We start from the raw sequence: 71,845 nt of genomic DNA on the forward strand, positions 1-71,845 counted from the left end.
ATGTGGCAAAGGCTCAAATGTGTTGAACAACACATTTCTAACCGGTTTGTTAATTTACAAAAAAATATGAGCAGTTGGAAGATTAGGATTATTTGTAGGTCATTGAAAAGTAGAATAATTTTGAAAGATGTGAACATTGAAGTTTCTATTTTAGAAAAGCTGACACTGTAGCGCATCGCTAGTTTTAAAAGTGAGTTATAAGAGTGATGTTTAAAGATGTCCAATACTTATAACGTTTATAAAGATCCCCTGAGTGTGCGTTATTAGTTAGATGAGAAAATGTTAGGGAATAAATACCTTGACATATTGACTACAAGAGCTTGAATCAAACAAGCAACCTTGTATTTGAAAGATGAAGTCACAGTCGCACCTGGTATATAATTGGCGTGGCTGACTACTTTAAAGGGTTCATGAATAGAGGGGACTTGAATGTGAAATAAGAACAAGAAAATAAACTTGTAAATGCATGAAAAAGCAGCAGAATATTTGTCAGTTGGAGTTATGACATCATCGTGTTCGGCATATGATGATGACACCCCATAATTTACGTAGAGCTGTTGAGGGCTGTACCGGTGATATACAAGCGAAGTTTGGAGGACGATCGGACCGTGTCCATTGGACTTACAGTGACATCGTGCTTCATGGCGAGTGGTCTGTCGCCATGGCAACGGCATTTGATGACACCCCATAATACGGTTAGATGCGTTGATGGCTGCATCGTTACCAAACCTGTGAAGTTTTGGGCCGTTTGGAGCATTTTCACTGAAGTTATGAGAAAACCCTGTTTCATGGCGAGCATTGTGTTGCCATGGCAACGGCATTTGAAGACACCCCATAACTGACGTCGAGCTGTTGAGGGCTGGACCGGTGATATACAAGTGAAGTTTGGGGGACGATCGGACCGTGTCCATTGGACTTACAGCGACATCGTGCTTCATGGCGAGTGGTCTGTCGCCATGGCAACGGCATTTGATGACACCCCATAATACGGTTAGATGCGTTGATGGCTGCATCGTTACCAAACCTGTGAAGTTTTGGGCCGTTTGAAGCATTTTCACTGAAGTTATGAGAAAACCGTGTTTCATGGCGAGCATTGTGTTGCCATGGCAACGGCATTTGAAGAAATCTCAAAACTGTCTCGTAGATGTCTTCACGGCTGGACTGTTAGCACACATGTGAATTTTGAGCACTTTTTGAACATTTTCATAGGAGTTAAAGGGACATCGTGTTTTATGGCGAGGGAAACACCATGGAAACGGCATATGGTGAGATTTCAGATTTGGCGTAGAGCTGTTGAGGCATGGACCGGTGATATACAAGTGAAGATTGGGGACGATTGGACCGTGTCCATTGGACTTACAGCGACATCGTGTTTCATGGCGAGTGGTCTGTCGCCATGGCAACGGCATTTGATGACACCCCATACTACGCTTAGATGCGTTGATGGCTGCATCGTTACCAAACCTGTGAAGTTTTGGGCCGTTTGGAACATTGTGTGTGAGAGAGAGAGAGAGAGAGTGTGTGTGTGTCTGTGTGTGGTAGAGAGAGAGAGAGAGAGTGTGTGTATGAAATGAACAGTTAGAACTGACTGCTGTCAGTTGGAGTGATGACATCATCGTGTTCCATTACACAGGTGTTTATAGTTGAGCTAACGAGCTCTGTAGAGATCAAAGGTTTGCATTGTTCTGAATGAGAGATGAACCTCTTACATGTGAACGTTTTGTGGAAGAACGATAACAGATATCTGTGAAATTTCAAAACGTGAAGCATGTCAAGGAAGTTGAGTATCTGAAGTGTAATTTTTGTGTACTTTCGGGTTAATAATGTGGCCTTTTTGGCAGTTTAACTAAAGGTGTGCGGCTGCTGCTGTGAGGAAATATCAGCCTGAAATTACAATGGGTTTTAATGGAGACATGTTGAACGTTTTTGTCACTTCATGCCCTCAAGAGGCATTTTGTTTAATTATTTTGCTTAATTATTTGTCATCTTTCAAGCTACGAGATGTTTTCCTACGTTTGTCATGAAAAATTATGTCTCAAGAATGTAGGGTTCGGGAATTATGGCAGTTTTAAAAAAATATATGAAGGCAAATTTCAAGATTTCCTACCCTCTAGCTGTGACATCACGCACTCTGCCTTAACGAGCTGCGCAATGTTAAAGTTAAAATGTTAAAAATGTGATGAATTATGGGATGTATCTCTGGAATTATGAAAGTTATGAATGATAAAAGTAATAGCCTGCGATTCCCGACCAAGCTGAACGTTTTGATGTTTGAACGGAGTTTCTGCGATGTTGAATGTGGGAGGAGAAGAGGTCCAAAATAAGTCGGCGGAATAATAAACTTTTTGTCCGTGGCATAACATATAGTTGGAATGCCGTATCAGCATTCCCACTAAATAAAGCTGCTTCTCTGAAGAGGAGAAATTCACAGCTCCAGGACTCTGTCAGTCAGGAGGAGACTAGAAACAACAAGTCAATACACTGAGCATTCATCCTGTAACATAAAGGAGTTACCTAACAGAAACCAGTATGCTAACGGTAATAAAGAAGAGTTACCGTACTAAAACAATATGCTGAAGGTAAAAAGGGAGCGTTTACTCAAACTAAACGGTATGCCAGTGGCGTCGCCTGGCCTGGGCATCCGGGGCTTTAGCCCCGAATGTTTTTTCTGTAGCCCCGGACAATTCTCCCTCAATAATATAATACATTAACCGTGCTTTACGTGAACCTCATCATGACACAAGAGAGGACGGCAACACTGTAATTTCCCGTGTTCAGTGAATGCAACAGAGGCATGACACCAGACCAATCAGAGAGTTGCATGGAAATAAACGTGTGCTTGTGTCATTCAAGCTCGGCTCTGTGTGTGTGTGGCAATAGCGCATTTAGTGTGATAGAGAGAGAGAGAGAGGGAGAGAGGGGGAGGGAGGGAGGGACCGCTGCCAGCAGGGACCTGTTGTTAGCATCTGGTTAGCTAGCTGCACTAACGGACATAAGGAGCTGTTTGTTCCACAACAAGCTGGAGGAGAGTCCTCTCCTCTCAGACTGAGAGACTCAGGTGAGCTAAAGGACTCTCTGAGTGTTTAGATACTTAACTTTAGTCTAAGTTATCTCAGTGGGTCTCAAACTGTTTGGTCACAAATTATTCAAAAGATTATTTCCGCGGCACACCTTCATATGATCATTATAGTTATAAAAAAAATAAGAGAATAAAGGAAAAACAGTTATGAAATACTATATGGCAGTAAAACAAGAATAGAGTTTAAAAGGGGAGTGATTAGTAAAATATCCATAAAGAAAAAGTACATCTGTTTACAGTTCTGTTTCATATGGGTGTTGAGAGAGGTATCCATAGATCTCTTCATTTTGCTCTCAAAGTGCACCAGATTGATGCTTTTAACTTCAATATTTAAAAAAAAATCTTCCCGGGGGAGCATCCCCCCGGACCCCCCCTAGAGGAGGTGAGGTCTGCCCCCCACTCATAAAAAATACCACTTTACCCCTGCCTATATGCCGTGAGCTGATTATCGAGCCTTTATTGTAACAGTCGCGGGTGTACTGTGTGTGTGCGTGTGGGGAGTGTTGCAGTAAAAAATGCCACTAGTGCCGCCGCCACTGTGGGCTAAGCCCCGAATGTTTTCAGGCCCAGGCGACGCCCCTGCGGTATGCATATAACTTATGAGTATACACACACACACACACACACACACACACACACACACACACACACACACACACACACACACACACACACACACACACACACACACACACACACACACACACACACACACACACACCTTTTAAGCTGGAAACACTGAGAAGTTTTCCCAGAATCTCTCACCACAGAGCTGCTTCAGGTCCTCTCTGGGAACACTGGGTCCTGATGAAGACCACAGAGCTGCTTCAGGTCCTCTCTGGGAACACTGGGTCCTGATGAAGACCACAGAGCTGCTTCAGGTCCTCTCTGGGAACACTGGGTCCTGATGAAGACCACAGAGCTGCTTCAGGTGGAAAACTGTCAGGAGTGAAGAGGAGGAATTCAAAGAGTTTATTCAATGGTATGTTCTATTTCTAGATGCTTATATGTAGTGTTTTATCACATCATGTGCAGTGCCTTGTCTTATCTATGCTGCTGTGACGTAAACATGTTCCAAATTGATCCATTTAGTCAATGTGATGCTAAGCAGAGGAGAAAATGATAGAAAGGTCAGATGGTTATTAATGTTACATGACAACCAATTAACCATTACGATAAAAAGTTGGTTTTCTGTGTAAATTATTATTAATATAATACAAACATTTAGATATAATTCATCATAATCTGTGTAGCAATTTACATTCTAATTTACAGCTCACAGTTTGTTCACTTTTATTTCATTAAAATGACTTTATTCACATAGAAAGTGACATTAATGGCTGTTTGAACCACGGATATAACGCTATCTGTGTCATTAACTATCACCAAGTTAACACAGAAAGCAAACATTAGCTAGTGAGACTGTTTAATGTACTCCATGTATACAGTATTTTCTGTATATTGTGTATTCTTTAGATACTCTAGTGATATGTGTCCTGTGTGTATACTTGTTATATCTTATTGTATCTTTTAAATATGTTTAACTCGTGTAACGCCTGAAAACACTTCTGCTGTGACACAATCATTTCCCAGTTTAAGATAAATAATTATTTAAATAAAGTATATCTATTTATCTAATGAGCTAAACCGTCGCTTAGCTTAGCGTTAGCTGCTAACTGAAGAACCCCATTCATTTCAATGGGAAAAATGCTACGTCAAAATGTAGCTAATTAACACACTCTCACTCTCATATACTCTTTGACTCTATTTTGGCCTAGTAGAACAATAAGTAGCAGACTTTTACTTTTGTATAATTTCTACTGGATCTTAGATCTGCGCATGCGCAATACGGGTCGGGGATTGACCAACCGGCTCCCACTGCTCTGCTGTCTGTTAACGTTGTTAAGAGTGGTGGGGGCGGATCGACAGCTTTGGCAGCTGTCAACTCAACATTGTAAATAACCAACCAAAAACGATCGCCGGTTCATCTTGTTTTTGGCGTGAGAATTGTTTGGGCAGCGTGAGAGTTGGCAACCCTGGGTGTCCGTAGCTAACAATGCTATTTACACCCGGGCTACACATTAGATTCTGTTTTGGATGTATAGATATTTATGAAAATATTTCTTTGATAACTTCATTCCCTTGTGCTGCTGTGTCAAATTGTAATTCCCCTAGGGTGGATGTATAAAGGCACTTCTTATCTTAAGCACTGTAGCTATTTACACCCAGGTGTTGTATGCATCTGTTCTTGCTCTTTCTACGATTGCTTGGTAAGGTTACCTGAACATTAGGGACAAAAAACACCTGTGTTATATTGTGAACATGGCTGTAAGGTAATAAATGTCCCACAGACCCCCCTGATGAAAGGGGGTTAATTCATCTGCCACAACAGTCGGAAATAAGTTATGAGACGTGATGAACTTTAGTATGTTTATTTACAAAATACCACAACAGTAAACAGTTTCTTAGAGAGACACATTATGCTCATTTTCAGGATCATATCAGTATTTAGTGTCTCTACTGGGACATGTCTCCATGCTTTAATGTTCAAAAAGCTCTTTATTTTTCTCATACTGCCTGTGCTGCAGCACCTCTTTTCACCCTCTGTCTGAAACCAGAGCCCAGTCTGCTCTGATTGGTTAGCAGGTCGGCTCTGATGTGATTGGTCAAAGCTGGCCCTAGGCTCTGGAACAGTCTGCCCCTACATGTGAGGTCGGCCCAGGCCCTAGGGGTTTTTAAATCTTTACTGAAGACACACTTTTTCTCTCTGGCCTTCTAGTCAGAGCTGAGTATGACACCTGACATTTCCCTGTGTTTTGTTTTTATATTTCTGTTGTAAATTCTTGTCTTTTCTTTCTGTTATTGTAGTGTGCTTTTATTACATATACAGCACTTTGGCTAGACCAAAAATCTTTTTTAAATGTGCTCTCTAAATAAAACTAGATTTTATTTGATTGGTCAACTGCTTAGAGAAGTCCTGCCCCTTAGCCTATCACGCAGAATGTGTTTGAGCGCTAGCCAATAGAAGCACGGGTGTTACATAGTGATGTCACTATCGCTCTCTACAAAAAATGTATAGAGGGCAGAGCATAACAAGTTACTTATAGAAGTTGTAAACAGAAAAATAACAGTTTAGATCGAATTAAGAAAGCTCAAAAGTACAAAAAGTACAAATCTAGCAGGAGCAACAGTCATGCATGCACAGTTAACATATGAGCCCTAGAAGGAAATGAACATATAAATGGACATCAGGTGTACAGCTCGGGGCCCATATTTGAAGATAAAGATGTGGTTCTATATACATAGGGGCTCCACTGTGTGCTGAACACTTAGAACATCCAGAATTAATTATCTAACACACACAGAGCATGACAGCTGCAGGACAGTCTCCACACACAGTCAGCTGTTAGGAATACTAAAGACTAGTTGAAATGCATGTTTTGTTGAAGCAATCCCTCTCTCACTAGACACAAACATTGTTCATTTTCCACAAATGTTTTGACTTGAAACTGGTGATCACATTGTTTTTCCTCAGGAGGACGCAATGTCAAACTATGAAACGCTCACCAGGACTCTTGACTGTGTGCTGCAGAAAAATCTGGTTTGTTATTCTGGCTGTGCTCAGCATTTATCTGAGGATCTTGTTTGTGTCTTTTCTGCAGCATGGGGACATATTTCTTAAAATTGTACAGTGTCGTATCAAAATGCATAAGGATCAATTGGTACCACATGACGTTATAAATAATAACTGAAATCCTTCAAACAGTCAAGAGATAGGAGAAACACACCATCCTAGCTCAAATCATTTGACTACAATAAGCATATTTTCACATGATGTTATCTTGTATAAAAGCCATCTTTCATAGCACAGTAAAATGGGATTGTGAATCTTAAGGTTGCCCGTCCAAATTGCAACAATTAGGGAAACAGGTTGCCCTTTCCTCGGCTGCTACCCTTCTGCATGACATTTACATTACAGACTGCCATGTAGGTGTCAGCAGCCATATGCAGCCTCATTATATGGCATGCACATTTTTTGAAAAGGTGAACATGTTGAGATGAAGATTTCATATCGACCAGCAGCAGATCTCCAGCAGCTCATTAAAATTATGCATCAGTAAAAATCAGCATGGGTGGTGATCTTGTTACTGAAGTACAAAATATTCAATTTTTGCTAAAAAGGTGTTTTTTTGCGGATTATTATTTTTGATTCATGTATTTTAAAATGCTTAACATGTACAGCTGTGCTTTCTGTCTATTTCCCAAGCTGTCTTGTCTGTTGAATGCCTCAATATAAAGTTGTTATTGTCTGTTGTGGACACCAATTGAGCTTTGAATGTGGACAGAAAATACCAGAACGTTTTTACATCGACAGCAAATCCATCTACTTTTGGTTGAACCAGACAAATCAATGGGGGGTTTACTCCACTCGCTTTCAAGGCTTTAATGTACCTGGTTTATTGTTATAGTGAAGACGAGAAAAAGGGCCAATGGGAATGTGTTTAAAATTAGGAATTGTGATTGTGGCTGGTGTGCAACAGCGAAGCCTTTACTTGTTAATGATATCATTATTATGTCTGAGCTTGAACTTCTGGGATCTGGGAGTGAAGGTTAGCATTTATTATTAGTTTATTTTCAGCATACTGCAGACTAGACTAAACTTTACTGTATATGGTGTTGCTGCTGAGGGATAAAATAATCAGGTTCTGCCATCTGCAGGACAAACAGGAAGTCACAACCAGACATTAAAGGGACATTTTAAACCAAAAGGTTTAGCATTCGTTCAAGACATCACATTGACTAAACAATTTGACACAAAAAGGCATGTCAGAAAAAAGAGAGAAATGTAAAAATAGGAAAAGGAAAGGAAGCAGTTACACAGTGGGTGCCAGCCCAATAAATACAATTCACTCTCTCCGTATAAGTACATACAGTACATACATAATACACTTAGATAATTTGATGCAAAGCACTTTTCTAGCAATATACTGTATGCTAAAATGTAGAAAGTATCTAAAAATGGCTTCAGAATGTAGGACTTTTACTTGATAATGGGGTATTTTTTTGTATTGTATTTCTACTTTTTTAAGTTAAGGATCGAAGTAATTCTTTGTTTGAACTATATTTATTATTTTATTGTATTTATTTCGTGAAGGGTGTTCGGTGCACTGTCACTTTAAGACTTTCTCTCTCGCGCTTTCGGACCTTATCGCTTTCCGTAGTTTCCGGAAGTGTGCTGCTGCAGTGTGTTGTTGTTTCCCTGCGCCGCTGCTTCTCCTCAACATATTCACTGTTTACCGTGGACTAAAATAACCTCTCAAAATGTCTGGAGGAACCACTCTGGAGAACGCTAACCCGGTGATCTTCCAGCGGTCCGGAGAGAGGCTTCTGGCGGACACAGACGCGGATGAAGACGTCCATGATCCCATCGACGATAGAGAGATCTTCGATATCCTGTTTAAATTCTGCTCTGGTTCAGACTGGTTTCACACCTGACAGATTGCACATGTGCTATTTAAATTGCATTATCAAATCAGACTTTAGAGATAAGTCACATGTCTTTGTATATAATGTTGTATTAGCTGTTGCATCATTTCTAGGATGATCGCTACAGGGAAAAGTGCAATATTGTAAGTAACGTAAAGTGTGTCAAAGTGGTGGAATTACTATATTTCATTTAAGTATTATTAAGATGCAAACACATTTATTTAAATATAAATAATAGATCAATTAAGTACATAAAGTAGTCATCATGCAGTATGACCCATTTCGGAATTGTTCCTATTATATTATTTGGTTATTATTATAACAAGTGTGTACATAACTTTAATTCTGCAGCTAGCTTATGTTAAATTATATATTTAAATTGCATATATATTTGGTTATATATACAGCTAGGAAGCTTGTGAGTTTCCCCCGGGGAATCATTCAACTCTGACTAATATACAGTATTATATCATTATTTATTTGTTGATTATATTATTATCATTGATTTGAATCTTTAAAGTAAAAAATTGCAAATGACTAGCAGAGTAAAAATGTAAGAGAATAGAAGTATAATGGAGCAGAAAAAGGAACCGAAATAGAGGTTAAAGTACCTAAAAATGTCTTATGTAATGTACTTCCTCACTGCATATCATGTCTAGTATAATGTACTACATCGTAAGCCATGTTTGTATACCTTTTTTGAAAATAAGTTTTGTTTAACAATATTAACCTGATCATTTGACCACCAGAAGTAATCAACAATTTGAAAATTCCATCATTACCCTAATCTAGTTTTTTCAGACATTTCATTCATGCTTTAATAATACATAGACACAGTGATATTATTACAGTCTTCCATAATACAGTGAAATAATAACATAATGACTCTATTACGGTCCAACACCCGAACGCAGAGTGTGTGTTTTTATCGTGTTGTTTTGAATTCTTTAACTAAAGCTACATCTGATCCGATCCATCAACGACCCGGAGCATCCTCTGTCTCTGGAGGAACTCAATGTGTTGGAGCAAGTCCGAGTAAAGGTAGGCGTCTTTAGATGGGTTTTTTGGTGGGTTTTTTATGGTTAACTCGAGGGTGAACGGCCGAAAAGCAAGATAATCTAATTTAGTGAAGACAAAAGACACATTTCAGATACGTCATTCTTCACTGCAAAAAGGGTTAACTACTGCTACTACTACTACCTACTTCCTTAACAATTAAAAGGACATGTCATATGTTTAGTATGTTGTTTCTGAAGTCATTTTCTACCTGCTTGTTTTTGTCTCAGGTTAATGATGCAGAGAGCAGTGTGGACGTCCAGTTCACTCCCACAATCCCCCACTGCAGCATGGCAACGCTCATCGGTCTGTCAATCAAAGTGAAGCTGCTACGCTCCTTGCCCGAACGGTTCAAAGTACGTGTGTGTTTGTGTGTGTGTGTGTGTGTGTGTAGGTACTAGGATGCACATTTACCTCCCCCTCCTTTGATTCAGTCGTAGCTTACATAAACAACATGTCATACAATATGGGTTTTTATTGTTTTGTTTTAATTTTCCAGTCCAAACCTTGTGTGTTTTTATGTTTCTTCTCAGATTGATGTCAGCATTACACCCGGGACGCACGCCTCAGAGGAAGCAGGTACATTTTACCCAGAGACAGCAGGCATGATGGGATATGACGTGGCTTTTTAGCCTTTTCTTACTAAATAAAGCCACTTTCTTCAGTTAAGGAATGTAGTTTCAATCAATCAATCAATGTTTATTTATATAGCCCAATATCACAAATGTTACATTTGTTTCAGTAGACTTCACAGTTTGTACAGAATATCAGTATGACAATACGACACCCTCTGTCCTTAGACCCTCACATCGTACAAGGAAACACTTTCAAAAAAGGAAAAACTCCACAGTTTAAAGGGGAAAATGGGAGAAACCTCAGGGAGAGCAACAGAGGAGGGATCCCTCTCCCAGGACGGACAGACGTGCAATAGATGCCGTGTGTAAATTGAAAAGATAATACATTTACAGCATAGGTAGACCAAATGTTTGGAAATGCATGTGTCTATAATAAGAAGATGAATCCACGAGGATGTCAACAATCCTGTGGGAGCCATCAGGGAAGCAGTATGATGAGAGTCAGGCAGGACCACAGAGACAGGTTCAGCCACGACTCGAAATCCAGGACTCAGATCAGGACTCAGGACTCAGGATCAGCCATGACTCAGGATCCAGGACTCAGGATCCAGGACTCAGATCACGACTCAGGATCCTGGTGTAGATAGACACCAAAAAGAAATTTGGGGGAAGCTGGGTTATTCGGAACATGAGAGTACACAGGTACAGACAGAGAGAAGGAAGAAGTACATTTCTCACTCAATTTGTTACCAAACAAAAGCAGAGATGGTTGTAACACGGCATCACATCATATCAGCAAACATTATGGATAAACGTTATCTATAAACGCAATAACAGAAAAAGCTTTGGGGTGAAAACACTTACTTTTTATTTATTGACTTGGTTTGTTCATACTGTACGTGTACTTTGCTCAAAATGAGAATGAATTACTTTAAGGTAGTATAAGTAAAACAAAACCCAGTGCATATTAAAGGACAGCAAGGCCATACTTTAGCTACCTGGCTCAATAAATCCAGTTTAATAGGTAAATCAAATAATAAGGTGAATATAATCCCAGACAATAAATAAAAAATGAGTTATTAGACAATATCTCCAGTGTTATGACTTTATTGTCTGATGTGTCTTTTTCCTGATGTCCTGCAGTGAACAAGCAGCTGGCGGACAAAGAGAGAGTGGCAGCAGCGTTGGAGAACTCCTCTCTGCTGGAGGTGGTCAACCAGTGCCTCACCAACAAGAGCACCTGAGCAGCCAATCAGCTCTGTCCTCTCGCGCTTTCACCGACTCATCAGCCAATCGGGTTTGACGACACGGAGGCAGCAAATCAAAGTCCAGATCCTACAGAGTTCATTCATTAATCGCCCAACAGGAAACTCTTTTTTTGAGTGTGTACACCTGAAGGGAGAGCACACTGTTTATCATCATGCAGGATATTTTGGACACGGTTTATACTTTTATTTGTGGATTTTGTGGTGTTTTATATTATTAAATATGTATTCTAAAATGTGCAATGAATCTGTCTTATAACAGTATTTGGACCCAAGATCTGCCGCCACAATCCTCGCCTGTATATAATATCCATGCTTTTGGAATTTTATGATAATTGTACAGATCAGAAATTAAAATGAAATAATGAAGATACTTCTGTGTTTTTTCCCCCAACATGTGTTTATTTATCTTCTGATTGAATAAAATATGTATGAAAATGCACTTGAAAATCTGACAATATCAACAATATTGATTCATACCAATTATATTAATAACTTTATTTGTATAGTACCTTTCATGCGATAATGCAGCCTAACGTGTAACAATGATATTAATATAACAAAAAAAGTAAAACAAGGTTTGCTCACAATACAAAAACCATGAAAAATTACACCAGTCAAGTGTGCCACAATTAAAAGCCATAACAATTAAATTAAGTAAAAACATACAAAGGGCTGTTGCTAGGGGAATCTAATTTAAATTATATTATATCAAGTGTAATTAAAAGCATTTAAATTCAGCCGGGGACCCATAAGAGTGCTTGATTAAACTACTTTATGATGGTGCTTTAAGTGTTCTGTTCAATTAAAAAAACATCCCCACCCAAGATCCTTATAATCATTAGTCGTTATTTTTAACTGGTTAATTGTACGTGTGTGTGTGTGTGTGTGTGTGTGTGTGTGTGTGTGTGAATAATGCAAAAGCCAGATAGGCTGTCCTGAGATTTCCACACAGGAAAACAGATTATTTGAATATCAGCGTTCATCCAGCAGGAGGCGCCTTCATCCTGTCTGCAAACTCAGAGGAGGAGGAGATCGATAATCAGTAAATGTCGGTTTTAATCATCATTGGTTGCCTCATAGAAGCCTAGTACATTAAACAAAAGGAACAGAAATAAATATTACTACACTTTGGACCCAAGTGTCTGCTGATTAAAAAAATGTTTTTATAATTAAATATTTAATAGGAAGCTCATTATGTAATCTGTAGTGTAGGAAATACACATAGTTGGCAAAAAGGCTTATATAATCCAAATTCTGACCCCAAGTGTGCTATTTGGTTTCACTTAATGCACACTCTCAGAGATCCTAGCATGCACATACAAATATATATTTACCCAATATTAAGTCCTGTTGTAAAATCATATAAGTTTACAGATGTGAAAAACAATAAAAGTGATATTTTAGGACTATTGATGACACCAGAAAACCATACAGTAGAAAAGCATTTAAAAACGATTGGCCTTTAAGCTTCTACATAACTATTATGAGGTTATTATTTAGCCTACTTATTGTAATTTTATATATGTCTTGCGGATAACGGATGTTGTTCCTTAGCCCAGACTAATAAAGTAGTCTTTCTTGTTCCACATCTGGAAACATTGCATCACTGCTAAAGCTTGGATAAGAGAGGCAGCCGCACAGCTGCACTAAACCCAACCCAGAGCCATGTGGAGTCAGGGTTCAGTCCAACAAAACAAGGAGGAGGAGAGAGGGAACAGGAAGCAGCTACTGCAGTTTAACCTCCTGACAAACACACTTAAAATACACTATATTTGTCATACACATGCTGAGTCATTTAAAATAAGCTGTTCTTTTTGTAGTAAATGTATCTGCTGTGTAATGTAAAACAAGAAAGTAGACAACATTAAAAATGCAAAAGAAAGAGTTTCTTGATACAAGACATGACTTAATCTCAGGTATGTTTATAATATAAATTAAAACCAAACTAATGTAATACATGAACCATCAGGTTGCGTATTAAAATAACGTATATAAACCAAAGCAAGCAGACTAGCTACTTCTTAACTAATTGTTAGCCACTGTTATCTATCAAGCAAAACCTTAACCACCTCCTCTTATCTTTTGTACATTTTAGAGTAGAAAAATCATACATAGTGTTGTAAATATATTTAAAAAAAAGAATATTCAACTATAACAACTATAATTATAGTCAATATATGTATAATAATTATAATACATTCATTTATTTTCTATTTAATTGTTCATACAACAGGAAAAAAGTTGTTAATATTATGTAAATGCACATATAGTCATGTAAAAAGAAGATAAATGTTAGTGATAGTTGACTATGGCAAATGTATTGTCTAATTTGGTTTAAATAGCAATCCGTTTTGTAAGAGGACACTGTTTAGAAACCTAAGTAACATTTCAACACACTGTACTGTAGTAACCCGACTTCCTCGCCTGGTGCTCAGCAGAGGCTGGACTGAACCCTGATTATGCATGGCTCTGGGTCGGTTTAGCTGCCTGCTGCCTGCCTGCCAGTCCTCTGCAGACTTCAGGCTGCACACAGCTCCTCCACAGCCAACATCAGCATATTGAAGAGGAAAACCCGTGCACAGCGTTTCATACTGACACAGGTACGTTAAGAACTCTCTATCTTTACTTCCGTGTGACTTTTCTGCTTGTGTGCGAGTGTGGAAAATATCTCCAAGTGAAGCGGAAACCGTGAGACCCGAGATTGGTTCATAGGCAGAAAAATAAGTTGTCATCATCCTCCAGAAAGCAGCAGCTGGGACTGATTCCAGTAGGGATGGCGAATCAATTGAGAGGAGATGTTTACCTCGCCGTCTAAAGAAGCATTTAGTCGGGTTGTTAAACCTCTGTCACACAGTACAGGGATCTGCCAGGGTTTGGGCAACAGGCCAAGGGCTGTGCTTTCTTCCTCTTACAAATGATGCTCTTGTATTAGCAGTTTTTCCTCTGTGTTTTCACAAACTAGTATGCTATGAGGATGTAGGCAAGATGAACATAAGGCATGTGTTTTGAGTTGTGTTGTTGCCAAGTTGAGAGCTGCAGAGAGAAGGAGCTGAGGGAACAGACTGCAGAGCTTTCACATGTTGAGTATGCTTCACACACACACACACACACACACACACACACACACACACACACACACACACACACACACACACACACACACACACACACACACACACACACACACACACACAGAGACATGCTTCAGAAGGAGATATCATTCACATCATTAAGTGGCATATCCAGCCATCTAAGGAAAAGGAATTTGTTTATATATGTGTGTGTGTGTGTGTTTTCGCAACCTGTTTGATAGAATGCCATTTGGCTGCAGGCAGTCCTCTACAAGGACAACATAGACACAGACTCAGACTCTTAAGGCTGAGCTACTTCTGTAAACATTTAGTTGATACAAACTGCTTTGCATGGAGGAATTCAGCGTTAACACACACACTGATGTGACACTATTCCTATTGAGTGACACAGATATACAAATATGTTCTTCTTCAGAGGCCTGTCTGCTCATCTTCTTACATATCTGATACTATAGTTGGCTCGTTTTAGCCACCAATGGACTGTTAAAGTAAGAACATGCAAGTGTGACTTTTCTTGATATTATGCAACTGTTCTTTTTTTGAAGAGTTCTCCTTTTGCAGACGTATAGTTCTGTAGGTGACTGATGTTAAAGGGCTCAAATAGTAATCATAAGGTAAATAAGAATATCCTTTCTTATAGCGGTATTCTGTACTTTAAAATTAGGAAACACATTTCATATACAGTCTTTTTGTTTATATAAGGAATCCTCATTAGCAGATGTCTTCCTGGGATCAACACCTGACATACACTGCAATACACATTACATGATAAACATGAATTGCATTAATACATTTGAAATGTAATTAAATGATATCGTTTAATGATGTGTTGTCTACAAGTGACACTATTGTCCAAACATGCATGCCTATGATGAGACAAAGCTTAACACACAATGTATTTCATGATATTTCCTAGTAGACCTCTTTGTTTAGATCGGTTGGCATTTATGTTTGGATTTAGGAATATACAGGTAGAGTCTTCTAGTGCCTGTCTACATGAAGAACATTCAGTCAGCAGGACAATTTACAACTATTTGCACCTCTTAACAACAGAGTATGTCAACTAAATATCTCAATAGGTAGACTTTTGAAGCCACATTGCAATCACAAGGACTTATGGGAATGTTGACTTACAAAGGTGTGACCCTGTTGACATTTGTGTGAATTCAAGTAAAGTGAGTCTCCGTTGTTGGCCAATTTCTGGATTAGTTTCACATCTAGACATTTGGTTCTTCGATTTAAAAAAAGATTGATCCATTTAAAATGAACAGAGAAGTTGGGAGCCACTGTCAAAAAGTCCTCAGAAGGTTTCACCGATTCTTATTCAGCCAATAACCATTTAAAATGAGTTTTTCTTGCTATGAAAGGATCTGGACGGCTTATCAGAAGCAGTTTGGGGTGGAGTGTTTTTCTTAAGATCACTAAAGATACTAAAATATAATAGAAAATCATTTAGAAATCCTTGATTTGTCCCGTTGTGTATATATAGCTAACGTATTAGAGTTAGAAGAAAGCACATGCTAATACAATTAAGTAAGTACACATACATAGTAGGATGTATACATTGCACATGAGCAGTGGCATTGCACAACAGTAACACAGGAACCAGAGGAAGATACTGCCATTGCCTACTTTTTCAATTCAGTGTGACTTCACTTTTTAGTAGTAGTAGTTAGCAAGTAATTTCACTTCATCTTGAGCTCGACTTGGTGACGATTTTGAAACCTATTTTAAGAGGATCTTCACGCAATACATGGGATGGTTTTGTGGTGTTTTGTGAAAAGCAATGGTGGTTGCATTGACCCCAACATCCTAATCTCAGTCCACAAAAAGGTCCCTGTTTAAGCTATATGAGGACGTTCATTAACATAAGGTTGTTTGAGATCCACTGTGAGCGGACCTTATCGACCTCTTTTAAAAGGAATTAGATGCAATAACAAGGAGCCTATGTTTAGACTTGTGGTCGGCCTCTGTTTCTTCATATTTGGGGCTAAGCTAGTTCCTGTGCTGGCTGTCACCCAGCAGAACTCTGTGCAGATGTTGTTCAGTGATTATTGGAACTCATCTGCTGTTTTGTTAGGGTTTCCTTTTAGAAAAAGAAAAAAAAGGTTGAGGTTTTGGTCGTTGCACAGCAGAGGAGGCTTGTTTACGACATCACGTTGCCTCTGGTTGTGTGTGTCTCATTCATGAGCTTTGTCACAGAACTAGTTTTAGTTCATTGTAGCTCCGAGTTCTTGGCATTCCTGAAAAACTCAGTGGGACGAACCCAGCGTTGGTTAGGAAGTGAGGGGCTGGGTGACTCTCAGCCACGTCTCCCACACGTGAACTCAAATATATCTTGTGACTCCCCTTGAATTGAATCATATCATATGCATTAAGAACAGATGCCATGTGAGAAGAATTGCACCACTTTAGTGTGTTTTATGCGCAGTCAGAGGGTAGCATGTGCATTTGTTTAGCGTGTGTGTGTGTGTGTGTGTGAGAGGAAAGCAACACTGTGCTGTGTGCACTCTGTTTCCTGTGTAGAGCATGTGATCCTCTCATCTCTCTGTCCATACAGCACAGAGACTCATGACCCTCTGCTTCATGTGTTGTTAGTGCATCAACACAGCCATCATTTAAACACAAATTATGTTTATGGTCCGTTTGTTAGAGAGTAGGTTTGAAGTGCTCAGTATCAGATTTACTCTTAAAAAGATCATAATGCACTTTAGCACTACAGCTAATACATGAGGAAATGAAGTTATATTTCATTAATGTTAATGTAAAGTATTATTCGTATTGAACACTAGTTGTATCACTGTCATTTCCTTTCATTTAGCTGATGCTTTTATCCGAACGACTTATACGAAGTGCCTTAAACCGTAAAGATACAAACAGAACAACAAGAAAAGTGCTGACATATTTACTACAATATCAGCAAAACCATTGTAAGTGCTGAGGCAATACTTTCAAATGGGCTAAAACCTTTAAGTGCAATTTATTTTATTTTATCTTGTGTCCAAGGTACAAGCGAAACAGGTGGGATTTCAGTTGTGGACATTACTTTCTGCCGTCCTGATATCAGTGGTGTCTCGGCATTTAAATGTTTGTGAATGTCTCAGAGTGTTAGAGTATTTGAAGGACATTTTGTGTCCTCTGAGCTCGGCCTTCTCTATATGAGTCATGCATGGTGTGATGCGTGATGTGTAATCACAAAGCAGCTGAAGTGAGTGAGTAGCCTGCAGGCGAGTGGCTCTAACGTTCATGTGACTGTGACACTGATGGACAGGATGGAGGGCGTAATGATCTCCTCCCTTATGACTTTTCTTTATAGAGTATGTTGAGACAGTCACTGATGTCATTTGGTAGCAAAGAGGAAATGTTGAAACCCAGCCCGGCCTCTCTTGCACCACCAGGCTGTAGTTCTGATACGGCTGGAGAATGAATAAGTCTCAGATTCAATGATATCTGATATTTCTGCCCTTGCAGATACACAATACACAATGAGTCAGTGTTTGAAACGGATGCTTCAACATGCTGAGGAGCTATATACCTCCTTCTGTTGGCCTGGCAATGCAAACTGTCACATCATACTTACAGTACAAACTACAACAAAATTGTTTAACATTTTAATCAAATAAATACATTTAAAGAAATTCACCTGTCAGTTAAAGAGGCACTATAATTATGTTTGGGTTTTCCCTTTCCTGTAGTGTTTTGTATAGGTTTTAGTGCATGTAAATAGTCTGCAAAGGCTACAATCCCTCCTGGACATTTCTGCTTCTAATAATCAATCATAACAAAATTGATTGATTCCAGTCAACAGAAACTGCACATTACGAGTCTCATTTAACTCACCCATCGCATTGCATTGAAACAGAAGGAGTTTCTGTTAATTTGCCCAACTTTAGGTATTTACCAGAGAAGTTATTAAAAGATTTGACATGAAAAATATCCACTGTTATGCCATTTGGGCTGTCTAGTTCTCTATTTCACAAATATGGTAGTGTATTTGGGAAATAATCCAGATTTCTGAGAAATAAACTATTTTCAGGGGGATGCTGAGGTTTGTTTGGGTTTGAATGTGTGTTTCCTTCTCAGTCATTTAACCAGTATCAGTTCCAGTAGCTGCAATGATGTGCAGTCACTTTAACTTCCTGTTGCATATTTGTTTTGTGTCAAAGCAACGTTTTTATAGAACACATATTTATTCTATTTTTGTAATTATCAACTGCACTGATAACATGTGCAATAACTTACTTACTGACTTGTTTACATTTTGTGCTGCCTTGACCGTATTGTTCTTGTATTTGTATGGTAATGTTGTATTGTTTTGTAAGCGTACTGTTCAATGTATCATAGGTCCAATTTATAGTCACTTTATATATTAAAATTATACTTATACGGTCTGTTATGTGTGATTGCACCATCGGGAACGCTTGGAATTTCGCTGTACTCTGTGTAGTGACAATGTAGGAATCTAATCTAAAAAAAGCTAGGTGCTGAATCCACATTGTAAGCATTTATTCAGGTTCATCCTGTTGGGAAGGAACGCTGGCTTTTTTTTTCTTGAAGGTTAAATGAAGTAACAGCTCAGACACGTTTTCCCCCTCTCTGAAAACTGGAGCGTGGTGAAGAAAACCAGCTAAGTACAGCGGGGGGAAAGCTGAAGTGTCTCTTTAAGACGCAGCTCTGGTGCTGCTGCAGTTGGCTGGAAAGAGGAAACAAGAGAGAGTATTGAAGTGCAGCCGATGGAGGGTTGGCAGGCCGCCGCTGACTCTGAAACGAGGCAGGAAGTGTGACTCTGAGAGCACAGGAAGTGGCTGCTGCGGAGCTATGCTAACCCTCTCTTTCGCCCAGCAGCAGCAGCAGCAGCTCCAGGGCCTGGGATCAATTTGCTTTCAGTTAAATAGAAGCTGTTCCTCATTTTCGTACTGTTTATTTTGCCTTTATGTGGTGTGTAGAGGCCTTCTTGTGTCTGATACATTTCAGGGTGTATGCAAGAAAATCCACTTTCTGAGGTGAAGGAATGCCAAGTAAAGGAGAAATGTCACTGCGAATCAATGGAATTTATTGAGTACATAATAAAAAAGACTGGAGAGCAGCATACACCCTTTTGCTTCTCTGATTTCCCTCTTATATGTTCCCTCCTTCCCCCTCATCATTCCTTATTCCTCTCTCCTTTAACCGTTAATATGACCATCAGTTGTTTCCTACCAGTGTCTAGTCATGTATTGCTTTTCCTTTGGGGGTGTCATGTGCGTGCATTAATTCACAAACGGTCAAAATGATAATCAAACTGAGCACTGTTTGTCATACTACAAAACAATGAAGTGAACTGACGTCAGTTTCAACCTTTTGACAGACTCTCCTTTCTTTGCTCTTCCCAGAGTACACAGAGGAAGTTCAGTGTGTAATCAATCATCATCTCAGACGTCACTGACATTTTGACATTTCTTGTTCTCTTGATACATACATCTAGTTATTCGTCGAATTTAAAAGAAATCGTGAAGACTTTGGATTTCAAAGCAATTGACATATTTTTTAATACAATCTTTGGCTGTGTAGGTTTGCATGGTTATACTGGAGCATTACTGTGTTTACGTTTTAAAAAGCCTGCTATTGCATACTCATAGCATTTGCAACCAGTTGTCATGTTTCATGTTATGCATTTGTCACTAATTAGACCAATTTGTGACATTAAAACATGCCGTATACAAATAAAACTGATATAAAAGATTGTATTTTATAAGCTATAATATTAGGATTGTGCAGCCACATTGGATCCTCTAAATTAGATTTTTAAATGCAATTATTGTTGACTGATATTGCAATTGCGATATGATTTACAATTTAGGAGGAATTGATCATTTTTTTAAACATTATTCATAATATAGTCAATACCAAACAAATTGGTCTTAAGTCTCTAGAATACGGTTTGTAAGACATGATATCTCTGCAGCTCCACAATAATTCATGCAAAATTATATTTTAAAGCATATTAAACTTTAAACAAATATTTAGAATTTTGAATATTACCCTATTCGGAAAAAAAAACAAGTGTGCAGCCCTGCTCAGCACGCATTTTAGTTCAACTTTGTAATAATATAAATTACTGAAACTAACTCTAAAGACATTAGAGAGTGGTGGATTATTATATTTCACCAGTTTATTGGATCTTATTGACTTATTATTGATCCCTATCTGCAGTGGGAACCCCATCCCCCCCCCCCCCTCTCTCTCTCAGGTGGGGAAGTTAGAAGGAGGAAGTGGCGTGTGTATCGTATATATAGAGTGTGTGTTAAAGTTGGACTTCCCTGTATGTGAGATGTGCGTTTAGAGGAAGAGGAATCGAGAAGTTGAAGTCTGTGCACGATGTTATCTGTTTTTTTTAAAGGTTTTTAGACGCTGCTAATCTTCCGCATTTTTCTGTTTTCAGCTGCATGTGGCTGCTCTTCACATTTTGCATTTTTATGAGGAATGATTTCCGCTGCTTCTTCTACTGCCTTCTGAACGTGCTGCTGATTCTTCTATGGACACAGATTGAGTAAGTAGTGGAGTTATTTTCTACACTGACTGACTTCATGTTGTAGAAGTAGAAATTAAAACGCTTTCCATCGTGAGGATCACCTGGAAAATCACACAAAATAAGGCTTAGCAAATAATCACCTTTCTGCAGTGTGACAAAATGCAAAGGAATTAAACGAAGACAGTTTATATCATTATGGATAACCAAAAAAACAACAAGAAGGTGGTTAAACAATTGTTGCACAGTGATATGATCTACCAGGGATAGAGGAGTTTGATAACTTTCAGTAGCATCTGTTTAAAAAACGTGTGCAGGATGAACCCTTCTCTACTCGCTCTAATGTCCATATTTAAACATACTTCAGTCACATCTGGCTACACTGAGGAAACACACCGACAGATTCCTTGTTAAAAAGAAATATCTCCAACACAAATACACGGCCTTTCGGACAGACGACGCTCGTCTGTGAACGTTTTGTGTCACAAAATGTATTTCTTTATTTGGAGACAGTTCAAGCGGTAAAATTAACCTCTGAAACATCAGCATTTGAACCACATAATATGCTGCCAGATACAGCTGCTGTGCATGTGTGTGTGAGCAAGTGCATGTGGACGCACCACAGGATGTTAGCTTAGCCACTCAGCACTGTTTCTGCACGGCCGACACATTTATTACCACCCTGCCTTCACAACGTCTAACATTACCTTTTTCTCTAAGCTCATGTTCACAATTAACCCAGGTGGTTTTACTTTTAAATGACAAGCAGCCCATGCATTTCTTTTGATGATATATAGAGGAGACAGACATACTAGTAGGTGTATTCCATTTAAATGTTGTTAAATATTGACTTACGTAAAGGTGTTTGCTTGTTGTTTTTTGTAACCTTACTGTTTACTATTGAGTTTTCTTATTTATATCTTGTTCAGGTGTATATCAGTATGTAGTGTCTCTACTTTAAAGAGTCCTCTCCTGCTGATGTTCAGGTGTATATCAGTATGTAGTGTCTCTACTTTAAAGAGTCCTCTCCTGCTGATGTTCAGGTGTATATCAGTATGTAGTGTCTCTACTTTAAAGAGTCCTCTCCTGCTGATGTTCAGGTGTATATCAGTATGTAGTGTCTCTACTTTAAAGAGTCCTCTCCTGCTGATGTTCAGGTGTATATCAGTATGTAGTGTCTCTACTTTAAAGAGTCCTCTCCTGCTGATGTTCAGGTGTATATCAGTATGTAGTGTCTCTACTTTAAAGAGTCCTCTCCTGCTGATGTTCAGGTGTATATCAGTATGTAGTGTCTCTACTTTAAAGAGTCCTCTCCTGCTGATGTTCAGGTGTATATCAGTATGTAGTGTCTCTACTTTAAAGAGTCCTCTCCTGCTGATGTGCAGGTGTATATCAGTATGTATTGTCTCTACTTTAAAGAGTTATCTCCTGCTGATGTTCAGGTGTATATCAGTATGTAGTGTCTCTACTTTAAAGAGTCCTCTCCTGCTGATGTTCAGGTGTATATCAGTATGTAGTGTCTCTACTTTAAAGAGTCCTCTCCTGCTGATGTTCAGGTGTATATCAGTATGTAGTGTCTCTACTTTAAAGAGTCCTCTCCTGCTGATGTTCAGGTGTATATCAGTATGTAGTGTCTCTACATGTCTCCAGGCTTTAATGTTCAAAAAGCTCTTTATTTCTCTCATACTGCCTGTGCTGCAGCACCTCTTTTCACCCTCTGTCTGAAACCAGAGCCCAGTCTGCTCTGATTGGTTAGCTGTCCGGCTCTGTTGTGATTGGTCAACCGCTTAGAGATGTCCCGCCCCTTAGCCTATTACGAAGCATACCTGCAACCTCTCAGATCAGAGTGATGTGTTTGTGTGTCTTCTTGATTGATTGGTCAACCGCTTAGAGATGTCCCGCCCATTAGCCTTTAACGTACAATGTGTTGGAGCCACACCAATAGAAGTGTGTGTGTTACATAGTGATGTCACAATGTTACGCAAGTTAACAAAGGAGTCCAATGGAGGCGTTTCAGCCAGGGGAGAAACTCCCTCTGGAAGGAACACAGGGATTTAAGCCTTTGCAGACCGTTGACTAAAACCTACAGTATTTAACACACGACAGGAAAAGGACACCCCTCTTTACTGTTTGGGCGGATTTTAGTTAAAAGTAATGGGAGGTTTCAGCTCACACACCCACTCCCACCTATCACCCTCTCTGTGAAAACCACAACATGGTACTGCATTTAACCTCCGTTTTTTTCTTAGTATTTCTAAAGAGAATCTGTAAGTGAGCTATTTGAAAGAATTGAATAGTTACACCACAGCTTAATTAATAAATTACCTGTGATGTTTTTCCTACTTTTGAAGGTCACAGTCTCAAGTATCTCATTCAATCAATCAATCGATTTTATTGATACAGCCCAATATCACATATTACACGCTTGTCTTAGTGGGCTTTATAGTTTGTATACAGCGTACGACACCCTCTGTCCTTAGACCCTCGCAACAAACGAGGAAAAACTCCCAATGGGGGATGGAGGGATTCCTCTCCCAGGACGCACAGACGTACAATAGGTGTTCTGTGTTTACATAAAAAACATAATACCATTACATACAACAAATTATGTTCAGACATTTGGCTTTTGACATAATGTGAGCTTTTTTGCCTGTGTCAATGCCAAAAAGTGTAATATTTGGAGATTTCTGCGTATGTGTGTGTATGTGCGTGTGTCTGCAGTAACTCTAATGAGTTCTAAGAGCACAGGAGGTTCAGTGGCAGGATGAAGAAGCCTTTTTATGGCCATTTGTAAACTGAAACACGTGTGTGTGTGTGTGTGTGTGTGTGTGTGTGTGTGTGTGTGTGTGTGTGTGTGTGTGTGTGTGTGTGTGTGTGTGTGTGTGTGTGTGTGTGTGTGTGTGTGTGTGTGTGTGTGTGTGTGTGTGTGTGTGTGTGTGTGTGTGTGTGTGTGTGTGTGTGTGTGTGTGTGTGTGTGTGTGTGTGTGTGTGTGGTGTGTGTGTGTGTGTGTGTGTGTGTGTGTGTGTGTGTGTGTGTGTGTGTGTGTGTGTGTGTGTGTGTGTGTGTGTGTGTGTGTGTGTGTGTGTGTGTGTGTGTGTGTGTGTGTGTGTGTGTGTGTGTGTGTGTGTGTGTGTAAAGGATCCACACCCTCATCTTTCTCTCTCCCTCTCTGCCTGTCAATGGTGCCATTGTGAATGCTCAGCTAATATTAGGCTGTGTGTGTGAGATAGAGAGAGAGGGAAGTTGTGTTGTGAATTTTAAATGTCGACACACAGGCCCGTGTCTTTTGGCGGAAGTTGTTGCCTTTCTGCATTCACTCCGAGCTGCTTCAGTAATCAACAAATCTAGCACAAACAAGCAGTCAGTCAGCGTACAAATTGTAATTCAGGTTGCAGGTTCTCTTTTTTTAATACATATATACTTAGTTCATTAACAGATGCACTTCGCTCAGAATTGAACTCGTGTTTTTACATAGAGTATAGGTGACAAACAAACAAAATGACAAATATAATATATCATACATACACCCTAACAACCAATGTGCAGTCAAGCAAAGGTGAACATGCTCAGTGTGTTGGCACTAATACAAAAGTTGTATTCTAGTTTGCAGTTTCTAATCATAACATGTGGTGTATTTGGAAGAATAGTGCACAAATTGTGTTTACCATACGGTGAAAATGTCAATTTTTTAACCACACAAACCAACGAGGGGTTTTCCATTACCGCTCTGCTGGTGTTACTTCTGCAGTTTGTTCAGTGTCATTTCACCACTGCTGCAGGAAATGAGTCGAGTTGCTTCTCATTATAACCTGCAAAACTGTGAAAACTGCTTTCACACATATTTGAACAAATTTGGACAATAAATCCTTTCAGATTCTTACTCTAACCAGCACAAAGCAATAAAGTACCTTCAGGACAGAGTAATAGAGATGTCCCTGCCACAGTGGGTTCAGTTGAAAAGAGGTCGAACAGGAACGTCTGTATTTGTCAGCACATGGAAAACATGCGCCTTTGAATCTTTAAATCTGCAGCGTGGTGAACAGTCAGCGTTTGTCGAGAGCCTCTCCGCTGTGAGTGACTTTTCCTGTTAAAGGTTGTATTTTTTTTGTTGCCAAAACCTCACCCTGACCGAGGTTGTTTCACGAGCCTTAACTGAACTGTGACTGAACAAGTATTTATGCCTTTTCCAAAAAAACTCAGAGCATGTTTCCTGTGAAATTCAAGCATCAAACATTTAATAGTCTGCAGAAATATAACATCATATCCCATGGAGTATGCTTTTGTTTATTCGAATTATAATATCATGCAGACATCATACAATTTCACAGCCTCCATTATAAGTAGAGCATGTACTGTATAAGCTTTAATACTGACGCATGTTGTCCTGTTTACTGGCTCTCACTCAGTGTTTAGATTACTTTCCGTGGCTTTCTTCCATCAAGGTCTATATTAGGAAATAACTGATGGTCATATTGATGCTGAATGTAAACAGCTTATGTTTACTAAGACCTTCACTGGCCCATGAATCATTATAATGTGGGCCATTCTGTATCAGGGATGAATTAGTATTTATGTTGATATTCATCAGAAATCACATAGTACTCTTTTTAGGCCAAAGCTGATTTAATAAGCTGATATAATGGTGTTTTCGTCGTGAAATCTACTTCATATTCATATATTCTTTTGACTTACACTTAAAAAATATAATATTGACACCTTCTATAATCCAATTTAAGGCTTTGCTGGTTGCCCTGTGAGCTTAATGCTACTTATAACTTGACAACATGATGTAATAAGATGCTAACATGCTAAGTTCAGCAGGTATATTGTTTACCATCTTTTATTGCAACCTTGCTGTGCAGCTGGGGGTGAACTCAGGACGTGATCACTGGGATTCATTATATTTCACCCTCATGGGGCCATCTCCACACATTATAATCTACAGGGACCGACCTCTGTTGGAAGACAATTATAACTAACTAGAGCTGATATAATTACTTTAAATCCAAACACTTTACTTTGGATATCACTGGTAAATGTTCCTAATGTTAATGTGGCACAAAATACAAGACATGGGCCCCTTTAAAGGTGGGGTATGTAATTCACTTCAGAAACACTTGTTATATTCCATGGAATGCTCTTAACATCCCGATAGCAATGAATACATTAAATGCTTTGACAATAAATACATTAAAAAAAATGTCATCTGTGGAAGCCGTGGCGCTGTAAAAAGCACGACCAATCATCTGAGCCGGCCCGGCTAAAATAACTGGATGGCCTACCTGCCCGTCAGCCTTCCATCTGTGCACAAACTTATCTCGTGCCCTCATTGGTCATGTGCGCGTTCGTGTGTGTTGGAGGAGGGGCTCTGTAAGGAAGTGGCAGATTTTTTCCGGTTGCGTATTTTCAAATTCTAGCGCACTCGAGCCGGTTTCTCAAACTTACCTACCCCACCTTTAAGTTACATTAGTTTCGGCGTTAAATAAAAAGTGTAAAGGACTGGGTTTGATTTGGATGTTCAGGCTTGATTTGACCTCTAAAGTGTTGGTGTCATGCAAGAGGAGGGGCCAGTGGAAGAGGTGCTCTTAGTCTACCGGTACCGGGAGTCATTAATAAATAATGCAACTTATAGCAATGCAATATATGAGGAAGTGCAGTGTGTGAGCTCTTTACATTCAAGGATTATTGTGTTCAGTTGTTCTGTTTGTTTGCTACAGGAAATACTTCGTGGTTCACAGCGGAACAGAGAGGTGAGAGGCAGAATCTCAAAATCAGTTTTCAGTTTGAGACGTTAAAGGTGACAAACCATCGAGATCAGATGATAAGCAAAGGTCACTGGGTGAGACTTCCAGAGGGGATGCAAGGATGAACATAAAGACTACATGAGTACATATATGAATGCAGAAGGCATGCAGAAGAGAAATCATGGGGATAAAGAAGTCCAGTATGAAGGAGAAAGAGACAGCATGGTTGAAAGAGGCGGAAAATGTTAAAATGATGCACAGTGAAGACGTAGAGGTATCATCAGCCGGATGACTGCGGTGCTGGAGCCGCGTGGTGACTTCCTGTTTGTCAGCAGCATACAGGAAGTAGCAGGCCTCTGGAGGACGGTCTGACTGTGTGTGTGTGTGTGTGCGTGTGTGTGTGTGTGTGACTTAAAATGAAGTGAGAGGCCTAGCAACAGGCTTCTTTCAGTGTGTAGGAGCGACACTGCCATGTGCTTCTTATATTATCTTGTGATCTATGTACAGTTAGTTCTTGTCCTCAGATAGAAACACGTTAGAGTCATGTTCGATGCTGATCCTGTGAAACTGCAGGTGTTTGAAAGAATTGTGAATGACAGGTTCACGTTTCATGATTATCAATGAACAGTGTGCATCGTTTATCGCAAGTATGCTGACATGTTTGTGTATTTCTCTGTTGCATTCATTGCTTTCGGTCCTTAACCCTTCTATTTAATGAATGAGGGTGGTGAAAAATACCTAAAAAGCTGCAGTTAAAGGTGGGGTAGGTAAGTTTGAGAAACCGGCTCGAGTGCGCTAGAATTTGAAAATACACAGCCGGAAAAAATCTGCCACTTCCTTACAGAGCCCCTCCTCCAACACACACGAACGCGCACATGACCAATGAGGGCACGAGATAAGTTTGTGCACAGATGGAAGGCTGACAGGCAGGTAGGCCATCCAGTTACTTTAGCCGGGCCGGCTCAGATGATTGGTCGTGCTTTTTACAGCGCCACGGCTTCCACAGATGATATTTTTTTATGGATTTTTTGTCAAAGCACTTCAGATATTCATTGCTATCGGGATGTTAAGAGCATTCCATGGAATATAACAAAAAGTGTATCTCGAGCCGGTTTCTCAAACTTACCTACCCCACCTTTAAGTTGAGGAAGAGCTGTATCTGACTCTTCTTCGCTCAGTAGCGAGGATAAGTAGACTGCTTTTGGGTCGTTAAATGCAGGTCGTTGTTTTTATTACTAATGTTTAATCTGTTATTTGCATGCATATCGTTTTTTTTACTGACGGTGTTCAAGAAAGACCCTGAAGGCCTCTCCTTATCTTACTTTTTATTATTGCCACTTTATTTGATCTCCAGTTTATCATCATCTATTGTAAAAAAAAAATAAACTGCATTAAATGAAAGGTAAATAAGGAACAGTAATGGTTGAGATTATACACAGAAACAGTCATATCAGAAACCTGCTGCTGCATTTGTTTCTTTGCATGCACGTTGCACTCCTGGACGTTAGGGATGTCTCTGTTGCTTTGCATCGACTCAGTCACTCTTTTTAGCTTGTTAAAAATGTAAGCCTAACTTGTATAAACAATGAGAAAGTTGACTGTGATTGAAGATGCACTATTTTTGAAAAGTGAATTCTGTGCCTACACCCTTATTACTTTCATGACAGTGGCACTAAAACTAAAAATGGCTTTAAATCAAACTGCGTCTTCTCTGTTGTATGATCGTTTTTTTTTTTCAAGTTGTTGATTGCACTTATTCCCAGGGGTATGGACAAAGAAAAGGCATCCCAGCATCTGTCTTGTTTTGCATATAACACACAATTATTGTTCTCATAGCTTCTGTCTTTCAAATCTAAACTCCAGGTACACAGCTTGTTTTCAGTTTTAAGGAACTCAAACCTCCAGTTCCTGTTAGCTTTTATTGTAAGTCTTGTCATTTCCTGTGAGCTCACTATTAGCAGAGCTTGTTGGAGTTATTAATGTTGTTGTCCATCCCATGTTTGAAGCTTTTAAATATAGTCTGTGCGCTCCTAGTCCCTCTGTTGTTGTACTGTATTGCGAACACACCCTGCAATATCTTCAACAAGGAGCAACTATTTTCAACAACTGGTGTTTTATTCACATTTATACCAATAATGAATTTCAGCACCACAAAATCAAACTACATTTTCAACAGAGGGATGGTCTCCTCTTTCTCTTCTCTTATCTGAACCTTGTGTTTCCTCAGGTGTACTGTCTCTTCTTCCTCTATACATGAGCTAAAAAGCAACAACATTGATATTGATTGTGCAAATGCATTGTCATAAGTTTCACCGAGACACATTTAGGGAAGTGAGAATAACTCTTTTGACGGCTGACTGCTGCGGACAACATGTAATGAATTGTTGCACGTAGTTGCCGTTAGAGGAAATGCACCTGAAGCACTAAAGCACTCAAATGGAGTGCTTTTAACTAAATATGAGCTCCACAATAAACAGCATGAGATTATTTTTTGTTTTGTGTTTGACTCAATGAAGGAAGAAGTACTCCTCTATACCTGTGTCTAAAAAGCCACAACATCGAATTGTGTTGTGCAAATTTAAATTTAAATTTTTATTTAGCCTTTATTTATACAGGTGTAAAATCTCATTGAGACACAAGGTCTCATTTCCAAGAGAGACCTGTCAGTGGTAACACTACCACACAAAGTTACAGACAGGACACTAAACACAGAGGCAACAATAAAATACAACATCGTAAAAAAAGTAGTCATTGAAATCCATATACAGTAGTCAGGTAAAGCAGTGCAAACACCCACAGATGATTTCTCCAGCTTTTTTTAAATTAGTTTAAAATCCGTGATGGGTATCAAACTGGTCAGCTTAAGTTCCTGCTGAAGTGTGTTCCAGGTCGAGGGGGCAGAGTATGATATGGCTTTTTTTCCAAGCACCGTGCGTACTGAGGGGACGGACAGAGTGATGTAATGTTGAGATCGTAGGCTATAGCTGTACTGTTTGTGTGATATGTAAGTGGATATGTAGAGGGGCAGCAGTCCAAGCATAGCGGCAAATAAAGTGTCACTGAGGTTCATTTAGAGAAGTTACATTGTAACTAATAACTCAAAGTGATCTGCACACTGACAGCAGGAGATTATTTTGTGTTTATGTACTCAATGGTGGAAGAAGTACTCATATTTTTCTTTTAAGTAATCTGTAGCATACTTAATTGTAAAAAGACTCTGTTTTAAATAAAAGTCCAGCATTCAAAAGTATAATGTAAAACGAAAATACAAGTATAAGTGCCTCAGAATTGTATTCGAGAAGTACAGTACCTGATTAACTGTACTTTATTACATCACAACACGTTATATACTGTACGTGTGTATAGGTAACGGTACACTTGGAAAGCACTGCATCTGCATAACATCGTCCAATAATAATCCATATTGCTCTATTTGATTAAAGTGTGTGTGATGTGTGTGTGATGTGTCTTCCAGGGTGCAGCGCCCCGTGCAGACAGCCTAAAGTGGAGCCAGGAAGATGCCACCCCCTCCCCCCCCCACCCCCGGGGCCTCCCCCCCCGCCCACCTTTGCAGTAGTAAGTCATGTTATCTGTTTGTCTCTCAGCTCAGTAAACTCTGCTGTCCCTCCTGAGCCGAACAGCAGAGACATCTTGTGGATAAATCTCGTCATAACACGTCGTCTCCAGTTTGCTCTGTGTGATACAGAACGCTAACTCCATCATAGATAGATAGAATTGGAGGATGAAACCCTCTTTACTTGTCACAGATACATGCACACAGCACACACAGTGACATTTGACCTCTGCATTTAACTAGTACTAGGAGCATCTCTTTATTAGATATATTCAGGGTATGAAACATTATTTATAGGATCATTGAAAAATATATTCAATTGATCTGTACAAAACATTTGATTAATTTTACTCTGCAGAATACAGTTTGTAAGCAGGGACTTCTCTGCTTCTCTGCTTAGTTGCTTTATGTTTGGTATTTTGACTTATGTATGTAGAAGATCCGACGAATCCATTGACACCAAGCATGTCTCAATAGCTTGTCGGGAACATCCCTAAAAGACGTTCCAAAATAGTAAAAATTGTGAAAAAGGTTCCAGAAATTACGTTAAACTAGGAAATCTGAGCGAAAGACGGCTACAAAATTGGGCATTCTTGGTCATTGCTCAATTGCACACAGCTTGACATGACTCTTTTCAAAATGCTGTAGCTGACCCATTTCTTAAGGTGGGGTGAACATTCTGAACTCGTATAAAACGAAATAATCTATCGAATCTAATGATGCCACTTGTGTCAAGTATTGAAGAGAGTTTTTCCAGGTTTCCTTAATGCAATTTCGATAACATTGATACGTTGTTTGCCCTCCTTATGTGTGTGTGTGTCTCCTCTCTCAGTGACTGCATGTGTGTGTTTGTGTTTCAGGCCAACACAGACAAGCCAACTCTCAACCGCTCAGCGCAGAGTGGAAGGAACGCTCTGTTGGGTGACATCTCTAAAGGCTCCAGATTAAAGAAAACCGTCACCAATGACCGCAGCGGACCCACACTGGATCGTAAGTCAGGACATCTTTCTAAGCATCATTACCCTTACTGTCCTAAGGGAGGAAAGGTGGTTTGAAGACAGCTTGGTCACATTAACGGCCCGTCCACACGGCGGCGTGCGTTGAAGCTTGCCGGCGGGGGGGGGCTGAAACTCGACCAACAACCAATCACATGAATCTCCCGCCCCGGACACACAAGCACGCGGTTTGATTGGCTAGAGCTTGTAGTAGTAGTAGTAGTAGAACCTTTATTTAGCCAGGAAAATCAATTAAGAACAAATTCTTATTTTCAATGATGACCTGACAGGAGGCAAAAGGCGTCCTGAGGGGAAGGGGTTTGGGAGAAAGAAAATAAAAAGACAGACTCCGGGCACTACAGAACCCAGGAGACAACACAATGACGCAGAGCAGAGATGACAGGCATAGCAGTTAAACATATAACATATTTAAAATAATACTGCTGTGGTTCAATCAGTCATTTAAAATAATATAGAACATTCATCCATTTAATCATTCATTCATTCATTCATTCATCCATTCATTCCTTCATGGCAATGCATACTATAGGAGAGGTCAAGACATTGGTACTGGCATATGATTCGATTGGCTGACGCTTCCGCCGAAGCTTCAAAAGTTGAACATTGCTCAACTTTTGCAGCGAGCAACGCTTCTGAAGCTACGCTTCGCTCCCACAATGCAGTTCGGCGAAACGTGACGTCACCCCATTCAAAGTGAATGGGCAGAAGCGTTGAAGCTTCAACGCATGCCGCCGTGTGGACGGGCCGTAACAGACAACACTAACCTGCTTAAACTAAATAATACGATTTGTTTTTATTAGTCAATTGATTGAATATGTTAGAAGCAAAACAAACAATAATAATTATAACAAATTACAAGCTAAATAAAAAGACGTTCAAGGTATACAAAAATAAATTATCAAATAGTTTCCGTCATGTTCAAAAGGGGCAAGAAGAAGCTTAAAAACTGTTCTGGTCCCCCTCTAGCGTACATTGTTCATGAAAATGAAAGATTAGGACATCGTCATCATCATCCGTGATATTTGAGTCATTGTTTTAAACAAATCATTTCTTTGTACAAAACAACCAAAGACAAATAACTTTTACAACGACAAGAAATAGCAAGCATCACTTCACAGGTCCTGCTCAGAACCATTCAGGATGTGGTTTCTAAATAATTGTTTTAGTTTAGATAAAGTTGCACTGTAAGATACATAGAGAGAGATGAGACTCAGTGATTATTGTGCCTAAAAACCCACATAGAAAATAGTAATAATATCCCTTAAATGAAAAGGTCTTCTGGGACGGGTCTGCTCTCTGTTCCAAGAGTCAGAACTAAACATGGAGAAGCAGCGTTTAGCTACGCCCCGACCATCAGGAACAAACTCCCTGAATCCTGCAGGTCCGCTGCAACTCTCACTACTTTTAAATCCAGACTGAAAACGTATCTTTTTGTCGCTGCTTTTGATTGAGCTGTTCATATTTACACTGCAGTACTGTATGTCTTTTATTCATGTATTCTATACCTGTTGTGTTTATTTTATTATCTTTGCTTTTTAAATGCCATTTTATAATGTGTTTCTGCTGTATTTCTTCTTAAATATATTTTATTTTATTTTGTAAAGCACTTTGAATTGCCGTGTGCTGAAAGGTGCTATATAAATAAACTTGCCTTGCCTTGCCTTAAATGACCAATTCATTATTTTCTTTCCCCTAGAACCCAAAGGAGGAGGAGGTGGAGGAGGTGGAGGAGGAGGTGGAGGAGGAGGTGGAGGAGGTGGTGGAGGAGGAGGAGGGTCTCCTGCCTTAGGAGGCATGTTTGCAGGAGGGATGCCCAAACTGAGGTCTGCAGGAGGCGGTAGTAGAAATGGTAAAATATATATTATTTCATTCATTCAAGTTTGCATGTTCTTCCAGTGCATATGTGTTTCTACCAGGGACTCAAAGGTTCCTCCCATGGTCGTAAATTATCTAGAAATTGCCCGTAAGTGAGAGATAATTTATATAGCTGGGATTAAGGCCTTTACCTCACTCTGAACCTCGAGGATGAGCAGGTTTAGCCGATGGATTCATAATGGTCAAAAACACAGAAAACTTCTAATAACACCTCTCATTCAGTCTGATAGCCCAACTCTGTTTTATTAAATATTTTTTAGATTGTGTCCAGATTCATTTGAGAAAATCAGGACAGTTGTGGCTACTCAAATCTGATTTTCTAAGTGTCAAACGTCAAATACGAGTGAAAGAAATGCTATGGATGCCATGTTGTTTTTTTTATAATGTGATGCTAATCAAATTGGCCACTTAAATATGTCCAAAGTGTCTGTTGTGTTACCCACAACACCCATGCACCATGTTGACGTTAAATACTGACTGACAAAAGAACACATGCTGCTACCAGTCGAGCATTGTGTGAAACCAGACTGTCTGTGGACAAAAGACCCACGATCAATAAGTGCAAGGCAGCGCAATTTTTTTCTGTAGAAGGTGAAATATTGGATCTTCATTTCTCATGCTTCTGAATCAGAAATCGAAGTCACCAGAGAAGCTACTGCAGTCTTCAGTCTTGTATTTTTTAAAGACAACAACAAACATCAACACATTACACATTTACACGTCTTCCCCCTTCCCAAACAGACCTGAACAGTATGTGCAAGGATATGACATCCCTGGAGTACAAAACAAAAAACAGAAGAGACAGTAGCTGGAAGTCTAGGACCATAGACAGAGTAATGGAAAAGGAAACAAAAATAAAATACATAAACACAAATAACAGTAGTAGTGTTAATAATAATACTAGAAATTATAATAATGATAATAATAATACTACAAATAATAATAATAATAGACAGTACAGTCAGAAATAGTACACCATCATCATGACTTAAGCTTCTTAAAGTGTTTTAGGAATGGTCCCCATACCTTATTGAACTTAGTACTTGAGCAAAAGAGTACATTTTTTTTGTTTGATTTGATGTTCTCTTTGTCCAGACTCAGCCCCCAGCAGAGGACCCATGCTCCCACCTGGAGGCCGCTCTGGTGGTCCCAGTCCCTTCGGTGGTGGGGGGGGGTGGGGGCTCCATCGTCCCGCCCAAACTCCCAGCAGCCCCTTCTAGCGCCCGTAACAGCGTCCCTGATCTTCCAAAGGGCCGACCGAGTTTCTCCTCCAGACAGGACACTCCGGGCGGCCCCCCCCTCCCGTACCCACACAATACCTCGACCCAGCCCAGAACTTCCACTCTCGCGGGGCCCGTCTCCCCCCCTCCCTCCCTGCAGGACCCCGACCCACCTCCGGACCCCCGCTTCCGAGCGTCCCACCAGGGAGGCACGGCCCTCTCCCCCCCCCCCCACCAGGCGGCCCCTCGTCTGGGTCGAGACAAGGGTTCTCCGCCCCTCTCCTCCGCCCCCGAAACAGCAGCAGCAGCAGCAGACCCACGTTACCCTCCGACCCCTGGAGGGAGGCCTCCTCTCCCCTGACGATAGACCCCCTCCCCCCCCAGCTCCCGCGGGGGGTCACAGGCCGTCGATGCCCCGTGATTTCCCGCCTCCTCCTCCCTCCCTCAACTCCAAACCTCCCTCCTCCTCCGTTCTCCTCCTCCTCTCGGCCCTCAGTCGGTGGGGGTGCCCCTCTCTTCCTCCGGGACGACCGGGACCCCCCCCTCTCCCCCCCTCGCCGGCTGGAGGGGACGACCACAACACGCCTCGCCTGCCCCAAAGAAACATGTCACTCAACAGGTAAAGGATTATAGGTTTCTGCTTGTTGTTAAATGTTAGTGGACAGCATTTCCCATCATTTCATTTTTATTTGTTCCGTACATGGTATGCACAACTTAAAGTGGTCCTATCATGCTATATTTGAATAATATAGTGTAGGACCATACCTATATAAGGCATATTTATACTTTTTTTTTTCAAAATACCAAACAGATCATGCATTTTAGCCATGCTCATTTCGCTCAATTTGTACTTTTTTAGCTCTGTTTTAGCAAGGGCAGATTCTGTGAGAACAGCACCACCTACAGGCCTGGCATATGTACTACAGCGTCTCCAGCGCTTTCGAACGGCAATGGCCGTGGCTGTCTCCTCCTGATTGGTGGAGTTGGCCCAATAGCCGTAGCGCCACTGTCCTGACGTCAGGACAGTGTTCAAATCTGGATCAGTTTTTATCAGATCCGTTGCAGCCCCTTTTTTAGAGATTTGGGTATGGAGGAAAATAGAGAGGGTTGTGTTTTCTGACTCTTGGTGAGTTCCCTGGAACACCGGGGACACATATTCATGTATAAAAGACGTACAAAAGTGCATTTTGCATGATAGGTCCCCTTTAATGTTTAACAATTATTTACAAAACATGTCTCTATAAACACACCGTACCCGAAAAGGAGCAGGGAGAAGAAAATAATCTTATATATACTGTACCCTTTCTAAAAAAATAAATAGATGGTCTGTCCTTCATATTTTCTTATTCACAGCCAATCATAACAGTATTATTATCGTACAGTATCATGCATCAGATGCTGAATGTTCATGAAAGCCAAATCTACTTTGGTATCAGTTGCAGTTTGCATAGATTACAATCAAACAGCTGTTCTGTTCAAACATCATGCAAATATCTTCTTGTAGCTTCTAAACAAAACAGTTTTAAATCTTAAATTGTTTGGAAATTAGTTTTTGTCTTGATAATTACACATAATTATGTATTAAAGGGCCCTATTAGGGTTTGGGGGGTTTCCCTCCTGTAGTGCGTTATAGGTTTCTGTGCAAAGGCTAAAATCGTGATAGGCTTAGGGGAGGGACATCTCTAAGCAGTTGGCCAATCAAATCAGAAATTCACAAATAATAATGTTGTTTCTCGTTGGCAGCCAAGCTCCAGTTCCAGCCCATGCCCGGGCAGGTCCTCTGCCTCCTCCACCCAACGAGAGACCCCCAGCTCTTGGGAGGAACCCATCCTCATCACGCACAGGTGAACAGCCTTAAATGTAATGTTGAAGAATATGAAGAAAGTTTTAAATACAGTCCCGATAATGGTGTAATCAAATTATATTCAGAATCACAAAGGAATGCCACTCTTCACGTTCAAGCCTGTGCTTCACAAGTACACTGTCACAAATACTCAGTTTCCCACATCAAGAGTCTAAACTGGGCTCATTTGAATTATTTGAATGTAATGAAATCTGAACAATAGTTTTTGGTGTGTAACCAGACCCAATACGGGCTGTTGCTAACTGAGTTTTGTCATAAGAAATGTTGTGACCACAAGACTATAATTTTTTAACGTGGTCTTTTTATTTTCTACCTCCACAGGTCCTCTTCCTCCCCCTCCTCCCTCAGGTCGTGGTGTGGGGGGGGGCAGTGTGAGGTCATCACCAGCTCCTTCTCCTATTGGTCGGCCCAGCCCAGGACCTGGAGGTAGACCCCCCCTCCCACCGGACAGGCCCGGTGCAGGGGGGGCTCCTCCTCCTCCCCCCCCCATGGGCAACGGATATCACAACCAGATACAGGGTGAGTTAACCCTTCAGGTACTACTATGATGTGATTCTAAGGGAAAGCAGTAGTTTAGCAGCTCAGTTCATCACTGGTCGCTGGTTTGAGTCCCAGTTTGGACCAACAAATGTATTGTTAGTGGCTTGAAAGATGCCAGTTCACTTCCTGGTGGTCCTCAAGCAAGACACTGAACCCCCAGCTGTATTTTTGGGCATGTGTGTATGTTGGGTTTGTGCATGTGTGTATGTTGGGTTTGTGCACGTGTGTATGTTGGGTTTGTGCACGTGTGTATGTTGGGTTTGTGCACGTGTGTATGTTGGGTTTGTGCACGTGTGTATGTTGGGTTTGTGCATGTGCGTATGTTGGGTTTGTGCACGTGTGTATGTTGGGTCTGTGCACGTGTGTATGTTGGGTCTGTGCACGTGTGTATGTTGGGTCTTTGCACGTGTGTATGTTTGGTTTGTGCACGTGTGTATCTTGGGTTTGTGCACGTGTGTATGTCGGGTTTGTGCACATTTGTATGTCGGGTTTGTGCACGTGTGTATGTCGGTTTTGTGCACGTGTGTATGTCGGGTTTGTGCACGTGTGTATGTCGGGTTTGTGCACGTGTGTATGTCGGGCCTAATGTGTATGGGACCTGTTTACATGTGTGTATTTGTACTGTATGTTAACAGAATTAAAACTGAATTTCCCCTTGAGGGATAAATAAATGTCTTCTTCTTCTTTCTGTATTTCCCCAGTACAATGTAAGATAGACAAGTGAAACTGTATATATAGAGTTATAAATCAATGTGTGCCAGTAGTACATTTGCAGGTAGATAATAAACTCTTTGCCTTGTAGTGGATTTCTCCAGCTCTGAACTCTCCCAGTCTCTCTATGAGAGATCCGTCTCCCTCATGTTGTTTTTACCACATGATTTCCACTGTGTTCAGTCATGGCAGAGGAACCCACTCACCCCTGTTAGTGTTGTTTTTATCCCATTGAACCTCAAAGTAAGTTAGTTTGGACGGCAGGAGGGAAAAGAGCTGTCAGAGGGTCCAAAAGGACCTGCTCCACAAAATAATGTGTAATCATATTTCCTGAAGACACAATATTCTCTGACTCAGAAGAAGTATTTGGACGCAAATACTCTTACACTAGATATCAAACTAAATCCAAAGGTGCTGAGTGTGAAATCTGCTTTGCAAGTTGCTTACCTTTCAGTTTTATGTGATATTTCCTGATTTTAAAACAACAGTTTGATTATTTCTTATTTAACATAATCTGTGCTTTTTAAAATTGGGATGAATAAGGTGTCATAAGTAAGGTTATCATTTATCTATCTATCTTTCTCTATTTGCATTGTGTGAAATCAGAAGAATAATGTCTAATCCTGAAAACCTGATGTGCCTAGTATTGTATCGGGGTAGTGTTGCGAGTGTTATACATACAAACCCACTGATCCTCCATTTTCTCTCTAAAACAGATGAGTGGGAGAGTCGGTTCAATTTCCATCCGGTGTCGGACCTACCTCCGCCGCAGCCATACGTGCACTTCCAGAAGACTTACCCCAGCAAGATCGGCAAGTCCGACAACAGAGGTCAGTCTGACACACACACACACACACACACACACACACACACACACACACACACACACACACACACACACACACACACACACACACACACACACACACACACACACACACACACACACACACACACACACACACACACACACCACACACACTCTCACTAAAACAACCCTACACAATTGTTGGGGTTCAACAGGAAAACCATTTCAACTACAGCTTCATAATTCACTCACTCCTGAGAGATCACTACACAATCTTAATATGCAGGTTAAATTATATGAAATAGAATAGAGTGGTGCCGTGATGACGTATTTTTGTTAGAAACCAGGAGGAGTAAATCCTGAATGAGGGTTTTTGGACTCATTCCTGCCCCAGTCTCCTAGAGTAAAGTTAGCTACAGCCCAGTTGGACTGTGACACAGTGCCACCTAGTGGAAGAAAGTTACATCTCCTATGGGAAGTTATCATACTAACTCCTCTGTGTCTTTGCTCTCTCCAGGTTCTGGTAAAAAGGAGAGAGGAGCCCCCCCTCTTCCTCCTATACCCAGGTGAAGAAGACGTAGCATCCAAACAGCCCTGGAACAACTTTCTCTGCTTCTCTCACTGTCCTCCTCTCCCTCTGTGTTGCGCTCATTGTGCTTTTTACCTGCGGCATGTGGTTTCATTTGTGGACTGCAACATGTGAAATGGACCTGAAGTACGGGGGACCAAGTAACAGGACACACTCACAATGTGGAGTTTGCATCATGTGCCTCTGTAGCAAAATAAAAACAGTCAAAGACCAAAGCCTGGTAATACTCCGGTACTCTGTGTTCAGGTAGAAATAAAAAGTCGTTAAGCATTCAGTAAATATGTTTTACAACCATGCTAGACCTTTGTTTTCCGTTTGATAGATCACGTATGATCAGCAGTAGGTTCACTAACCCTCACTTTTATTCCATTAACTCACTTTTCATCCTCTCAGTGTTACAGTCAGTAAATTGCTCGTTAGATATTATATTTTACAAACCAGCTACAGATTTCTTACTTGACAAACAAACCAACATTTTGCATGTAGCATGAGTGACTTCCCCAGCCTGTTTTCACAGACAGCACTAGATTAAGCTAAACAACATGTTATGGTAATATTATTGCCAACAATGGAGTGCAATGGTTACAGTGCAGGGTTTATAGTGCGACCAATCGGCTTGTTACATTGTGTTGGCTTCTTCTGTTCCAGTGTTTCCCTTGTGCCTTATTCTGTTCAGGATTGTATCTCCAGGCTGCTTACTTAAGGGATTAAACCTTTTTTGTGCCTTAAATTATGTATGAATGTTTGTTCAGCTGGATTGGATCACCTGCTGATGTAAACAGAAGCAATAAAGCAGCTCCATTGCTTCAACATACTTAGAAAAGTAGTGTCTTAGTCTCATCGATACAAAGACAGACATGAAACCAAACTAAAATGGACCTCTTGCCACAGCTGCGTAATATCATCCGGGGAAATGCAGGTGTTTGATTTTTTGCCAAAGCCACATGTGCCTTCACAGTATGTACATCTGCATCTGTGTGTTTCTGTTTGAACCACTGAACGGTACTTTTCATTTGTGACGTGAGGATGCATTTAATGTCTGAGATGTTTTAAGGGACATTGTGTGGTGTTGTGGCAGCGTTGGTTTACAATAGAAGTGATCCTTATTTGGCCTGTGTTGTTAAAAAGCTGCGTATGAAGGACCTGTGTTTATATCTTAATGATTTAATCACGTGGTATTGAAGGACTGTATTATTTTAAGTTATGTTTCAGAACTGTGCAGTATTATGTTTGTTTTATTTTTGCTTCATCCAGCACTGCTTTGAATGGTCGTTTGTATGCGTGATGTATTTTATCATGTGTTGGTCAAAGTAAGATTTTCTTAAAGACAATCATATGGAAGTAAACTTATTTACATCAATAAATAAAATGCTTTAAGATGCTTTGTGTGCTCTACCATCAGTGAAATGTGCTTTCATTGGAATATACAGATACTTAAGCACAAGGAACGATGGAATAAAATATTATGTATTACCGAACAATATGCATCATTTACATGTATGTGCAATAAAGCTGGACAATGATTCAACAGTGTGTCATGATATATAGGACAAGTACGTGATATACAAATACAAAGACTCCATTGCTTATCATAACTTCCTGTCAAACATGTCTACACAACCTTTTCCTACAAGATGCAATAATGCAAGAAAGAATGATCACAGCTTAGAGTGGAGTAATAAAATGAATCAATAGTTGGTGGTTTGTTTGAATTAAACTTTGTTAAAAACGTGTGTCTTTCCGAGGGTTTCTCTGTGTCAATATATCAAGTATATAACCAGTACTTGTTATGCATAATGGCCCATTTCAAAATCATATATTGAAATGGAATTAATTATAACTATTAATGCGTTATTGTGTCTATCACAGCCAGTAAAGTTGGAGATAATTGTTAATATCAATCAATCAATCAATGTTTATTTATATAGCCCAATATCACAAATGTTACATTTGTCTCAGTGGACTTCACAGTTTGTACAGAATATCAGTATGACAATACGACACCCTCTGTCCTTAGACCCTCACATCGTACAAGGAAACACTTCCAGAGACACCCCCACAGTTTAAAGGGAAACATGGGAGAAACCTCAGGGAGAGCAACAGAGGAGGGATCCCTCTCCCAGGACGGACAGACGTGCAATAGATGCCGTGTGTAAATTGAAGAGATAATACATTTACAACATACTGTAGGTAGACCAAATGTTTGGAAATGCATGTGTCTATAATAAGAAGATGAATCCACGAGGATGTCAACAATCCTGTGGGAGCCATCAGGGAAGTAGTAGAGAGTCAGGCAGGACCACAGAGACCGGTTCAGCCACGACTCGAAATCCAGGACTCAGATCAGGACTCAGGATCAGCCAGGACTCAGGATCCAGGACTCAGGATCCAGGACTCAGGATCCAGGACTCAGATCACGACTCAGGATCCCGGCGTAGATAGACACCAAAAAGAAATTTGGGGGAAGCTGGGTTATTCGGAACATGAGAGTACACAGGTACAGCCAGAGAGAAGGAAGAAGTAAGGTGTCCCCCGACAGTCTAAGCCTATAGCAGCAAAACTAGGGGCTGAATTATTACTTTGTATAATGATTCTGGATATCTTAACCTATATTAAACTTATTTTCTGTGCTTTCTTATTAATATATTTATATGAAATGAGCTGTGATGGCCGAGTGGTTAAGGCGTTGGATTTGAAATCCAATGGGGTTTCCCCGCGCAGGTTCAAATCTTGCTCACAGTGATAATATGAGCAGAATATCAACTTATCTCATCTCAATGTTATACTGAAATAGAGGAAATAACACCCTTCCTTCCTGCACAAAAATAAAGTTTGTAAAGAGATATTTATGTAGGATCCAATAGTACAAGTATAGAAGCAGGATGAAATTAATAGTTATGTTGGTGTTGCACTGAAGCTGTTTTTCCTAACTGGAAAATAAACATCCTTGCTTTTTGTCCCCCTGGGCTCTGTATTAATAATCCTTAACCTTACCTTATCATTCACCTAACCCTAACCCTTACTTCAGAGATGGTAGGGATGAACATTACAATCTGAATTTAAGAGATAATCTCTTTAACATCCAGGCACTGATGGTATTTGAGCAAAGCATTCACAAAGACCAACACATTGATAATCTTTGAGGGAAGAGTTGATCAAAATGGATGAATCAATAACATCATGAGTAATATAAAGTCTAGAGTTTTTTTATTTTACATTGTGTCTGTACGAACATTAATTTGACGTATCTCAACGTCAGCGAATAATCTATAGAAGCATCTTCACTGCTGGGATTTGAAGCCAGCATCTAAGGTTTATTAGACAGGCGCTTTGACCGACTAAGCCACAGCACCTCCTGTTCTTGCAGCAGAGGATTTCAAAACCTTCCCAGAGCGAGACATCCACTAAGACCGGCATACTGGTATTCTCTGTAGTAAGAATCGACAAAAAAGATACTCTCAAGTCTAAAAAGGCTTCTTAAGGTTATCCTCGTTTGAAAGGTGTTAACTTCCATTGTGACTGAGGTGCTGCTGGGATTTGAACTCAGGATCTCCTGACAGGCGCTTTGACCAACTAAGTCACAGCACCTCTTGTTCTTACAGCAGGTGCTTTTAAAAGGTTAATGAATCAGAGGTGTATGAACCCTGAGCTAAACATTTCAGCCTGTTACTGAAAGTTCAGCATCTGTTGTGAAGAGTTCTGCTTCTAGGACATAACTTGAATACATGAATTAAGACATCAGAGACAAATCTGAGAGGGTTTTTTATTCATTACCCACTCCAGTTATACCAACTCTTAGTGCAGATAGTTTGTTGGCATCCCATCATTTCCAGCACAGCTCCATCCAACGTCCACCTGACTAGGTCGAGCAGAGTGATTAAAAAACAGCTGTGTGGCTGTGCAGAGACTTTCATTTGTAAAGTAAATAGTACCTGTACCTCTTAGATGAGCGAAAGTATCAAACAGCACAACATGAAATAATGTATTAAACAGTTTGACACATTGGAGACAGAAATAAGTGTTGGTGTTATCAGTGATAAGGAGCTTTATGTTCTCAGTTGTGTGAGTGTCAGCAGGGAGCGGCTGTGGGTTAATCTTTAACATCTCCATTATAAAGTCATATGAAGTTTGTACTGTACGTGCTGCAGGACTTATTAAAGCAAGTCACACGAGGACTGATGAAGAACCAGAGGATTTAATCCCATTCAGATCAGTCGAAAACTGTTTTTCTTTACAGACCGGGTGGAGACGTTTAAAATGACGCTGATGACATTTATGAGAGTAAGTGGAACTTTTATTCAAGTCTCTAATGTTTCCTGACAAACAAGCTGCTCTTTGTTGGTTCATGTTTTCATCTCCTGTCTTTGATAATGAATCTGCAGCACAAAGTTCATCTGACAACAAATATTTGAAACGACATAGTCTTCATGTAGAAACAGATTCCTGTTGAGGCGTAAAGAGTAATAATGAACCCGTCTGTCTTCTTCAGGTGACTGCATCAGCAACATGAAAAGGTAACATACTCAACACTTCACATTATCTTTCATACCATTTTATAATAATATATTCTTTCTGACTGGGCGGTTACTGTCTTTGCTGTTTCATTTGAACATCGACTCATATTTAATCCAGAAATGAGCTCATAGATACAGTCGTTAGATTGGATTCTGACACAGGTTCGCAGTTTGGACATTGATACTTCAGTTATGTAATGAAGGCTCATATTTCGTGTTTATTGAGACCTCTATTGGTCATAGTTCAAACCTAAATTGATCATTTCATCCTAACGTAAATCTTAATTACAGCTTGTTAAATCATAATCTTCAACTGACCGGCACTTTCTTCACACGATGTAGTTCTTGTTAAAATGCGTTGTTTGGATATTTGTTTGTTGATTGCTGCACGTTTCTTCAACAGCTACCGTGGCTGGAGACTAAAAACTGAATTCCCTACCTGTTGTTTCTCTTCCCTGTGTGCTAGGAACCATCAGGGACCAGACTCCCCTGGACCTGGACCTGAATCTGAACCTGAACCTGGACCTGTACTTCGACCTGTACCTTTACCTCGTCATAGACCTGGACTTGGAACTGGATCTAGACCAGTACCTGGATCTGTAATATCCTCTCGACATGGACCTAGACCTGTACCTGGACCTAAACCTGTACCTGGACCTAAACCTGTACCTGGACCTAAACCTGTACCTGGACCTAAACCTGTACCTGGACCTAAACCTGTTCCTGGACCTAAACCTGTACCTGGACCTAAACCTAGGCCGAGCCATGTGTCCTTAAAGGCTGACCATTCACATGAGCTTGACAACGATTTCAAAAGAAAAATTGTATCAGCTGCAAAGTAAGTACAAATACATTTAATATAACTGGTCTTTAACATATATTGATGTATTACATATATAAAGCAAAGTGTGCACAACCATTGTAAGAAGCATGTGTCTCAAAGACATGCAAAGACTGCACAATAAAAGCAGAGATAAACATTTTGTATCTGCGTTAAATATCTCTACTGTATGTCTCTCAGTTCCAAGCAGCAGAGGGAAAAGTTGCCTGTACCCAGTTGTTTGTCCATTACGAGTGATCATTCATTCGGTCGATATATTAACTTCAAAGATGAGAGCCATTCTTATGACCCAGTGTAAGTATACCTTAACCTGTTAAGCCCTGAGCCTGTTTTTCAGGCCTCGTGCTCGAAAATGACATGCCCAGAACAAATGACAAGGGCCCAATCCCAAACCGCCCCCTACACCCTACCCCTACACCCTACCCCTACACACTACCCCTACACCCTACCCCTACACACTACCCCTACGTGACGTAGTGAACTCAGTGGAGTAACACTCGCAGCTCAACGAGGCTCCCTCCTGTCAGATGGAGGGAGTAAATACAGCGGCAAGCTTTGGGACAAACTCCCCTCTTTGGTTTGGGATTGGGCCTAAATCTTCACTTCTAAAAGGAGTAAATTAATAATCTTTTCTCTCAAAGCAATGATAAACCTGTGAGTTGGATGTAGAAAAGTCAGAATCAATATAGATGTTTTTAATTTAAAGTAAATTCAGATTGAACATAGTAAAAAAATGTAAATTATAGTTTCCGTCCAAAAAAAACCATTACTTATAGTGAAAACCACCCTTGAATGATGGGATAGTAGACTAAAAGCGTTAGGAATCCAAACTATAACATATAATAAGTACCCTGTATCAAGATTGATGCAAAACAAGTGAAATTTGACCTTTTTAGATAGGTTTAGAAAAAAAAACACTTCTGGGGTCATTTGGGTGGATTTGCCATATCTCTGGAACCCATCAGTTGATTTTGATGATTGACACCTCTTTTTAACCGTTAGAGCCAATAGAATCGAGGGGGGGGGGGGGGGGGTTCCTAAATCCATCTAAACATTACCATTGGTGAATGAGAGTGATGCGCAGCCAGCATGCCCAAAACCGGAAGCTCTCACACATTCTATATGAAAACTCAAGTTTATTGACATAAATGTTATGATGGATTATCAGTAATCATTTCAAAGTGACACAGAGACATTGGATTAACCTTCAGCAGCGTTTATATGCGTTTTAATGCCCTTGAACACAACTTTTGATCAGAAAACAGCAAAGGTAGGACGTATTTGCCGTTTTGGCCCCGTAAAGTGAAGTTGTGTGTTGTCTTTGCTTGCCTTCGCTGCCGTGAGTTTTGGTCGCTCAGTGATGATACTTATACCATTCGAATCATGGAATCTCAGCTTTCATATGATGTCTAGCTTGTGCAGATCCGATGAAGTATAAAATATTGCTACCGTGAGTTATGTGCTAAATGCGTTAGCACTCTTTCGTTTAGTGCTAATTCAGACGCTCGGCGTTAGACTTGTGTTTTATTTAGGTCAAAATGGTTCATATCGTCAGTTAGCTGAGTGTCTTCCCGTTAAGTGGGTATGACATATTAATTGGTTGTTAAATGTTAAGAAGCCCTAAGACACAGTTTCGTGAACATTTCTTGAAAAGCCCCCGCCGGCAGGGCCTATGGGGTTTAACAGGTTAAATGCAAATTGTTTATCCTTCTTTTAAAGTGTTGTTTGCATCTTGTTTTCAGTAGGACCAATCGTGATAATCCACATCATCTTTAACTGTTGTAGATCTGTCTTTCCAAACAGGCGTATCGTAGTTAACCTGTTAAGCCTCATAGCTACAGGCTTTTTTTTCACGAAACTGTGTCTTCTTAACATTTAACAACCTATTAACGTGTCATACCCACTTAACGGGAAGAAACTCAGCTAACTGACGATATGAACAATTTTTACCGAAACAAAACACAACTCTAACGCCAAGCGTCTGAATTAGCACTAAGCGAAAGAATGTGCTCATAACTCACGGTAGAAATATTGTATACTTCATCGGATCTGCACAAACAAGATATCATATGAAAGCTGAGATTCCACAGATTACAATGGTATAAGTATCATCACTGAGCGACCAAAACCCAAGGCAGCGAAGGCAAAACCAGACAACACACAACTTAGCTTTACGTGGCCATAACGGCAAATACGTCTTACCTTTGCTGTTTTCTGATCAAAAGTTGTGTTCAATGGCATTAAAACGCAGATAAACGCTGCTGAAGGTTAAACCAATGTCTCTGTGTCACTTTGAAATGATTACTGATAATCTATCATAACATTTATGTCAATAAGAGTAGTTTTCATATATAGCTGCTATGAGAGCTACGAGAGTGTATGAGAGCTTCCGGTTTTGGGCATGCTGGCTGAGCATCACTCTCATCCCCAATGGTAATGTTTAGATGGATTTAGGAACTCCCTCTCGATTATATTGGCTCTAACGGTTAAAAAGAGGTGTCAATCATCAAAATCTACCCACCGATGGGTTCCAGAGATATGGCAAATACACCCAAATGACCCCAGAGGTGGGGTTTTTTTTTCTAAACCTCTCTAAAAAGGTCAAATTCCACTTGTTTTGCATCAATAGGCGCTTTCACACCAAGTACTTTTCCCAGGAATAGTTCCCAGTACTGAGTCCCGCGGAACTCTTTAGTCCCGGAACTGTTTTAGAAATCGCGTTCACACCGGAATAAGTCCCTGAGGGAGGATTACGCAAATGAAGCCGCTGACGTCACTTCTTCTTCTTCTGCTTTGGGTTTACTGGCAGGCCGCAAGCTGGGAGTCTTCCCAGCAGCTTCTACTGAAGCCTTCCGAGTAAATCGCCAGAAGCGCCGACACCTCCTCATCACTCCACCACTCCCATGTTTTATTTTGTGTTGCCATAAGTTAGTCTCTCTCCGTTGGTGCTAATGCTAATGCTAATGCTAATGCGAGCAAATAAAATGGCGGCTTCACAAAACTTTTCAGAGTTTAATGGGGCGTGGTTTGCAATTCGCCCAGCCAATCAGAAATTGGAACCTTTTTCTCCCCAGGAAAGTACCACCTCTCTAGCAGGGACTGAAAAGGGATGAAAAGGTTCGCAAAAACTAAGTTCTAGTTCCAGATCTTTTTGGTGTGAACGCAAAATCCCAAGAACTATCGGAACTATTTCTGGGAAAAGTACTCCGGTGTGAAAGCGTCTAATCTTGATACAGGGTACTTATTATATGTTATAGTTTGGATTCCTAAAGCTGTTTGTCTACAATCCCATCATTCAAGGGTTTTCACTATAAGAAATGGAGTTTTTTTGGACGGAAACTATAATTTACATTTTTTACTATGTTCAATCTGAATTTACTTTAAAATAAAAACATCTATATTGATTCTGACTTTTCTACATCCAACTCACAGGTTTATCATTACTTTGTGAGAAAAGATTATTAATTTACCCCTTTTAGAAGTGAAGTGTTCTGGGAATGTCATTTTCGAGCCTGAGACCTGAAACACAGGCTTGGGGCTTAACAAAGTGTGCACAAACATTGTAAGAAGCATGTGTCTCAAAGACATGCAAAGACTGCACAATAAAAGCAGAAATAAACATTTTGTATTTGCGTTAAATGTCTCTACTGTATGTCTCTCAGTTCCAAGCAGCAGAGGGAAAAGTTGCCTGTACCCAGTTGTTTGTCCATTAAGAGTGATCAATCATTTGGTCGATATCTTAACTTCAAAGATGAGAGCCATTCTTATGACCCAGTGTAAGTATACCTTAAATGCAAATTGTTCATCCTTCTTTTGCAGTGTTGTTTGTATCTTCGTTTCAAGTTAAGGTGTGAGGACTCGCTCCCATGTATTTGATCAATTTTTATTGAAATGTGTAGTAGTTTCAGAATACTATGGATCAGATGCAGAGCCTGGGAACTTACTGCAGGAGTTTGGGGATTACTTTCCGAGATAGGTTTCCAAGCTTCAGTTTTCTGTGAGCAAGTTGTATGGGGACCTGTGGCAGATCATTTGGTCCTAATTACAGAAATGTGGTGGTAGAATGCAGTTTGGCGAATAGTCAGTAGTTTAAAAGAGTATATTGTTGAAGGTTGCAATCATTGAACACAGTGCAGGTCCAATTCATAAATGACCATTAAAAAAACGTTCACTGCCGATTAATACCAGTGAAAGCGCAGATAGAACTCTTGTATTTTCAGTAAATGTACATTTCTATAAATTCTCAGCAGCAGAGGGAAAAGTTGCCTGTACCCAGCTGGTTGTATCTGTTCATTAAACAGATGGCTTGTTGTTCTGATCCAGGGATTGGTCGTCCATCATTGTTGTTTTCAACTGGTTTCCGTTATGAAACTGAATTTTCAACTAACTATGTGTCTTTGTGTGTAAAATCTTTGGTGCAAACATATTGTGAGTTTATTCTTCATGATTTTCCACAGAGTGGACCATAAAAGCTCAGAGGTTACCACTGGTCAGTCTTCCAAACAGCATCAAACACAGCTGGACTCTATATTTATGGTCTGTAAATGTACAATGGCTCCTTTTACATATATTCTGTTCACAATCATCTGCTTCTGCAATCATCTTCTGATGCACTTTTAGACAAGTTGTCAATCTGTACAACATTAATCAGATGTCAGTTATTTTAGTTTAAAGGGGACCTATCATGCAAAATGCACTTTTGTACGTCTTTTATACATGAATATGTGTCCCCGGTGTTCCAGGGAACTCACCAAGTGTCAGAAAACACAACCCTCTCTATTTTCCTCCATACCCAAATCTCTAAAAAAGGGGCTGCAACGGATCTGATACAGACTGATCCAGATTTGAACACTTCTATGTCGTCACAGAAGTGGCGCTACGGCTATTGGGCCAACTCTCCACCTATCAGGGGAATGTGGGGTTGGGCCACGGCCGGCCATTGCCGCTCGAAAGCGCTGGAGACGCTGTAGTACATATGCCAGGCCTGTAAGTGGCGCTGTAGTCTGCCACAAAAGCAGCGAAGAAGAATTCCCGCCCATAGTTACCATGGTTACCCTTCTGTTTATTCTCCGCTGTGGCTTTTTTTCTCCCTCCCCGAGGCAAGCGTTTGCTCCCGCTGCTTTAATTCAATGCAATCCCTCCCCGTCGAGGCAAGCACTGTAATTCTCTCCGGTTAGTCCACCAGCAGATGACAAACACCCACCTCTCCGCCTCTTCCAAGGAACGAGGGGACCGTGCGGCAGAGTTTCAGTTTCAGTTTCTTTCGCCGGTCAAGATGTCCGTTAAAGTTTAAATCTTCCGGACAAAATTAGAAAAGTGCCGGTCAAAGGTCTTCTTTGTTATTTATTGAGCTTTAAAACAAATGAATAACGAGTCTATATAATAAAACACGGAGGACGGAGATCTCTTTTTCTCCCCCTTCTGACAGCCCAGCAGCTGATCAGAGCACGGCTCACCTCTCCTGCAGGGGGGCGTGGTCAGCAGAATCAGACCGTAGACAGCAAACAGCACATAGAGCGAAATGAGGCATGGCTAAAATGCATGATCTGTTTGGTATTTTGAAAACAGAAATATACTTTATATAGGTATGGCCCTACAATATATCATTTAAATATAGCATGATAGGTCCACTTTAATTGTGTTTTTTATTTAATATTCTGTACCAGCTGCTGGAGGAGAACATTGTCACTTTTATGAAGAAAGAGCTTAAGAAGATCCAGAAGGCTCTGAGTTCAGATCACCCCGAAAGCTTAGAGAGTCAGAGTGAGGATGAGGAGGTGTTGGATGGTGAGGACGAAGAGCAGAGGAGGAGCAGCAGAGAGGCATTTCTGAAGATCACACTGCACTTCCTGAGGAGAATGAAGCAGGAGGAGCTGGCTGAGTGTCTGCAGAGAAGTGAGAGTATTTCTGTTAAGATTTGATATGCTGGATATATATGATGTTCATAAAACGACTCAAAAGATGTACCAAAATATATCCAGATACTCATCCTTTGAGGACATTTAATATTTTCTTTTGCTTTGTTTTGTGTTCACTAAGGAATTATCGTTCAAGTCTGTCAGCACAAACTTAAATCTAAACTGCAGAAGAAGTTCCAGTGTGTGTTTGAGGGCATTGCTAAAGCAGGAAACCCAACCCTTCTGAATCAGATCTACACAGAGCTCTACATCACAGAGGGGGGGACTGCAGAGGTCAATGATGAACATGAGGTCAGACAGATTGAAAAAGCATCCAGGAAACCAGACAGACCTGAAAAAACAATCAGACAAGAAGACATCTTTAAACCCTCACCTGGAAGAGATGCACCGATCAGAACAGTGATGACAAAGGGAGTGGCTGGCATTGGGAAAACAGTCTTAACACAGAAGTTCACTCTGGACTGGGCTGAAGGCAAAGCTAACCAGGACATACAGTTCACATTTCCATTCACTTTCAAAGAGCTGAATGTGCTGAAAGAGAAAAAGTACAGCTGGGTGGAACTCGTTAATCACTTCTTTACTGAAACCGAAGACGCAGGAATGCACAGGTTTGATCTGTTCCCGGTTGTGTTCATCTTTGACGGTCTGGATGAGTGTCGACTTCCTCTGGACTTCCACAACACTGAGGTCCTGACTGATGTAACAGAGTCCACTTCAGTGGATGTGCTGCTGACAAACCTCATTAGGGGGAATCTGCTTCCCTCTGCTCGTCTCTGGATAACCACACGACCTGCAGCAGCCAATCAGATCCCTCCTGAGTGTGTGGACATGGTGACAGAGGTCCGAGGGTTCACTGACCCACAGAAGGAGGAGTATTTCAGGAAGAGATTCACAGATAAGGAGCAGGCAGCAACAATCATCTCCCACATTAAGACATCACGAAGCCTCCACATCATGTGCCACATCCCAGTCTTCTGCTGGATCTCTGCTACAGTTCTCGAGGACATGTTGAAAACCAAAGAGGGAGGAGAGCTGCCCAAGACCCTGACTGAGATGTACATCCACTTCCTGGTGGTTCAGGCCAAAGTAAAGAACATCAAGTATGATGGAGGAGCTGAGACAGATCCACATTGGAGTCGAAAGAGCAGGAAGATGATCGAGTCTCTGGGAAAACTGGCTTTTGAGAAGCTGCAGGAAGGCAACCTGATCTTCTATGAATCTGACCTGACAGACTGTGGCATCGATATTACAGCAGCCTCAGTGTACTCAGGAGTGTTCACACAGGTCTTTAAAGAGGAGAGAGGACTGTACCAGGACAGGGTGTTCTGCTTCGTCCATCTTACCATTCAAGAGTTTCTGGCTGCTCTTCATGTCCATCTGACATTCATCAACTCTGGTGTCAACCTAATGGCAGAAGATCAAACAACCTCCCAAAAGTCTGACGTAAAACCTAAGCTAACAGACCTTTACCAGAGCGCTGTGGACAAGGCCGTACAGAGTCCAAATGGACGCCTGGACTTGTTCCTCCGGTTCGTCCTGGGTCTTTCATTGCAGGCCAATCAGACCCTCCTACGAGGTCTGATGAAACAGACAGAAAGTAGCTTAGAGACCAATCAGGAAACAGTCCAGTACATCAAGAAGAAGATGGATGAGGATCTGTCTCCAGAGAGAAGCATTAATCTCTTCCACTGTCTTAATGAACTGAATGATCGTACGCTAGTGGAGCAGATCCAACAGTCTGTGAGTTCAGGAAGTCTCTCCAGAGATAAACTCTCCCCAGCTCTGTGGTCAGCTCTGGTCTTCATCTTACTGTCATCAGACAAAGATCTGGACGTGTTTGACCTGCAGAAATACTCTGCTTCAGAGGAAGCTCTTCTGAGGCTGCTGCCAGTGGTCAAAGCCTCCAACAAAGCTCTGTAGGTATCGAAGGTGTTGAATTCATATATCTAGAATGAAATACTTTTTGCATTTCTTTTTCAACATATTGCTTGTTTCTCTTAATCAGACTGAGTGGCTGTGACCTCTCCGAGAGAAGCTGTGAAGCTCTGTCCTCAGTTCTCAGCTCACAGTCCTCCAGTCTGAGAGAGCTGGACCTAAGTAACAACGACCTGCCGGACTCAGGAGTTAAGTTGCTGTCTGCTGGACTGGAGAGTCCAAACTGTACACTGGAAACTCTCAGGTTAGGGTTTTTAAACTGATTGTCTTTTGAATAATAATCTATTTAGATGAATTCATGAATTCCTAGATTTTTTTCTACTCAAATTACTTTTGAACCAGATGTGTTTTATCAGGTTTTAGATCCTGGGAATTACATAGTTTACAGTAGTTGTTGTTCTCTTCTTGTGCTTGGCTTGATTCGACTTTATTTATAAACGTTGTTCACCTTACATTTTTGCCATATTTCTTATCATTGGATTTAAATCCTACAATTATGCAAAATGATTGTGGTTAGTTCAAATAATCAGATCATGCAATAATTGCAACAGATTTAGGGTCATCTTGTTTTCTCTCATATTTATATGTGTGTTGCTTGGTATAATACATTATTAAAAGGATAAATGCAGAGTTGTTCTTGTTGATTGTTGTCCCTTTAGACTCAATTCGTGTGACCTCTCCGTGAGAAGCTGTGAAGCTCTGTCCTCAGTTCTCAGCTCACAGTCCTCTAGTCTGAGAGAGCTGGACCTGAGTAACAACGATTTGCAGGATTCAGGAGTGAAGTTCCTGTCTAGTGGACTGGAGAGTCCAAACTGTGCTCTTGAAACTCTCAGGTCAGATTTCAACATGTTTGATCTTACCACTTGAAGAAAGTGTCCAGTAATATTGTCAGATTGTAAATGGACATTCCTGAGTATTGGTTGTTATTAAAAAAAAAAGAAAAGTACTAATATCAATGTAACCCCAAAGTAGCTGACAGTAATGCAGTGTATTTTGTTTGTTTGAAGGTTGTCAGGTTGTATGGCGACAGAGGAAGGCTGTGCTTTTCTGGCCTCAGCTCTGAGCTCCAACCCTTCCCATCTGAGAGAGCTGGACCTGAGTTACAATCATCTCGGAGACTCAGGGGTGAAGCTGCTGACTGCTGGATTGGATGATCCACACTGGAGACTGGACACTCTCAGGTATATACAGTATATATATATATATATATATATATATATATATATTAAGGCTGTCAAGTTAACGCGTTAATAACGCGTTAACGCAAAAAAAAATTAACGCCACTAATTATTTTAACGCGATTAACGCATGTGTATTTTTTGTCCTCGCTGCCCCGTAGTTTCAGAGCGCATCGAGTTTAAAATACCATCTACAAGCTGATGCTTACAGCCCCGCACCTGCCGCCCGCTTGTGGCAGACCACACTTCCACGCTCACCGGCAGGCCCGGACTGGCCATCGGGAGGACCGGGAGGGTGTGTATGTGTGGGGCGACTCGCGCGAGCGAGGCACACCTTACGTGTTGTTGTTGTTAGCATCTGGTGCTAGCTAGCTGCGCTAACGGATATAAGGAGCTGTTTCAATGACATTTCGCCGACAACTGCGCCGAGCACTTGACTTTATGCAGGTAGCCAGACAGTGGGACATTGTACGAAAAGTCAGCACACTCAGCACGGATAGTACGCGCAACATGATTGCAGCGTCCAGGCAGCTCCCATTCGAGCATATATGCCTTGAGCTGCACATACTGTAGCTCCAACGATCCATCACAGTGTCTCCACACACACACACACACACACACACACACACACACACACACACACACACACACACACACACACACACACACACACACACACACACACACACACACACACACACACACACACACTTTGTATTGTATTATTGTATGAGAGAGGTTCCAGGTTGAATTGAGGTGAATATTTGTAATGTTCAGAGGTTGTTGTGTTTAATATTCATGAGAATATTTGTCATTGTTCAAATGATAATAAACAAACATATAAAGCATATTTGTCCACTCATATGTTGATAAGAGTATTAAAAACTTGAAAAATATCCCTCTAAGGTACATTTAGAATAGATACAAAATGTGCGATTAATTTGCGATTAATCGCGATTAACTATGGACTATCATGCGATTAATCGCGATTAAATATTTTAATCGACTGACAGCCCTAATATATATATATATATATATATATATATATACACCGATCAGCCATAACATTATGACCACCTGCCTAATATTGTGTAGGTCCCCCTTTTGCAGCCAAACAGCCCTGAGCAGGTATACTTGGTCTGCAACAATGTTTAGGTAGGTGGTACATGTCAAAGTAACATCCACATGAATGGCAAGACCCAAGGTTTCCCAGCAGAACATTGCCCAAAGCATCACACTGCCTCCATAGTCCATAGTGCGTCCTGGTGCCATGTCTTCTCCAGGTAAGCGATGCACACTCACCTGGCCATCCACATGATGTCAAAGAAACGTGATTCATCTGACCAGTCCACCTTCTTCCATGTGGTCCAGTTCTGATGCTTACGTACCCATTGTAGGCGCTGTCGGCAGTGGACAGGGGTCAGCATGGGTAGCCTGACCGGTCTGCGGCTATGCATCCTCATACGCAACAAACTGCGATGAAACATTAACGGCCCGTCCACACAGCAGCGTTAAAAAAATCTTGGAGGTGGGCGTATCTGAAGCTTGGGGATTTTTTGCGAGCAAGGCACCAACAACCAATCACATGAATCTCCCGCCCCCGACATACAAAGCTAAAAAGTTTGAAGTAAACTGGATATAAACTCCCCAAACAGGCGAAAACCTACCACTGTCTCTGCCACCTCCCTCCATGCCTGGCTCCTCCGGTTTATATCCCGGTAGTTAAATAGGGACTGGTCATAAAGCACCGGGTGATTCCCTACCGCTAATTTCTCCTCCATTTTTTGGAATATGAGGAAATGACCTGCGGTATGTCTCTCCCAGCATACACGCGATTTGATTGGCTAGCGCTTGAACTGTCAGATTTGCATACACGGGATTTGATTGGCTGACGCTTCCACCTCAGCTTCAAAAGTTGAATATTGCTCAACTTTGAATCCTGAAAATCCTGAAAATCTCCGCTCTGCTGCCCACAATGCAGTTCGGCGAAAAGTGAGGCAAAGTGATGTCACCCCATTCAAAGTGAATGGGCAGAAGCGTTCCAAGATTTTTTAACGCTGCTGTGTGGACGGTCCGTTACTGTTTCAACAATTTGAACTACAGTAGCTCTTCTGTTGGATCGGACCACACGGGCCAGCCTTCGCTCCCAACGTGCATCAATGAGCCTTGGCCGCCCTTGACCCTGTTGCCGGTTCACTCGTTTTCCTTCCTTGGACCTCTTTTGGTAGGTACTGACTACTGCAGACCGGGAACACCCCACAAGAGCTGCAGTTTTGGAGATGCTCTGACCCAGTCGTCTAGCGTTCACAATTTGGCCCTTGTCAAAGTCGCTCACAATCCTTACGCTTGCCCATTTTTCCTGCTTCCAACACATCAACTTTGAGGACAAAGTATGAACTTGCTGTCCAACATATCCCACCCACTGACAGGTACCATTGTAACAAGATAATCATTGTCAGTGGTCATAATGTTATGCCTGATCGGTGTATTTACACGTGGAATGTATTTCAAATATGTATACATATACAGGGCTCGACAGTAACGGTTGCCAGGTTGCCATTGGCAACCATTCAGAAAAAATGTCAACCACTTCTTGGCCTTTGGTTGCCATCAGTGGCAACCACTTTTTAACATGAAGAAATAAGGACAGCAAACAGCAAAATGTGCACCCCAAAATAGATAAATGTTAATTATTTGTTGTATTAAGAGTGATAATTATTGTTGTGACCAGTCGGAACCTGATACTTAAGTTGCACGTGCATTGGTGTGATTACGGAGCCAGAAAGCGATGCACGTTTACTTGCGTGCGTGGTGTGTTTGTTTTACAAAAAATGGCGAAGCAAATTAAGTTGTTTGACTGTGGGGTAAAAAGTTCGGCCAACCCGTCAACATCTCAAACGAATGATCAAAGTGATTCAACTGATAAAGCGCAAGATGAACCCGAACGAAAAGCAAAGAGGAAATGTGTAAAGTCTTGGGAGGCGAAATATATATGTACATTCAGCTCCGTTGTGCATTCACCTCCGGTAAAAGTTCCTTCAAAATAAGAGTCCCGATCTTATTACTACCAAAATAAAAGTGCAAAACAAAACTTTACCATAGGAAAATATTGGCATACAAATATAATCACTTCTATAAAAAGGTAACACATTTTAAATATAGTTAGACATATTAAAGGTAATTTACAGCATTAATAATTAATATCTAATTATTAACTGTGAATGCTTTTCATTTATTTAACATTATAAATATATTAGTCTGGCCAATCCAAGACTTCAATGCTGAAGGGCCAGTGGATCTATGGTGGGGGTCAGCACAAAGGTCAAGAAAACCCAAATTTGAAAGGGAGACAACGGATGACGAAACTAGTGACTTGCTCAATTCATTTTTGGGGGATCTGTGAAGAACATGACAGCAGCTGCACTACTGGTATTTTGTATACCAGCAATTGAGGGTGGACAAGTTTACTACCACTTTAGTTTCAAATAATTGTGTTAATTACTTATTGTAAAGCATTTGAACATTCTTTTGTGTCACATTTTCATTATGAAGTTGATGTATATCTGTATAGTATCTTAATTATTTAAAATATAAGGTGACTAAAAATGGCAACCGTATTTTCAGTTTTGGCAACCAAAAGCTGATGCCTGGTTGCCAGCCTGGCAGCCACTTTTAAAAGTTAGCGTTGAGCCCTGATATAGTATGTACCCCCCTCCTCATCCTTTTAGGGTCGAGCCTGGTGGAGTCCGATGGTTGAGACAAGGCTTGAGGAAGTGTAAGTTTGTTTTAGTTTTATTTATCAAAAGAAAGCAGCAACCATCTACAAACTGAGGTTAATAACTGCTGCTGTTTTTTTTTCTTCCGTTTCTCTCTTCAGATTCCTGTGAACTCACAATCGACACAAACACAGTAAACAGAAACCTCAAACTGTGTGAGAGCAACAGGAAGGTGACACATGTAGAAGAGGAGGAGCCATATCCTGATCATCCAAACAGATTTGATTTCTGGCCTCAGCTGATGTGTGAAAATGCTCTGACTGGTCGCTGTTACTGGGAGGTCGAGTGGACAGGAAGGGCTTATATATCTCTGAGTTACAGAGGAATCAGCAGGAGAGGAGACAGGGAAAACTGCAGGTTTGGGGAGAATGATCAGTCCTGGAGTCTGGACTGTTTTGACAGTCGTCCTTACTCCTTCTGTCACAATAAGACTGAAATGCTCTCCTCCTCTCCTTTCTACTACTCCTTCCCAAGCGCTGTTTACTCTTGCCCCTCCTCATCCCACCCCTCCTCATCACCCTCATTGATCTCTGACAGATTGGCAGTGTATTTGGATTATCCTGCTGGCTCGCTGTCCTTCTACAGCGTCTCCTCTGACACCCTGACCCACATTCACACCTTCAGAACCACATTCACTGAACCTCTTTATCCTGGGTTCACAGTTTGGTCTGGTTCCTCGGTGTCTCTCTGTTCTCTGCAGGATGGAGAGAAAATCAGGAGACCATGCAGTGTCTTTTCGCAGGAAAGAGAGGGCCTTAGTGAAGTAGTTTATCTTTAGCGGCTTCATGATAACTTGTCCAGATGGGTAAGGGCAGTGTGCAGGGAGTCAGTTCTGGCGTCACCACTTGATCGGTACACAAACTGAAGAGTGTCCTTGGTGGGAATGGAGGAGCAGATTAAAGTAAGGGTTAAAGCGCTCATCACAATTTCCTCTGGTGGTTGTGATTCTACGCGCAAAAGTGGACTTTTTGAAAGACGCTCTCCTGAACTCCATGATCCTAGTAGCCATTCCTGAGTCAATCTCTTTAGTGAGTCACAGAAGGTTTGATCCATCCACTGTTTGCTGATGAACCTTATAAAAACATTAGCGTCCAATTCTACTTCACTCTTGTCAACGTGGCCTCATGTTTGTTTATATTTAACATGGAGGTAATTGGTGGCCATGTCTGAATTCTCAAAATGGGGGTTGGGAAATTGCCATGTAGTCATTCTTATCAGGGAATAACAGTAGATCAAAGTCCCCCTTTTAGTTGGACTAGGGTTCATAAAAGTAAGGTATTACTATCAAAACATGATAAGCCTATTTGCTTAAAACTCCTGTAGTTTGGGCCATGGGTCGTTGATGGAATACCAGCAGCCGTAAAGATCACCAGGGTAAATGACCGGGGTAGATAGAAGAGTCGACATTTGATCATCAGGTATTCCAGGTTGGGCGAGCAGGAGCTAGCAGGAGTCGTTACGTCCAGCTGCTGTTAACAACGAAGCAACCCTAACCCTAACCCTAACCCTAACCCTAACCCTAACCCTAACCCTAACCCTAACCCTAACCCTAACCCTAACCCTAACCCTACTCCACCACCCTTCAATTCATTGGACTCCTACATTGTGCATTGGTTGGTTCAAAGTAATCGATTTGCAGTCCTCATAGCGCTCTTCTGTATATATGTGAAAGCTAGATCAGAGCTGTATTTTTACCTTTACACAGTAGCTAATGAATAATAATAATGCATGCACGCGGGAGGCGTGTGGCACAGTGGATAGAGCCTTGGTGTTGGGATCAGGGGGTCACAGGTTCAAACCCCACTGCAGTCAGCATGTCGTTGTGTCCCTGAGACACTTCACCCCAAATTGCTCCTGTGGGGATTGTCCACAGTATTGAGTATGTAAGTCGCTTTGGATAAAAGCGTCTAACAAGTGACATGTAATGTAATGTAATGCATTTTATTGATACCTTTCAAGGTTGCCGAATGGAGCCATAAGAGACAACACAGTAAATATAGTCATGATATCTTTAGTATTCTCTTAGACAGCTGTATGGTGTGCCCAGGTCCTTTGAGCATCTTCTCTAATGTCTCTTTCTTTTTGTGGAGTTGCTGCTTCCTTTGTTTTGGCCCTCTTTGCTTGCCATGAGCCAATTTGGATAATTTATACAGTGAGTTGCTTTAGTTTGATGTGTATACATGTCTGGTGGTCATAGGGAGTGTTAACCCGGGATGGTCCGTTTGTGTATCTGTAGTTAACTAATTTGTTTAACTGTGACACACCTTTGTAAAGCAGTACAGTTAGATGTTAACATGTTGTCAACCACAAGAAGAAATTGTTTTTTTCTTCTTAAAAGACACACAACTCATCATATTATTACGTTATCAGAGATCAATGTTGATGAAAATTACTTCTCTGTTTTTATACACCAATACAGCAAACATGTAAAATAAACTATAACAAATAAAGACTATTAAGTGATGTAATATTTTTCAATGAAAGTCTACGTCTGTCTGCAAATAGCATATCATTTACAAAACATTTATGAAACTTGTATGTATTCTTCAGCGTATGGTCCCTTTGTGTATCCGTAGTTTAAAACACCTTGTACAGTTAAATGTTAACATGTTGTCAATCACAAGAAGAAATTGATGTAACATGTATTAAAATAAAGACTATTAAGTGATGTAATATTTTTCAATGAAAGTCTGTGTCTTGTGTTTTCTTCAGCAAGATAATCTCTACAAATGAACAACTTTTATGATTTAGATTTAGTACAAAAGCTTATGTTAGGATATAAAATAACTACATCACGGTCACATGACAGCACCTCACTGCTGCTAAGCTAAAGGTGGCTAATGTTCGTGTGATGACGTTGAGTATTCTCATTTAGACAGACATTTTATGACAGGTAACAGCTTGTTCTTCAGCTTGTGTTAGCCACATTTTGTAACCACAATCCTATTTAAAAAAGCCACATTGAATCAAGACAAGGAAATCAAAAGTGCTTGAAAGCTGACTCATTTCCAGTAGTGTCTTTGACATTGCTCTCTTTCTACACTCTCTCTTTCTCTGTCACACATTTCTACCTCCCCCCCTCCTCCTCCCCCACCTCCTCATAGCCTTAAAACAATCCTCGGAAATGACCACCACCCAACCCCCCCTCTCCCTGTGGAAAAGTCTTGGCTCTTTCAGCCTGCACAGGAACTGTCAGCCTCCCTCGCTACGCTCTCCTTCAGCTCACTTAAAGTGACTTTAATCCGCTCAAATGTTGTGATTATTCAAATGAAAACAACGAGGGACGGGATAGAAATGTCCGAGTGAGACATCTCGCCACGACTGAGACACCTGTTACCAATAAACTTCAGGCGTGTTTCCACATTATTTTAACATTCAAAGGCTTTATTGTTACATGTACAATAGATACAGTGTGGTTTTGGCAATGAAGTCCAAAACTCCTCCAACATGTAGGGATGGGAATTACGGCTCTCGGAAAGGACCGGATCTTATGGCTCCGGTCCTTTCCGAGAGCCGTTCAAAAGAGCCGTTTTTTTTTAAGTGGCGGTGGAGATTATTTGTTGACCCTGCTTTAAATGACATTTTGGCTTTACAAATGTTGCACTCTGCTTTATCATTGCCTATGTTTGTGTTGAAGTGCATCCAAATGCTGCTGCGTTTTCGCGTTAGGCTCATTTTTTCACCCGAAAAACACATCGTCTACCTGTACCACAGAAGAACGGCTCTCACCAAGTACGACTCGGTTCCCTTCATTCATACCAAAGAGCTGTTCAAAAGAATCGGATCGTTCGTGAACTAGCAACATACAATATATCTAACAAAGAAATAAAGAAGACATAAAACAAAAGACCCTAATGGGGCAAACAAGTTGTAGGAATAAGAAAATATATCAAATAGAATAACATAAACAGAATGTGAAATGAAATACTCTCAAGTAAAATAAATACTGTATAATTAGATCATGTATGAATATGGAAGTAACAGGTGTACAGATGAATGGATGTAAGTTTGACTGTCTTCCGACCTTTGGAATAAAACTGTCCCTGATTGTCTGTGTTTGTCATTCAAATGTCAAGAATGAATGAACTCCAAGCCCAAAAGGTAATCCAGTTTCGAACAACTGGTTTGAAACTAATTAACTTGGCAAGTTCATTAAGAATAAGCTCGTACAGGGGTGTCCAAACTTGGCAAAAACTGACACCCAATGGTGAGCCATGGAGCCAAAAACAAAATGTTATGATTAAGATGCAAAATGATTATAAGATCCCAAGTTACATGACATTACATGTCACTTGTTAGACGCTTTTATCCAAAGCGACTTACATACTCAATCCCCCACAGGAGCAATTTGGGGTGAAGTGTCTCAGGGACACAACGACATGCTGACTGCAGTGGGGTTTGAACCTGTGCCCCCCTGATCCGAACACCAACGCACTAGTCCACTGCGCCACAGCCTCCCAAGATCTCAAATTCTCTTAATCAAAATGCATTGGTATCTCTGAACTTGTCATTGTTCAATATCTAAAGATATGAACAACATTTGGTAACACACACACACACACACACACACACACACACACACACACACACGCACGCACGCACGCACGCACACACACACACACACCTCCTGGATGTCCTCTGTTCTTATCACTTCCACAGAAACAGGATGAAGACAGAAGGCGAGAGAAGTGAAACCTGTGTCGCCTCATTTACACTCAAATATTTTACTAATATCATTTTTTTTAGGATTCAGATTATTAATATACAATGTAAATCAATGAATAAATTATGATGTGTTCTTACAGATCAAATCTAACCAGTAGTATAAATAAAGTAATTACAATAAGATCCTTCTTTTCCAGACACAACATTAAAGTGATGAACATATTAATTATATAACAATATGAAAGAGTACTTTTACTTTTGCTACTTCAATAATATGTCTCTGCTAATACCTTTGTACTTTAATAAGTAACAGGTTTTTTCAATCTGATTTATGGAGCAAGATGTATTATGTGTATGGCTTTTGACATATGTTTTGATTCGTGCAGTGATGCAAAGAGAACCCTCTTTATAAAAACCTTTGACTAAATGAAAATGAAACAAGAATTTTTAACCTGGCTTTATCCAATTTTCACATTTCTGTTCTGGCATGTAAATGAGCACATATTCAACAAGAGAAGGTCATTTGCATTTTAAACCTAACTTTTCAACACTTGTCATATAAAGTGTGGGTAATAAACTTGGGAAGTTTCATTTCACAGGGTATGGATCAAAAGTCACACTCTGGCTGATACAGTTTTCACTCGCCTGGACCCAGCAGAAGTTAAATAACGTGCTCTTTCAGACTAGATTAACACTATCTGGCTGTCTCTGAAAACATCTCTTCCTTTTTGCCTTTTGGCAACAGACTAAAGTGTCGATTTTTGCACAGCAGCGATGTGTAATACTTCAATGATGATACTTTATCCTCCTGGGGTTGTGTTATTACAAATACAAAGCAGTCAGAGAAGAAGTCTGTTGAGAGAGAGGGGGTGGCAGAGGAAGCAGGAGGAGTGGCCTCCCCTATCCCCCCCCCCCCCTCTTCCTCCTGTTTAAATGCAGCTGCTGGTGGTGCTCCCCTGCACTCGCTGATGTGGAGCCGACATGACTGCAGTGGGAGAACTGGTGCTGGTGCTGGGCTTACTGGTGAGCGCTCACTGTGAGGTGAGAGGAAGAGACCCCGAGGACGCAGAGGAGCAGGGAGGAAGAGGAGGAGGAGGAAGAGGAGATGGAGGAGGAGGAGGAGGAGGAGGAGGAGTGTACCCTCCCTTGATAGAGAGGCTTCTCCCAGGAGTGACAGAGACTCCCCCTTTGGGAGATAGAGGAAACTACCCAGCCCGAACCGGGTGAGTCAAGACACATCCTGAACGCCAGCTTTTGTGTTTTCTTTGAGTGATTTTAACCCGTTTTCAGAAAGATGCATGCACTCAATCTCAATCTCAATCATTATTCATTTATATAACACATTTAAAACAACCTCAGTTGACCAAAGTGCTGTACAGGCAATAAATACAATATAAAATAACACAATGGGAGTAAAATAATAAAATAATAATTGAAAACATATCAAAAGTCATAGAAATGTAAAAACGTTATGTTCAACTTAAAAGCCAATGCAAAGAGGTGAGTTTTCAGCTGAGATTTAAACAGTTCAAACTTAAGGAAGCTTTGTGATGTAGTGGAAAGTAAGATAAGTCACCTAATCATTTAAATTAAATATTTAACACCTTGACTAATATGTACATGTTCTGCTTTTCTTGTAGTGTTTAACTACAGTGCTTTATTTTATGTGCGAAGTTGAATAAACCTGTAGCTGCAGGGCTCTGTGGTCAGACTTAAACATCTCATCTGCAATAAATAACAGTTTAGCTAAACTTCTAGACCAGGGATGAACAACCAATGTGAAAAATGTAAAAGTCTATTTGTTCGCCTCTGTATTGATTATAGTGAACGTCACATGAGATTATTTAAAAAGCACTTCTTGTTTCTTCCTCTCAAAGTCAATGAGTTAGGGTTGGATGCCTGAAATAGTGTCTATTTGTTCTGCTCTCAACCCATTGAGAAAGATACATGCATATTTAACACCTGGACCAGTGTACATTTGCAGCTTTGCAGATTTAGTCTTGTATAGCCAGGTCTATCATCACACTTTTAACCATGTTTTATCACGGGGGAAAGGTCAGGAACCATTGCATGTGTATCAGAAATGGACGTAACACATTGGTTTGTGGACGATGGTTTTGATGCCTTGAGTTGAGTTTGATCGTCACAATCTTGGGTTGCGTTCGAATTGTCAATTTTGCATATAGGAAGGTTCCTAATGGAGGGAAATGACCCGGAAGTACCTAAGAGGCAGCCGTGATAACAGCTGTTTGGATTCTCTAGACTAGATGATAAGGAAAGGAGCTTCAGTTTGAGGTGTTCACTATCTTTGTTATTGGGCGTCGCCATCTTTTGCCATCTCGTATTTTGGTCGTAGACATCTTTGTTTTCTGCCCTCACCATCTTGGTATTTGAACATCATTCTCTTGGTTTAATTCCTTCAAAATCTTACTTAAGTAAAAGTACAACAAGTCCAAAAAGTATAGTCATTATGTTGAATGACCCCATCATATCAACCAAGTCATCAGAAAATATGTTGCCATTGAACGTTTCTGCAAAGCCACACATACGTTTAATCTATTTGTTGTTTTGCCTGTCTGACTGGTTGTCTGACTGCCTTTTGTTTTGTTATGTTTGTTTTGCCCCTGTTCTTCTTTGTAAAGCGACTTTGGGTCTCATGAAAGGCGCTATATAAATCCAAGCTATTATTATTATTATTAATGTCAACATTTCAAAAACGTTCCATAAATCCCTCATAAAATGCTTGCAAATACGAACAATAGAACTTGCGACAATAGAAATACTCAAGTAAAGTACACATACTGTACGCCAAGCTTGTAGATGCCTTATATATCATATATAATGAGTTAGCACCCTCCACTGCATAATCTCGACTTCGCTCTCTCATCTTTACCCCTAAAACCAAGCATGAACCCTCATAGAAAAGTGAGGAATGTGCAAAATGTCCGAGTCTGATGTGTAATGCATACAGAAATACCAAGCAGGGAGCCTTTAAATGTTTTGACTGCCAGCATGCTTATAATGGGATGGTACCACCCAGGCTGCACACAAAAAAAAACACACACACACACACACACACACACACACACACACACACACACACACACAACCCAGACGCCACACATTCATTTTATGATTTTATGACACCCAGACACACTGAGGGTATCCTCTTTACGCTTGCCCTCCAGGTATTACACCAACACACAGTTTGTAACAGCCTATCGTTGTTTTGCCTCTATGTTGACTCTTTTTAGACTATTTGTAAAGTCGCTTTTGTCTGTGTTAGGATCTGACTCTTGAGTAACAATGCTTATCAAAATGCACAGATTTGATTGGCTGATTAGCATAACGAGATGATTTAAAAGCCATGCAATAAGTCAGCTGTTTTTGTTTGTGTTCCTTCATCTGAAAGTCAATGGATTAGGGTTAGATAGGGTCTGTGATTAACACAAGCTGATGAGAATGTAATGTTTTTCTACGACCTAATGTACGTCAGTAAATACCCCACTGGTGAATAAAAAAATGGCATCAAAATGAGACTTCTAAACGTTATCACCGTAAATATTAGCCACCTTAACTTAGCGGTGGTGAGACGAAGTCATGTGACCGTGCTGTAGTTCCTATATAACGTTAGCTTTTTACTTCAAAAATCATAAAATGGTGTTAATACGCTAAATATTTCCTGCTGAAAATCCCATTCGTTTTTTTTGGAGGGAACCAGGGAGATGCTAAGTTCAGCGTCGCTTCACAAAAACACGTCATCCCTGCACCAGTCTATACACATTTTTTTTAGATATGTGTCAGAGACTAAATAAGAGGATTAGATGTCTAACGCGCTCATACAGGCCTCCGTCATCTTTCTGAAACATACATTAAACTGCAGCACTCGTTCACAGATTGTTTGATACAAATGATCCCTGAGGGCTTTTAACAAAACAAGCCTCCATTAGCCTCTCCCCCCCAAACACCCCCCCCCCACCACTTAAAACAGCTGCTTTAATGACCGTCATCGTTCACAAACGCAGCTCTTTGTGCATTAATGGAGAGCATGTTAGCTCTGTTGTTTTTAGCCTCAGCGTTATCATGAGGACGGGGTCCATGCTTCAGAGGTCAGAGGTCAACAGGTAGTTAAGTGCTGATGAAGTGGAGGTGGAGAAAGTTTGTTTTTGGGCTGCGGGAAGACGAGATCTGAGCTCTCGATGGAACTCAAAGAAGCTCTGTGGTGAAGGTGTTTGTTTTAGTTGGTTTGACTTCAGTATTTTGTACTTTTTCTTTTAAAATGTTCCTATTATTAGATTTATTTATTCTTATAAATAATCAGAAAACCCAACTACATGTCTCCTTGATGAATATAAAGTTGTTGTTTTTTGTGCATTGTCCCTATTCAAATTAAAGGGACCCTATTATACTAATGTTCAGGTTCATATTTGTATTTCGTCCCTCTACTGTGACACGTCTCCATGCTTTAATGTTCAAAAAGCTCTTTATTTTAGGTCACTTTTTCTCTGTAATCGAAGACCTCACTGAAACCCTTTCAAAGTAAAAGTTCATCCAACTTGAACAGAAGAAGCTCAGTGAGCAGAGGGATTTGGATCAAAGCGAGCTGGAGCTGCAGATAACGAGACCATGAAGGCATCGTTTACTGCTCATTCAGCCGTAATCAGGAGACACACAGCTGGCAGATGAAAGGAGTCAAGGACACTCAGCAAAAAAAAGGAAATGGATCAAACTTCTTAAAGGCGGCGATGTTGGTATCAGACTGAAAATCATGCAGGTGGGATTTCATTATCATTAAACTGCATTAAGCTACGTTTAGCCCGGAGAGCTTTGGGGATTATGGGAGTTTGGGAACAGGCAAACAAAACAACAACATTAGATTGTTAAAAATTCTCACAAACATGGAAGACACTTGTCCAGTATAGTAATACAATGCTGCATTAGGAGTCACTGGGTCTTTATACATGGAAGCTATTGAAAAACTATCTTTTAAAAAATATATATAAAACACATGTATGCTTTTTAGTAAAATATTTAAAAAATGTCTCCATAAATGGACTAAAATCGTGCCTGCACTGGACTAGAAGTGATTTAAATGATTTATTTATTTTATTTTAAACGCATGTGTTTGAGTCGTAGTGAGTACAAGACTGAGTTCATGTTTTCATATAGATTTTCAGCTAATAAATGCATCCCTCATTAAGTTCAATTTAAAGAATAGATTCATGTTCTTTTCTCTTTTCAAGTAAAATAAGGGCTTCAAAAAATGTTAAAAATAATAAACAAAATAGGGAAAACATTTGCATTTTATGAATAGATGAGTGCTTGATTTTAGAAAAATTAAACGATAAAGTTTAGCTTGAGTTTCCCTTTTTGTGTTGATTCGTTGTATTTGTCTGATATTGATGAATCACAAATGGGGCAAAGCCTGCGAGCTAGTTCAGGCAGTCAACTCGAGCACCAATCATACATTAACACGTGACGCACCTCGTCCCTCTTACAACCAACCAAACACATTCTCCTAAACATGCCGCTCTATTGAAGCTGCCAGGTCTTCCTGCCTCTGCCTCGCTCATGCTGCTGCTGCTGCTGCTGTGTTCACTTGCTATTGCTACGTTCATGTTCCTGCTGCTGTGTTTCATGTTGCTGCTGCTCGCCTGCCCCACCACCACCCCAGCTTCCATCCCAGCTTCCACCCCAGCTTCCACCCCAGCTTCCACCCCAGCTTCCATCCCAGCTTCCACCCCAGCTTCCACCCCAGCTTCCACCCCAGCTTCCACCCCAGCTTCCACCCCAGCTTCCACCCCAGCTTCCACCCCAGCTTCCACCCCAGCTTCCACCCCACCACCACCCCAGCTTCCACCCCAGCTCCACCCCAGCTTCCACCCCAGCTTCCACCCCAGCTTCCACCCCAGCTCCACCCCAGCTTCCACCCCACCACCACCCCAGCTTCCACCCCAGCTCCACCCCAGCTTCCACCCCACCACCACCCCAGCTTCCACCCCCAGCTTCCACCCCAGCTCCACCCCAGCTTTCACCCCAGCTTCCACCCCAGCTTCCACCACAGCTTCCACCCCACCACCACCCCAGCTTCCGCCCCAGCTTCCGCCCCAGCTTTCACCCCAGCTTCCACCCCAGCTTTCACCCCAGCTTCCACCCCAGCTTCCACCCCAGCTTCCACCCCAGCTTCCACCCCAGCTTCCACCCCACCACCACCCCAGCTTTCACCCCAGCTTCCACCCCAGCTTCCACCACAGCTTCCACCCCAGCTTCCGCCCCAGCTTTCACCCCAGCTTCCACCCCAGCTTTCACCCCAGCTTCCACCCCAGCTTCCACCCCAGCTTCCACCCCAGCTTCCACCTGTAGGCTTAGGGGATAGTTATCTAATCATCACTCAATGTTCTTTGTAAATCTGTGGAGTGATGAGGCCCGAGCCTAGACGCCAAACTCAAACGATATGCTGCTTCTAATAAACATATTAAGAAACACCTGAGTTGTCTGACTGAAATGGCTTTTTAGTCGAGTGTCATGGGACGTTGCCTTTTCTCACACTTGAGTTGCGATGCTTGCCTATATTTCCTCAGGTTAAATGAAGGCAGAGGAATATCTGAGTTTAAGCTGCGTCACATGAAGAGAAAGAGAAAAGGCTTTAGATGGTAAGAGTTCAGTCTGACGGGACACATTCAATCTAAAGATCAAAGAGTAACTCTCTCATGTTGCCCCAGAAAATCTCTCATCTCTCTTGAACTGCATGAAAGAACTCAGGATGAGGAGGAACTTCCTGTGTGTGTGTGTGTGTGTGTGTGTGTGTGTGTGTGTGTGTGTGTGTGTGTGTGTGTGTGTGTGTGTGTGTGTGTGTGTGTGTGTGTGTGTCCGGTGATGTCACACCTCTCCACAGGATATGACACAAAGGTTTTTCTGAGTCAGAGGAATTTCTATTCTTGTGTAATATTTTCAGCCTTTCCTGCTTCTTCTAATCCTGCGACCCCAACAAGAGAAGTAAAAGATGGTTGTTTTGCAACTTATTTAGTCATTTTTAGTTTTTGTTTTTGTGGTTGTTCTGCATGTCTTTGTAGTAGCACATCTCTTTGTGCTTATTTTGTGTTTCTGGGTGGTCGTTCTGCATGCATTGAACTCCAGGCGGAATTGTCTGTTTGCAGGAAACTGAACTTTCATGATGAACTTGCACACTCATCGGATTGAGATAAATGTGAAAAGGGGATCAACTTCAAAGTGGTTTCATAAGATGTGGAAGGTCCCGAAAACACACATGGTTGCATAAATGTGTGTGTGCACGCTCTGCTTCAAGAAGAAGAATATGTAAAGGTTTTAAAGAGATTATAGCGTGAATGAAAAGAGAGATTAAATGAGGTTGTTTTGTTTAACCGATTTATGTGTTTGTTAAAAGTGGAGCTGCTGATACAAGCTGACAGGAAGTGCTGAGACAAACAGTCCAACATCAACATTACGGGAAACACACACACACACACACACACACACACACACACACACACACAATGCAGGGTCAAAAAGGCATGTCACAAACGAGATAATCGCCAACAGAAACAAACAGAAAGCAAATAAGAGTAATAACGAGTAAACAACTTAACATTTCTGAATGTGATATTATTTGGATAATTTTGCAGTGCTTTTGCGTACATTTTCGATGGTTTTGTATCTTTGGTGGACATTATGGGTCACTTTATTGTATCATTTGTGTACATTTCCAACGCTTTATGGTGGTTTTGCATCTTTTTGTGATCATTTTGCAATTGTCTGTGATGGATTTGTATCTCTGTGTCCTTGGGTTGGTTTGCGTCTCTTTGCAGTAATGTGACTTTCCAAGAAGAATCCCCAGGCTTTGCCTCCCCTCTTGTTTAGTGGGAAAGCATCCAATGAATATTTAAGTGGTAAAATATGTAAGTGTGTTGAAACTTCTTTAACCATGAAGTAAAAACCCCTCTAGGCTCTCCTGCCCTGACACACACACACACACACACACACACACACACACACACACACACACACGCACACACACTGGACATATGGTCTGTGGTGAGTCAGAGGGTCAACAGGGGGACCCCGTCACAACATCAAACACACCTCATCTGACGTCTGTAACCCTGTCACCTCACACACACACACACATGCACGCACGCACGCACGCACACACACACACACACACACACACACACACACACACACACACACACACGCACACACACACATGCACACACACACGCACACACACTGGACATATGGTCTGTGGTGAGTCAGAGGGTCAACAGGGGGACCCCGTCACAACACCAAACACACCTCATCTGACGTCTGTAACCCTGTCACCTCACACACACACACACGCACGCACGCACGCACGCACGCACGCATGCACGCACGCACGCACGCACGCACGCACACACACACACACACACACACACACACACACACGCACACACACACACACACGCACACTAACACACATGTGTTTACAGTTGGCTTTATTCACCACAGCTGCTCTGGGAGACCTCACCGTGTGGCTCTGGGAGACCTCACCGTGTGGCTCTGGGAGACCTCACCGTGTGGCTCTGGGAGACCTCACCGTGTGGCTCTGGGAGACCTCACCGTGTGGCTCTGGGAGACCTCACCGTGTGGCTGGCTTTATTGTATTTAAAACTAAAGTATAAAATAATCCCAAAATAGTTGCTCTTTTTATAAAACACGTTTTGTCATTATTATTACATTTTTATTGTTTCAAATTGAGTCCATGTCTATGTGTTGTGCAGGAACTGGTGTGCGTTTGTTCAGAGGCGCGTTGTGTCCACGGCAGTGGTGTGTGGAACAGAGAAATACACCATCCAGTCTCAGAGTCCGTGTCCCAGCCGCACCCCCGACTGTCATCTGATCATGTGAGTACACAACAATAACAACAACAAAAATATGTATACCATTTATTCGTAGCTCGTCTATGTTTTAAAATATTTTTAGGATTTGTTTCATATTCTATTGCATTTTTCTTATATTCTATAATAATTTTTCCTGTACATATGTTTATAGTTTTTTTCTTCTTGTATTATATTTCTATATCTCGTATTATTGGGGGATTTATTATGGTATTTCTGTGAGAGAAAACTACCTTTAAACAATATGTTTTGTAAAATTCATACCTTTTGTACACACTACAGGTGAATAGGGTAATAATGTAACTCAAAGATATAACTATTCCAGAACAGAGAGATAAAGGGGTTTTTGGATGTCTCTTTGTATCACTCTATAAATCAGAAACTGTAAACAGCCATAAAAAAAGCTAAATCCAAGGTTATTGAATTTCAAAAATGATAATTTATTAGATGAATATTCCTTTAATTCTGACCTGACACCAGCAGCTGTTTCCTATTTCAGGGATGTTTTGAGCTTTGAAATTCAATTTGAGGTGTTTTGTTTGTGTGTGTGTGTGTGTGTGTGTGTGTGTGTGTGTGTGTGTGTGTGTGTGTGTGTGTGTGTGTGTGTGTGTGTGTGTGTGTGTGTGTGTGTGTGTGTGTGTGTGTGTGTGTGTGTGTGTGTGCGTGCAGGTATAAACTGTCGTCCCGGCCGCTCTACAGGCAGAAGCAGCAGATTGTGAGCGCTCTGCTGTGGCGCTGCTGCCCGGGATACGGAGGACCCGACTGTGAGGCCACAGGTGGGTCAGCAGATCTGTATTTACCTGATGTGTACACAACAACAAAAAATCACACATTTCCCAGATTAAAATGTAACTTTTGGGAGAAAAAAACCCCCAAATAATCAAAAGAAAACTCACAAAAAACAACAATAAAATTACAAGAAGGAGGAGAAATTCACAAATTCACTCAAATCAAAAAGGAAAAAATTCCCATTTATGTCAGAAACTCATCTGAAAATGTAATCTATTTTAACCTAATAATTGCAAAAAAAATGTTTTGCATTTGTGAACATGTTTCTAACATTTAAAACGTTCTAAAAGCTTATATTTGTAAATCAATAAGGCAGGAATATGTT

At 40.9% G+C, this 71,845-nt stretch overlaps 4 protein-coding genes and 1 non-coding gene across 5 annotated transcripts in view; all 5 read left to right on the forward strand.

Annotated features, from left to right (window-relative positions):
* The first annotated feature begins 8,290 nt into the window (after positions 1-8,290).
* On the forward strand, positions 8,291-11,833 carry ciao2b (cytosolic iron-sulfur assembly component 2B). Its single transcript, XM_034135861.1, has 5 exons — positions 8,291-8,528; positions 9,528-9,607; positions 9,853-9,978; positions 10,156-10,201; positions 11,341-11,833. Exons 1-5 carry the CDS (start codon positions 8,402-8,404, stop codon positions 11,439-11,441), a joined length of 480 nt encoding a protein of 159 aa, XP_033991752.1. The 5' UTR covers positions 8,291-8,401; the 3' UTR covers positions 11,442-11,833.
* A 2,042-nt stretch (positions 11,834-13,875) lies between these two features.
* LOC117487214 (WAS/WASL-interacting protein family member 1-like) lies at positions 13,876-40,738 on the forward strand (the record flags this gene model as incomplete). Its single annotated transcript, XM_034135885.1, is given in 15 exon segments — positions 13,876-14,065; positions 30,286-30,386; positions 31,245-31,374; positions 33,097-33,249; positions 34,371-34,435; positions 34,437-34,596; positions 34,599-34,819; positions 34,821-34,850; positions 34,852-34,961; positions 34,963-35,006; positions 35,009-35,114; positions 36,239-36,339; positions 36,681-36,878; positions 38,327-38,440; positions 38,936-40,738. Coding segments are annotated over 15 exon segments (1,776 nt in total), but the record flags the coding sequence as incomplete, so codon positions are not given.
* Positions 40,739-41,667: 929 nt separating this feature from the next.
* Positions 41,668-41,749, forward strand: trnas-uga. The gene has a single exon. It is a non-coding gene; the product is annotated as a tRNA-Ser (tRNA).
* A 1,399-nt stretch (positions 41,750-43,148) lies between these two features.
* Positions 43,149-59,786, forward strand: LOC117487188 (NLR family CARD domain-containing protein 3-like). The gene is made up of 13 exons (XM_034135846.1): positions 43,149-43,288; positions 43,497-43,521; positions 43,988-44,359; positions 44,543-44,656; positions 48,025-48,138; positions 48,820-48,898; positions 50,029-50,257; positions 50,402-52,196; positions 52,286-52,459; positions 52,875-53,048; positions 53,223-53,396; positions 57,122-57,168; positions 57,271-59,786. Exons 2-13 carry the CDS (start codon positions 43,514-43,516, stop codon positions 57,945-57,947), a joined length of 3,957 nt encoding a protein of 1,318 aa, XP_033991737.1. The 5' UTR covers positions 43,149-43,288; positions 43,497-43,513; the 3' UTR covers positions 57,948-59,786.
* Positions 59,787-62,814: 3,028 nt separating this feature from the next.
* LOC117487241 (multimerin-2-like) overlaps positions 62,815-71,845 on the forward strand; it is a 25,325-nt gene continuing 16,294 nt past the window's right edge. Inside the window, 3 exon segments of the mRNA XM_034135919.1 lie at positions 62,815-63,057; positions 70,615-70,737; positions 71,401-71,507. Of these exon segments, the coding sequence (XP_033991810.1) occupies positions 62,816-63,057; positions 70,615-70,737; positions 71,401-71,507 (472 nt within the window). The 5' untranslated portion in view covers position 62,815.

This window comes from Trematomus bernacchii, unplaced genomic scaffold (assembly GCF_902827165.1).
Source record: "Trematomus bernacchii unplaced genomic scaffold, fTreBer1.1, whole genome shotgun sequence".
Classification (NCBI taxonomy): domain Eukaryota; kingdom Metazoa; phylum Chordata; class Actinopteri; order Perciformes; family Nototheniidae; genus Trematomus; species Trematomus bernacchii.

Bases quoted from the DNA above. Each gene is read 5' to 3' on its own strand.
- ciao2b (XM_034135861.1), top strand. From the start codon at position 8,402: ATGTCTGGAGGAACCACTCTGGAGAACGCTAACCCGGTGATCTTCCAG. The intron at 8,529-9,527 runs ATATCCTGTTTA...AACTAAAGCTAC, and splicing joins CGACGATAGAGAGATCTTCG to ATCTGATCCGATCCATCAAC. The intron at 9,608-9,852 runs GTAGGCGTCTTT...TTTTTGTCTCAG, and splicing joins TGGAGCAAGTCCGAGTAAAG to GTTAATGATGCAGAGAGCAG.
- LOC117487188 (XM_034135846.1), top strand. The intron at 48,139-48,819 runs GTAAGTATACCT...GATTTTCCACAG, and splicing joins AGCCATTCTTATGACCCAGT to AGTGGACCATAAAAGCTCAG. The intron at 53,049-53,222 runs GTCAGATTTCAA...GTTTGTTTGAAG, and splicing joins TGTGCTCTTGAAACTCTCAG to GTTGTCAGGTTGTATGGCGA.